At 45.7% G+C, this 57,527-nt stretch overlaps 8 protein-coding genes, 1 long non-coding RNA gene and 1 pseudogene across 16 annotated transcripts; 6 read left to right on the top strand and 4 right to left on the bottom strand.

Annotated features, from left to right (window-relative positions):
• Positions 1–3,633: 3,633 nt before the first annotated feature.
• Positions 3,634–5,530, bottom strand: LOC120708594 (annotated as a pseudogene).
• Positions 5,531–7,715: 2,185 nt separating this feature from the next.
• On the top strand, positions 7,716–8,332 carry LOC120708593. Its single transcript, XM_039993948.1, has one exon. It carries the CDS (start codon positions 7,812–7,814, stop codon positions 8,070–8,072), a length of 261 nt encoding a protein of 86 aa, XP_039849882.1. The 5' UTR covers positions 7,716–7,811; the 3' UTR covers positions 8,073–8,332.
• Positions 8,333–13,810: 5,478 nt separating this feature from the next.
• LOC120708591 (serine/threonine-protein kinase AFC1-like) lies at positions 13,811–18,315 on the top strand. Its single transcript, XM_039993947.1, has 12 exons — positions 13,811–14,147; positions 14,795–14,972; positions 15,513–15,539; positions 15,725–15,878; positions 15,961–16,009; positions 16,092–16,206; positions 16,375–16,466; positions 16,744–16,900; positions 17,013–17,077; positions 17,587–17,684; positions 17,831–17,936; positions 18,046–18,315. Exons 1-12 carry the CDS (start codon positions 14,037–14,039, stop codon positions 18,196–18,198), a joined length of 1,305 nt encoding a protein of 434 aa, XP_039849881.1. The 5' UTR covers positions 13,811–14,036; the 3' UTR covers positions 18,199–18,315.
• Position 18,316: 1 nt separating this feature from the next.
• LOC120708592 lies at positions 18,317–19,213 on the top strand. Its single transcript, XR_005689391.1, has 3 exons — positions 18,317–18,326; positions 18,452–18,572; positions 18,679–19,213. It is a non-coding gene; the product is annotated as an uncharacterized LOC120708592 (long non-coding RNA).
• Positions 19,214–21,406: 2,193 nt separating this feature from the next.
• On the top strand, positions 21,407–25,722 carry LOC120708589 (metal tolerance protein 5-like). 4 transcript variants are annotated; one of them, XM_039993940.1, is made up of 7 exons: positions 21,628–22,078; positions 23,088–23,203; positions 23,347–23,592; positions 24,067–24,147; positions 24,264–24,497; positions 24,801–24,849; positions 24,988–25,722. In XM_039993940.1, exons 1-7 carry the CDS (start codon positions 21,874–21,876, stop codon positions 25,227–25,229), a joined length of 1,173 nt encoding a protein of 390 aa, XP_039849874.1. In that variant the 5' UTR covers positions 21,628–21,873; the 3' UTR covers positions 25,230–25,722. The 4 variants fall into 4 exon arrangements, with proteins under 4 accessions (XP_039849873.1, XP_039849874.1, XP_039849872.1 ...); XM_039993938.1 differs by lacking the exon at positions 21,628–22,078 and adding an exon at positions 22,658–22,682; XM_039993939.1 differs by lacking the exon at positions 24,801–24,849 and having other exon boundaries at positions 21,407–22,078.
• Positions 25,549–37,221, bottom strand: LOC120708590. 5 transcript variants are annotated; one of them, XM_039993945.1, is made up of 4 exons: positions 36,985–37,221; positions 36,772–36,877; positions 36,410–36,586; positions 25,549–26,059 (listed from the first exon to the last, which is right to left on the bottom strand). In XM_039993945.1, the coding sequence occupies exons 1-3, from the start codon at positions 37,024–37,026 to the stop codon at positions 36,426–36,428; spliced, it is 309 nt and encodes a 102-aa protein (XP_039849879.1). In that variant the 5' UTR covers positions 37,027–37,221; the 3' UTR covers positions 25,549–26,059; positions 36,410–36,425. The 5 variants fall into 5 exon arrangements, with proteins under 5 accessions (XP_039849879.1, XP_039849880.1, XP_039849878.1 ...); XM_039993946.1 differs by lacking the exon at positions 25,549–26,059 and adding an exon at positions 34,195–35,358; XM_039993944.1 differs by lacking the exon at positions 25,549–26,059 and adding an exon at positions 35,862–36,162.
• On the top strand, positions 28,784–31,463 carry LOC120710251. The gene is made up of 3 exons (XM_039995896.1): positions 28,784–28,829; positions 30,163–31,059; positions 31,167–31,463. The coding sequence occupies exons 1-3, from the start codon at positions 28,784–28,786 to the stop codon at positions 31,211–31,213; spliced, it is 990 nt and encodes a 329-aa protein (XP_039851830.1). The 3' UTR covers positions 31,214–31,463.
• Positions 37,222–40,051: 2,830 nt separating the features above from the next.
• Positions 40,052–44,782, bottom strand: LOC120708587 (ruvB-like protein 1). Its single transcript, XM_039993935.1, has 12 exons — positions 44,586–44,782; positions 44,263–44,451; positions 43,435–43,566; positions 43,160–43,309; positions 42,686–42,841; positions 41,681–41,815; positions 41,513–41,578; positions 41,229–41,335; positions 41,008–41,107; positions 40,834–40,925; positions 40,518–40,587; positions 40,052–40,423 (listed from the first exon to the last, which is right to left on the bottom strand). Exons 1-12 carry the CDS (start codon positions 44,664–44,666, stop codon positions 40,334–40,336), a joined length of 1,368 nt encoding a protein of 455 aa, XP_039849869.1. The 5' UTR covers positions 44,667–44,782; the 3' UTR covers positions 40,052–40,333.
• Positions 44,783–44,815: 33 nt separating this feature from the next.
• Positions 44,816–45,859, top strand: LOC120710250 (dirigent protein 16-like). The gene is made up of 2 exons (XM_039995895.1): positions 44,816–44,837; positions 45,306–45,859. The coding sequence occupies exons 1-2, from the start codon at positions 44,816–44,818 to the stop codon at positions 45,857–45,859; spliced, it is 576 nt and encodes a 191-aa protein (XP_039851829.1).
• Positions 45,860–46,004: 145 nt separating this feature from the next.
• On the bottom strand, positions 46,005–49,573 carry LOC120708586 (UDP-glucuronic acid decarboxylase 1-like). The gene is made up of 7 exons (XM_039993934.1): positions 48,961–49,573; positions 48,120–48,267; positions 47,936–48,015; positions 47,353–47,436; positions 47,195–47,269; positions 46,687–46,779; positions 46,005–46,611 (listed from the first exon to the last, which is right to left on the bottom strand). The coding sequence occupies exons 1-7, from the start codon at positions 49,510–49,512 to the stop codon at positions 46,423–46,425; spliced, it is 1,221 nt and encodes a 406-aa protein (XP_039849868.1). The 5' UTR covers positions 49,513–49,573; the 3' UTR covers positions 46,005–46,422.
• Positions 49,574–57,527: the final 7,954 nt, after the last annotated feature.

Below are 57,527 nucleotides of genomic sequence, written 5' to 3'. Positions count from 1 at the left end.
TGCAAAAGAAGGCTCGTTGCATAATTCTTTGCCCCCTAGTCACGGCTGGTACGAGGTATGTGTCATAAAAGCTTCCAGGATTTCTAGCAGCAACCTGGGATAACATACGAGGTAGGTTATCATATGATGCCTCGTATGTGCCGAACCGCATCTCGAACACCCTTTGTTTAGCCCGCCATGCCTTCAAATAACTAATGGTGTACTGGTAAGTCTGCTCAATGTGTCGAACAATCATTTTTTGCTCATAATTTAGGTTGTCCATAATAAACCCATACATTTGCTTTGCAACAAAGTCGCATGATATATTGCGATACGAGGGAAGAACTTCTGACAGCAAACAAGTGTGCTCTGTCATAATGGAACATTTCCAGTTCGACTTCCATTTTCCCTTGAATGCATGTACTCGCCATGGACATCCATCATTCACACACTTCACCTCATATTATTTACTGCCAGACTTTACGACTCTGAATTCTCGTTTCAATGATATTGCCCATAGTCTCACAACATCTTTTACGGCTTCAATGTTTGGATATGTTGCACCTTGCACTACCTCATTCCCTCTGTACTCTCACTCCTGATTTCGTACGTCTTCTGCGACATGACTGCCAAAACCATGCTCCTTCCACTCTTTTGGCAATGAGTACTACTCGTCATCAGATGAGCCATCATATTCTTCCATCTCTATTGCGGTTTGGTCTTCTGCCTCCATCTCGTCCACAATGCTATGTATCCTCTCTCCCTCATCAGCAAGGCCCTGTGGTCCCATGTTTTGGTTCTCTATCTCTTCTGACTCATCTTGCTCAACATAATTGGTATCTCTTCGAATACTCGGAGTTCCTTGATCTGCACAATGTTGGATTTCATTTTGTGTCTTCTCCCGGATTTGAACAAGAATAGCCAGAGGCCACCCACGCTCTAAAGCTGTTTGCATGTACTTCTGCTAGTCATCAGTGTTGTGTATCATCATCAATTCTCATAAATCACTTTCTACCTCCCAATTAACAAGAGACTGGACGGTGATAACATATGTCAACAGATCAACACGGAACCCACGCTGCAGCCACTTACATATGGAACCAAAACTCCTTTCCAGAGGTTTATCTATGGCGCTAGATGTGCACTTAAAGGCAGAAAGATCTACTCCATTTGGCCCATACAAAATATTGTAGTCACCATAAAATACTTGAAACTGCATCTTGCTCGACATATCTGTATATCACATAATACTTATCGAGTTATACTCTTTACTTCACTACCTTATTCAATAATCCGTAAAAACTAAGTATGAAATTCAACTACAACGTATAAGTATTCATAACTACGTGATGACACTCAAATTCTATACTGCATATGCCAAATTCTATTCTAAATCTTAATTAATTTATAAACGCGTCTCTAATAGTACTGCAATTGTAATAATAAATGCGTAGTACTAATTTTCTAAACTAATTTACTACTACGTAACTACAAACTAAAATATCATTAAACTCCTACTTAAATGGTTCTACTATAGCACTAATTAAATTAAATTATTCACCCATACTTAAATTACTCATACTTGAATGCGTAGTACTTAAATGAAAAAAAATATAAACTAAATGTACTAACCTGCAGATCACAAGTGCTGAATCCGGCAGGGCTTCGCCGCTTCCCTTCTCCTCACCCCTCTCTTTTCTTCTGGATTTTTGGTGGTATTTTCGGGCTCAAATGAGGAAGGAATGGGGGTCGGATCTTTATATAAGGGGTTACCCCGGTCGCCCGAGGGGGGCGACAGGCCCTCCCCTGTCGCTCGCGGGGGGGACGACAGGCCCCCTGCCGCGCCCATGGGCGGGGCCCAGTGGTCGCCCGAGGGGGGCGACAGGCCCCCCTATCGCCTGTTGGGGGGCGACAGGCCCCCCTTTTTTCCAAGGACCTCGTTGCAAATTTGAAGAAAAAAAATTACACTTGGAGTCTGTCGCCATATGGGGCGACCGGGGGTATTTTTGAAATATTTCAAAACCGACATATATTTTTGAAATTTTTATTTTTTTTAAATATAAAAAAGAAAAAAGCGCACCACAGTTGGGCCTGCGTATGGGCCATGTATCTAGGCCAAGTCGTGCAGCTGCTTGCTAGCCCAAAGAAAATCATCCACAAGAGGGCACATGCACTCGCAGAGGGGACATCAACGAATAATCAGAATACACCTTACTACTCACGGTTCATCTTCCTCCTCAAGTCTAGCTCTCTGTTCTTCCTTCCTGTTCTTCTCTGATCTTCCTTCCCCTGAGATCTTGTATCTTGAATCGAGCTATCCGTGAGTAATCTAGTTGGGTTGTTAACACGCTCCCGCCCGACCACCCCGACCCTCAACCACTACACGCTGGCCAGAACAGGCAGGGAGAGAGAGGAGCACGAGGCCACCGATCACACGAAGCAATCGGAGCGAAGCGAGGGATTTTTTTACCAGCCGATGCGGGGAATCGAATCGCTGGATTCGGTTCTAAGCGGGAGTGGTGGATACCCTGGTGGATCTGAGGCCTGAGGGAATCGTGGGAACGGGTGGGTTGTCCCACCGGGGGTGCTTTTGTCAATTTTGGGCTGTTTCGGTGATCTCGTCATGATTGGGATGGGATTTGGGAGTGCTGGGCCTGGTAGCCTTTCGGGAAGTTTGCGCCATTGTGGTTTGATGGGCCGTGTGAATTCTGGAGAATGAAGATCATGGGCCGGGCAGCACTTCATTCAGATTTCATGTCGCTCAGGCCGGGCGATTTGCAAACCAACTTGAATTTACCAGTAAGTATATGGAGTAGCCGAGTAGGCAATATGCAACGTTATGTTTTAGGCTGAATTAAACTTTTAAGAAAAGAATATATGGTTAACACTTTCCTTTTGTTTATGATGTTCGTACTCATTGGGAAGCGAAACGAGCAAACGGGCAAGAACATCATCAAGAGTTAAGGAGGAACGGACCACTCTGCATGTCCCTGGTACACTCCTACACAAATAAAGCACCAGGCGACTCTTCTACGTGAGCACAGCTAACCAGCTTTCCAGCCCATGCTTCGTCAAGCCACTCCAACTCCACATCCAGAGAAAGAAACGCAAAAGCATGGAATATCCTTTGAATACTCAAAAGCGAATCAAAGATGGAACAGGTAAAAGGAGAAGTTTCCATGTGCTCAAGAATATGCTAAGGAAGATGCCACATTCAGGTCCGCGAAAAAGGCCGTCCACCACCTAAGCTTCCACTCGCCGGAACAAAGCCTCAGGCTCTCTATATATGCATCCTCATCCAACATCTTCCATGGAGGACCCTTCACCGGGGTGTCCCTCTCTAGTCTCTACCCCCAACATTGTCCTGATCCCGCTGCCATGTAACTCACGCTGAGCTCTCCCTCGGCTCCATCGGCGGCGACCGCGCGCACGGCGGCGTGTGGCGACGGTGACGGTGGCGCAGTGGAGATTGTGCAGCTGGTGCTCGGGCATGTAGGGCAACTATACATCTTTGGCAGATCCTCCTCCTCCGCAGGAAGATGGTAATCGAGCGCGTGTATCACCGGGGTTCTCACGAGTCACCATAGAAATGCAACATCAGTATTAGTGAAGTACTCCATGTGGTGCAGGCCAGTGTGTACTTTTTTTTTTTGGAAGGAGGCCAGTGTGTACTCGTTTGCAGTGAGCTAGTAGAAACGTTGTGCTCTTTGCGAAGGTTTATCTTAATTGGTGTATCTGATGCATATGCCCTGCATTTCTGCAATACGTTCGGTGATAACAGTATATACAAGAGAATCGTAATTCGTGTGCACTGTAGCAAAGAGTTCTCCTAAATTCCACATCAAGTGTGCTCCATGAGCTACAATTCGGCAGCATCCATATTATCCAAGTTATTCACATCAGTGAAAGAAACTTCACTGGCACTTGGGAACATACACATCAGAATTACCATGAGCCGAAAGGGCATATTTGGTGATAGGCAACACCACGAAAAAGTATCAAAGCTTAATTCGATTAAAATACAACTGCCAACTATATAAGCTGTGCTCATTTTGGTGTCTGACAAGCGAGCCTTCAACTACCCTCACATATCACAAACCAGAACAATATAGCAAACATGATGATTCTTCATAAGTTCCATGTCTCCAGCTATTCAGACAAAAAAAAACTGATGGTCCATGCAAAATTTCCTTCTTAGTAGAAGCCGAGAACTTTGCCACCAACATTCTTCCGCCTGGCTTCCTCATGGTCCATGATGCCAGCAGATGTAGTCAGCACGATGTAACCAAACTGCAAATTTGAGTTGTAAGTAACTGACCTGACAAGATGGAAGCAGCCTGGCCGTCCATCCCTCAATTTCCTTCACTCCAACATCAAAGCGAGGACTGATGACACCACAGTTGTTCAGTCTACCATTCAACCATTCAGTTCAACCACAATTTTTCCTGCCTTGTGACCATCCACATACTCAAACTCACCGATGTAGACAGAACAATTAGGACTACATCCTCCATGAGAAGTAAAACATGCTATAATAAGCAATCGGTAACTAACCATGCTTCTGCATGACCATAAGAAACTTGATAATGACCTTGGATGACGGCCTAATCGTGACTTGCCACTTCTCAACATTGTACATGCTCTTCAGAGCATCAATGAGAATGCTGACTCTAACCATAATGACCTTACCTGCAGAACACGGGGTCAAAAAATTTGTAAAGGCAGCTTAGGAGTGGAACCATTCTAAATAAATAAAACCAATCGAAGTGTCAAAAAATAGTAGATTCAGGGTCAAATAAAACCTTGATAAATAGATAACCATACTGAGCTACAACTGATACTGAAGTAAGTTGACATAAGAGAGTTAAAAGTTAAAACCCATTTCTGTTGGCCAAAACTTAAGTAATAGAAGCAGCAGACTGCAACACAACACTATTAAATCAGCGTTAGAAAAGAACTGAAATGGAAGAGTTAAGGCTCATATTCGTTTACTAATACAGAAGTGCCAAAACCACAAACAAGTTCATGAATTGAACCCCAGTGTCACAGCAACAGAGGGCTAGTATGGTATTCAAAGCTGTGTAGGTAAGAATGAATGCAGATTAGAAGTACTGAAACTCGTTCTAATCACAGTACATAGACAAATGAGTAACTTGCTAGAGACCATAATTTGAGCAGACCAACTTTCATATGTTACTGGCTTATTATTGCACGCGCAAACATGGAATGTTACCACATCACAGAACAAATACATTAAGCCAATAAAACATACATGCCTCTGATCAACTAGAAGGGGTTGTCGGCAGGCGGGGTTAATTTCCGGCTGTGATTTCTTCTTCAGACTTTGAGAGATGCCCGCGCGACCCCGGTTGGTGACTCGCCCCTGTCAGCCCGATCCGCATCGCGCAACGCATTTGGGTGTGCACGCTCGATCGATCTTTCTCTCATGCCACGCCCTCTCCCGTCTTGAGGGGCTGTTCCTTCCTCCGGCGGACGGGGGCGTCGCCATCCCCATCCCCACCCGGCGGTTTGGTCGCTGCTCGAGCGAGACTTGAGAGAGTTGTTGAGTTTGAAAATGTAAAAATTATATGAATAGATTTGTCTTGAAAAATATTTTTATGAAAGTATACATATATTATTTTTTGATAAATATTTTTAGAGAAATAAAAAGTCAAAATTGTGTTTTGGAAACCGTGTCGCTGTCCTAAACGTTAATTATTTGGCAACATATCAGGTGCAAACCAACCTCTCCGTGCAAACTATGAAAACTTCAATCTGAATTATTGGATCAACGTCCAAAAAATATGGAGGATTGGGTAATTTTACAATTTAGACCCGCCTTTGAATAGGATAATCACACTTTTACAAATCGAGCCAACAATGTTGCCACCTATTTATTATCTAAGGTAACCTACATAGTCCCTACTGAAATACGAACCTACACAGGCTAGAAAATCATGCATTAAGTGGGGAAAACATACCTCCTGAGAGTGACTCGAGCTTTGGCCGCGGCGGCGGCGGCGGCGGCGGCGAAGTCGCGAGGAGGAAGCGGCGCAGTAGGGTTCCACGAGGGGTTTGAGGAGGAACTGCCAGCGCGTGGTTGGATATTGATGCAACGGTGATGATTTGATTTGCCTCTGTGTTGACGGGTCCGGTATGCCGTATGTAGGCTTGAAGGGCCAGAACTTGATACAAAAGCTTGAGGCCCATTTTAAGCCTATGGACTATAGTTTATATTAAATGGGCTCCGGCTCCCTGCCAGGTCATCTTACTGAATGGGCTTACTGGACAACTCGGGCTAGATTTTAGTCCAAGTTCTGGGTGACTTTGTTGGAATATTTCCATCATATTTTCTATTCTTTTTAATCTTGAATGGTAGAATTAAATGAGCATCCAGTCGAGACAATAACCCAAAGAAAAATGAAATTTGCATCCTTGGCACTGCAAGTGGTCCTACCAAGGTGATCGTCGAGATCATGAGCGTTTAGACGCTGCTTTACCAAGGTGGTCATCTCTTTTACATATGCCCGCACATTTTCTGCAAAATTTCGTTCGTTTTCCGGCAGCAACCATTTTGGCGACGCGCACACGAGCGGAGGGACGACACCAATAATTCTGTGCGCGAGCGTGGGCTCATCATGCCCCGGTCGGTCGATGCAGCCATGTGAGCAGAGCAGCCCATGTGAGGCTGGACACGAGGGCCAGGATTTTGGAATCTACTAACGTGCACGGGTGCCATCTTTAACAGTTAAACACTACTGGCCCTCGCAATCTTTTTTTTTCCCTGGTTGCATAAGCATCCAGCCCGATCAGGCTGTAGCACCTAGTATATATAGAACATATAGAAAAGAAAACAACAAGAAAAACAAAAGATTCCGTTTGTGATAATAGAGTATAGAGTATATAAACTGAATGCAGGATACATTCAATCATCGATTGCAGATTTGCTAGTACTGAAAATCTGGAATAGACGATGTATCGAGCTAGTTTTATTCAGGAAAACCTCCAATAAGAAACAGTTAGGGCAGGAGTTCGATCCGTACCGGCATACTTTATGAACATTATTACTGGTGTGATTACTCTGTGATTGATTTCGTTGGCGGATTCCTTCTTTCGGTTTGCACGTGGGCCTCAGTTAACAACGCGCAGAAGGGATCATGAGTGCAGCACTGACCCAATAAAATTGGCGAGCCCGGTCCTAAGATTCCAGTACATACGCTTCGCGAATACCATTTGTTTACCAAGCAGGAAGCTTCCTGGAGACATCGTAGAACTTGTACTCCCCTACGCGCTCCAGGCAAGTCAGCAGACAGCTCGTGCCAAGTTGATCGCAGTGTGCATGCCCAAGTTGATCTCAGCAGCCATGGCTGCAGAGGCCGCGCGCTGATGTAGATCCTGATGAGGCGCCAGGTGAGCACCCAACCCATTCAGCAAGACGCCATGTCCTCTCGCGATGGATCAGGGACGACCCAATAATCCCTGACGAAATGCGGCAGGGCCATGCGGACGCACGTCTGCACAAGTGCACATGCATCTTTCGCAAGTCAGCGCCCTCGGGAAGCAGGAACTGTCAGGATGTCAGATCCGTAAACGCATAGGTCGGCGGTGTGAGCGTACAGTTACTGTACAATTTTTGTACTGGCGAGATGCTCATCAGCTGATCGTGGAAAAAAAACATTTGCCTTCGTTCCGGTCCCGAGTGTGCGCCGGGCAGGCTATTTATAGCGGCCAGTTCTTCCTCAGCTCAGCTCACAAGCAGGTTAGCTCGAGCCCTCTTTCCTCCTCTGCCTAGCGCGACAGCCACACGAGGCCGAGCCAGCTGCAAAGAAAAGATGTCGCAGAGGGCGGGCAGGCACCAGCGGCGGGCGTCGCAGAGCGTGTTCGTGCTCCCGGAGAACTTCGCGCTGGAGGACGTGCCGGCGGCCGTGGCCGAGGGCGGCGTCGAGCAGCGGAAGCCCGCGGCGGCGGACGCCCCCGAGCTGCAGGCGGCCAGGCAGGCGGGGCGCCACCGGCGGGCCATGTCCATGGCCGTCGCCTCCAGGAACCTGGAGATGATCTCGGAGGACATCGGGACCTACAAGTACGGCGCGTAGGGGATGGATGACCGCGTGTGGTGGTAGCGGCTGCTGGTGCGTGCACGCGCTCCTCCGGCGCCGGTTCATTGATTCTCGGGCCGTTCAGTTGGGTGCACAAGAGGAGGTGGCGGTGTGCCGATCCAGTCCGGTGTCCTGTAGTCCTGTGCTGTCGTTGAGTTCCGCGATGTATCGATGCTTCTTCTCTACTTCAATTCGTACTTGCCTTCTTGTTCTTCGTCTCATCTAGAAGTAAATGGAAAAAAAAATGTTCAGCTTCAGAGTCTCAGGTTAGAATGGAGCAACCAGCCTGTGAGCGGGTGCTTCAAATGTGCATTCTGCATTCCGCAGCCATAGCATTCACCATTCAGGTTAGAATGGAGCAGCCCACAGCCTTCATATATCCTACGGCACGATACAGACGACACCCAGTCAGCCAGACTGCGAGCGACGTTTCAAATGCTTAAGCAAGGGGGATCATGGCCTCCGTCCGACACTTGTGGTGCTGCAAGTCTGGAACAGCTCGTGCCTGACACTCGACGGTGTCCCCTCACCCGCGGGCAGTGCCCGTACGGCGGCAGAGTACTCGTGCTCGCCGGCACGGGTGGCACCACACCCTCTCCGGCTTTCCCTCCGTTAGGGCGGCGCCGGCAACAAAATGACGAACCCACGTCGCGCCTCCGCGAGCAGGAACGCGGCCACGGCCTCGGTCGCTTTGATTTTGCTCGGAACGCAGTTGGCCTCGGAACGGCCACCGCGCCGCTCGTGATGGTGGAGGCGTCCCGTCCAGACTCCCGGCAGCGGCGGCCATGGACCCACACGGCTGCAGCAGAACCAGCGAGCGTGACCAAACTGGCCAGGTCGCGAACCACCACTGACGAACCCGCTTGTAAATCGCAGTCGCAGATCGCGGGCGTGGTGCTTGGACGACCGTTTCTTGCGCGAGATTGGACGGTGAATTGCATCTAGACCCATACTAATGGTAAGTTTTGGTGATTAATGACAACTATATGTGACTAGGGATGGATCTAAACATCCGAATTCTTAGAACAAATTTGATATTTTAAAATAGATATGCTTAAAATTTTATGCTAATCTTTTTTTTATATTATCAAGCATATTATTACACATAAGAATAAAATTTTGTATAAATTTTTTTATGTATTATTTGCTCCCTACAATTAAAAAGGTGAAAAAAGATTCGTATCCGTATCCGATCCGTATTCGAATTTTTATATCTATTATTTGAGAATATATATGATAAATTTGATGTTTAGTTTTTATGAATCTTTACAAGATCAATGTTAAATACAAGGCTATGAATTTACATAGTAAATTCTATATCTTATTTGTCCATAATCGAAGAAAAATGACCAAAAATCTGAGATTCGAATAGACATCCGAATCCATCCTTATATGTGACTAACGTGTGTTTTGAAAGAAAAATTAATGATTAAATTAGTCCCATATGAAATATGAAAAGAGACCACTCAATTCGGAACAACCATGCGTGCCAAGGACTCTTTTTTTATAGATTAAGGACATTTCTAGTCTCAAGTGTCACAAGGAGATGAATGACACTTGATTTAGCTAGGATTTATAGTTTTTAGTTCTTGACCGTATTATTAAGAGGGGTTCATGAGTTAGTAGCTTGACCAAAATTGAATTGGCCTTAGAAATCTTGCACACTCGCTCAAAAACAGCCCAAGATAGTCAATAGAAATTAACACAACGCTTGGAAGAAGAAACAATCAAAGTTACGTTCAAATCCAAGTCAATTCAGTTGAAAACGAAGAAAAACAGCAGCACCGGTTTAACCGATGTCATAGCATCGGAGCATCCGGTTTAACCGATGTCATAGCATCGGAGCATCCGATGCTTGACGGAAGTTCCGACGCCCTGTCGGTTTATCTCTCTGGATGCCAGCAGAAATCAAATCAGAAATCTCTATAGCACCGGTTGAACCGATGGTTCCAAGAAAAGCACCGGTGCATTGGATGTATTATGTTCCAGAACGCTTGTTTGAGTTGATCAGTAAATCTCTTCAGCACCGGTTGAACCGATGACCCTACAGAGCATGCACCGGTGCAATGACGCAAGCCTGGGTATTGTGTCAGAACTCCAACGGCTACTAATTGGACACAAGAGACCGGTTGAACCGATATTTATACTTTCTATCCCGTCGGTTCTTTCGGTGGTCACGGTTTTTCTGCAGTCGACTTCCAACGGCTATGTAACTCTTTCCACTCTATATAAGGGCACCCCTGGCTCATTTCAGTTGCCTTTTGACACCCTGAATACTTAAGGCCACCCTTGAGAAGAAGAGAAAGTACTTTGAGCAAAAGAGAGAAGATCTAGTACATTGTTTGTGATTCAACCTTGAAGAATTCATCCTTTGCAAGTGTAGCAAGTGTGCTTGAGTTAGGGTCAACTGAGTGTAGGTCAAGTGAAGGTTTAGGAGCTTGTTACTCTTGGTGTTTGACGGCACTAGCCGGTCTTGGTGATCGAGAGATTCTTGGTGATCACTTGGAGTTTGTGGGAGCCCCAAGACAAGAAGATTGTACACGGTGTGAAGCTCGCCGTTCCGGAGATGGAGAAGGAGCATTCTTAGTGATCACTTGCTCCTTGGTGAAGCAAGGGAGTTATACCCTTTTTGTGTGGGTGCTCCAACGTGGATTAGGGGGAGCGTCAACTCCTCGATACCACGGGAAAAATCCGGTTGTCTCGTGTCTCTTACTTTTATTTCAAGCAATTAAATCCTTTTGTTGTTATTCTTGCTTTTGATTGTTTGTAGATTGACTAGGACAACTTGCATGGTAGTGTGATCTTTTGCTTAGGTTTAATCTTGCTAGTGTGAAATTTTTTAGACAAAATGATCATGATAGTGTGTTTACCTACCTAAGAATATTTTGCTAGCATGCTCTAGTTACTAGATTTCAAATTTATAGATTGAACAATATTAGTCTAGGTTAAGGACTAGATAGAATTTTGAAAAAATCTCGATTCAACTCTCTTCTTGGGCCACGATCCTTTCACACGGCTGTAATTTATCCTGGTGAAGTGAAAGTGAGACTATACTTCATTTTGGGGGCATTTTCCAGCGAGCCCTGCTCGCGCTTCTTGCGATCTGCTGGTGGGCTCTGACGCTTCGTGCAATCGCACGCTTGCTGCCTCTCGATGCGGCGGCGTACTCACGCATGAGGCGTCGCTGTCAGCTTCTCATGGTGGAAAAGTAGCTTCTAGCAGCACGCTGCACGCACGGTCAACAGCTCAAAAATCCTCCATGAAAAGAAGTGTTTATTCGCAGAAAGCAAGTTCTCGACCTCGGGATGGCCTAACTGGCTGACCTTTCGGGAAAGGAGAGAGCACCGGTTCCTCAGACGCATCGATGCCCACGGCCAACGCCGCGTACCGGGCGAAACTTGCCGCTGCCAGATGCCAGCTGCCATGGTGCTGCCGCCCGCGCCATGCCGCGTTATCCCTTCGATGGCATGACATCTTCCGCAGGTCATGAATTTGGCAGCTCCGTTCTTCCGGCCCTGTGTCTCGAACGCTCACAAGACGATAACCCGTGGCCAAAGCCAAACTTCGCGTGAATTCAAGAACAAAAAACTATTTTGGTTGGAAAGCATCAATTTTTCGAAGGAAAATGGAACACATCAATTAGCACTTCTTTTGGAGAGAGTAGGTGAAGATCGATGGATCGTGGCCTGGTCTACTCTTTCGCAACGACCAGCACCAAACAATGCACCAAGGTTGCTGTAGGCCAAGACGCCGCCACAGTAGTATACCACCAGATGCATCTAGCCACCAACACAATTCCACGAACTTTATCACTTGCCAATCTGCAGGACGAAGGTGGCTTCTGCCTCCATGTACCAGGTGATCGAACAAATCCTTGCTCCAAATCTGATGTCTGCACCCAAAAGTCCAAAATCGTTACAAAAGCCATTCAGAAATTTGCACAAAAGTCACCGATCTGCAATCTAAGAATCCGCTCTGAATCCAATGCTCTGTTTTGTTTTAGCTTGCCCTACGATCTTCAATCTAAGAATCGGCTACCCCTTCTCCCTGGCTTGGAGATTGCAGTGATCTGAAAACTGCAATTCACAATCTGCAGACTAGAATCGACTGATTTGACCTAAACACGGTGAGCTTTCAAGCAATGCAACACCCAAAGGAAAACCTGACGAAGGCGTGCTTAGAATATCAATTTGCCCATGAGGCAATTATGATATCCATGAGTTATCCAGCGCATGCCCCCTAGATACCCATCTGGGAGGAACGCTGAAATTGGAAGAAGGCGAGAGAGCAGAAGAGGATGCCCAACGAAGCAGTTGCAGAGGTACGGCTGGAAGTTGAAACCGTTTCCCACCAACCGCGGAGGACAGGCCCCACCCGAGCAGGTCCGAAATTTGACGGGAATTCGCAAGGGCTCGTTTGCAGAACGGCCCTCGAAATAGGCCCAGGACTGAAAGACTGGCGCGGCGTTGCCGTGCGATCTGTAGCCTAGTGATTGGTACGAAGGTTGGAAATATTTTTCGCGAAATTTTAAGCTATGGATTAATTTATAAAAACTTTAGTGTATTATTATTTAGTTAGAATGCAGGGGCCATGGATTGATCGTCATGAATTTGAGGGGCCTTTTCTGCAAAGTTTCGAGCTGCGGGTATAATTTTAGGAAATTTAGGGTCTTTTTCGTAAAAGTCTATGGAGCGTGGGTTAATTGCTATAGAGTTTGGGTTTGTAAAAAATGCATGGATCGTGAGTTGGTGGTCATAAAATTATCTGAGAGGTAGCTGGATCGAGAGGGTTGTCGTAAAATTGCCGGAGAGGTGGCTCGAATAAATGGTATTTATGAAAAGCTCAGGGGGTTTCAGTAAATTGTCGGAGGTGTGGTTAGACTGTAGTTTAATTTCGATAATATTTAGGGGAGTTTTGTAAAATTGGCATCCCTGCTGGCATTCATTCAAAGTTAGCGGTGGTTTCCATAAAACTGCCTAAGAGTTGGCTTAATTAAAATTGTATTTATACGAAGCTCGAGGGGGTTACCACAAAACTGTTTGAGAGGTGGCTTGAGCAAATACTATTTTAGCGAAGCTCAAGGGTTTTTTATAAAATTAACTGAGTGTGGGCTGGACTACATATTAATTTTAATAAAATTCAAAGAGTTTTTATAAAATTGCCGAGCCTCATGGATAATCCAAACCATCCATGCGCGATTCTATGGGCGAGAAATTCCGGATGATATGGCTCAAATTGTATTTCTATAAAGTTCGAGGGAGTTGTTGTAAAACTATTTGCGAGTGGCTTGAGCAAATGCTATTTTTGTAAAGTTTAAGGGGGTTTCTATAAAATTAATTTTGTGTGGGCTGGACTATATTAATTTTGATAAAGTTCAAGGGTTTTTTTATAAAATTGCCAAACCTTCCCGATAATCTGAGCCATCCACGCGCGATCCGACGGCCGAGGTATTTGGTTTTTTTATAAAATTGCCAAACCTTCCAGATAATCTGAGCCATCCACGCACGATCCGACGGCCGGGGTATTTTGGCTGACGTGGCTCAATGAGGGCAAAAATCCCCCGTTTTAGGTCTTTTAAAGATTTGCACCCGCCCAGTCGGCACGGAAGACCCGTCGCACGAGATAATAAGAAAATCGAATACGACGTAAACGCAGGGGCTGATATGTACTAACTAAGCTAAAAATGAACTAACCATAGTTAGCGTCGCCTCTCCCGCGGGGGTCGGACCAAACCAGGGTTCCTCGGACGGGACGCGAGCGCAACCAGACCACCACGGCACCACCACCACCTCGAGCTTCCCCTCCCCTCCCCTCCTCTGCTACAACCGCTTCGTTTCGTCCCCCCCAAATTGAGCTCCGATTCGGCGTCTCCATCACGAATCGCGCACTAGTTCCACCCCGAAAATCGCCGCCGCACTGGACCCGCGGATGGAGTGACCAGTTAGGGTTCCGAAGCCGGCAATGGAGGCGCAGTGGCTCGCCGAGTACCCGCACCAGGGCGCCGACAAGCGGCCGCGCAAGCGGCCCCGGCTCGCCTGGGATGTCGCGCCCACGGTGTTCCAGCCCCCCAAGGTATCGTACTCGCGCTGTTAGCCGCCAACTTCGGTTACTGGGCGTGGGATTGCGGTGGTAGTTTTGGCTAGATCTAGGCGCGGTTTCCACTAGATTTGGAGGCCGTATGTTCGATCAGGGCATGTAGCTCGAAGAATTGCGGATTTGTGGTGCGGTTGTTGCGGATCATCGTGGGGATTTGGCCAATTAGTGGTGTATTTGGTTGGAGCAGGTCGCTCGTGATAAGAGCTATTTCGAGAAATAAGGGGAATTTTATGACCCGTTACCTTGTTCTGGCTTTTGGAGCCTTCTAACATAACTTTGGAGTTGATAACTGTCCCTTTTTTCTAGAATAGAATGTGGAAGTGTTACAGGGTGAATTTCTCAAGTAAAGGTTATAGAAACAAAACAGTTATTAAATCTGGAGAGCTTCATTATTATTGCACCAATCTACAATTCTAAATTAAATTCTGTGGCTATATGCAAGCTTCAATTAGTGGCCATTTAACGAAATTAATTTCTACTTCAGATAACATCAACTCATATGACTAATTTCTAAACATTACACAAAACACAAAAGGCCAGCCTTCAGTTTTTTTGTGTACCATTTTGGTCAATTTTAGTTGTCTGTTGTCAATGAGAAGTTTAAATGGCTTGATATTTTGTAGGCAATTCCGATGCTATATTGTGGGCAGGAACTAATCAATGGTAATTTTGCGACTGCTTTTGTGCCACCGCCGCCGATTTATTACACTGGACCACCACGAAACCTTTCACCTCCTTGGAGGCCAGATGACAAGGATGGGCACTATGTTTTTGCAGTTGGGGAGAATCTCACACCAAGATGTATATTTCCACCACTCAATGATATTTTATTTACTCTACTTGCACTGGTTGCTTGTTTTTGGTTTGGATCTCTGACCTATAGCTTGTTTAGATGAAATTTCGTTCAGATGTTATCTGTTGCTAACAGTTGCAGTCTTGTCCAAGGAGTTTTCATCTCTGTGTTCTGTCTCCACATAGATTCATGCTTCATGAATTAATCAATAGTTGAATGTAGATTCATGTTTCATCTGCCAATCATTGGTTTGTTTTTCAGTTTGAAGTAACACATTCTTTTTCTTTTTTTCTCGATTACACAGGAGAACCGCATATCATTGAACTAAGAAGTTTAAGTAACACATTCATCAAATGCTGTCAACTAAACCTAAGAAAGTGCTTTTATTATTTGCTCTAAACAAGCTTGATATTCTGTATTTGTCTTAGCCTCTAGATTTTGTTGACAACTGCTTGATCCTTGCATCTGTTCTAGCAGTTATTTATATTTTAGGTTCTGTTTTGTGTGGTTTGTAAATAGTTACTAATGCTGCTCTCCTGGTCTTGCAGATAGGATACTTAGCAAGATGGGTGAAGGTTAGTGTGCTTTGTCTGATCTACTTCAATCCATTTTCTTGTTCTGTAGTAATCTGGTCCTTAGTTTGAACGTTTAGTTTCCGTTTGAATTGTATAGGATGAGGAGGCATGATGTTTTATGCTCTCAGGCTCAGTGCTTTCATTGTTTCCATGCTCTATTTATCTTTTAATTTTGTGTGTAACAGGGACATTTGGACAAGTTTTGGAGTGCTGGGACTTGGAAAACCAAGAAGCAGTGGCAATCAAGATTGTGCGCTCCCTCCAGAAATACCGGGAGGCTGCTATGATAGAAATTGACGTGCTTCAGAGACTTGGAAAGCATGATTTTACTGGCAGCCGGTAAGAAATCTTCCTCCCTTATTTCACCTATTGACCCTTTTTGTGAGTTGATGGATTTGCATCGATGGTTCTATGCCTGCAGTTGTGTGCAAATACGGAATTGGTTTGACTATCGTAATCATATATGTATAGTAAGTAAATATGCATCAAGAAGCCTATCCTTTTCTTGTTTTTAATGTTCAGGTTATGATATTGGATTAATGATCTCTTCAGGTATTTGAAAAGCTTGGGCCAAGCTTATACGACTTTCTGCGAAAGAATAGCTACCGTTCATTTCCGATTGACCTTGTTCGTGAATTTGCCAGACAAATATTAGAGTCTGTTGCATGTGAGTACTCAGTCTACTTTTGCTGCATTTGCTGCAAATCTGCAATTATGAAAAGTCTTTTGAATTTCCATCAATACCATTAAATTACTAGCTATTAGTTTGTTTGCTAGTTCTGATGTGCTTGATCCTTCCCTTTAGAAGCAGCTGATGTTTGTTTTAAATCTGCAGTTATGCATGACTTGCGACTTATTCACACGGACCTCAAGCCAGAGAACATTCTCCTTGTTTCAGCGGAGTCTATTAGGGTGCCTGATTATAAGGTTATTACGTAACTCCTAAATTGTCACCTACATTTCTGTATGACATTTGTCGGTTATGGTTCTTTTTGAGGAAAAAAAACTTTGCTATAGAATTTCTTCTGCGATTCCTTATGTGCCAATGCCATGTGGGGTCCACCTGTGACTAGTAATGAATGTTGGATTGTGAAATTGCAAAGTTAGGAGTTCATCAGATTCTAATGTGGATGGAATTGTTGATAACTTAATTTCTTTTGTTCACGGGTACTTTTTTTTTCTGAACTCCTGATTTGCAATGAAGGTTTTTATACGACCACCCAAGGACGGTTCTTTCTTCAAGAACCTTCCAAAATCTAGTGCAATCAAGCTGATTGATTTTGGGAGTACGGCATTTGAGCACCAAGACCACAATTATGTGGTGTCAACAAGACATTACCGTGCACCCGAAGTTATCCTTGGTATACTTAACGCCTCCTCACCAATCCATGCAAAATGCACAATTCACCTTATTTTCTAACCGCCACGAATTGCTTTGTTTTGCATTTTGATCTGTGCTGCTTTCCTTTTTAGGTCTTGGGTGGAACTATCCATGCGACTTGTGGAGCGTGGGTTGTATTTTAGTTGAGCTCTGTTCGGTTAGTTTCCTACACCTCTTTGTATCTGAGTACTTGATTAATCTTTTATCCATAGCTGTTGCTGCTGTTGCAACTTTGTGGTGTTTGTCTTGATAAGTTCCTCTTGCATTTTTGGTTTTGCATGATAATACTAGGGCGAAGCTCTCTTTCAAACTCATGAAAATTTGGAGCATTTGGCTATGATGGAGAGGGTCTTAGGACCCTTGCCAAAGCATATGATTGTCAGAGCTGAGAAGTTATCCTTGTATACTTAACGCCTCCTCACCAACCATGCAAAATGCACAATTCACCTTATTTTCTAACCGCCCGAATTGCTTTTTTTTGCATTTTGATCTGTGCTGCTTTCCTTTTTAGGTCTTGGGTGGAACTATCCATGCGACTTGTGGAGCGTGGGTTGTATTTTAGTTGAGCTCTGTTCGTTAGTTTCCTACACCTCTTTGTATCTGAGTACTTGATTAATCTTTTTCCATAGCTGTTGCTGCTGTTGCAACTTTTGTGGTGTTTACTAGGGCGAAGCTCTCTTTCAAACTCATGAAAATTTGGAGCATTTGGCTATGATGGAGAGGGTCTTAGGACCCTTGCCAAAGCATATGATTGTCAGAGCTGAGTATGTCTACCAGTCCTTTCCTATCCTTTTAATTTATTTATTTTTAATAATCTTAGATGATGTACTTCTAAGATGAGATAGCTGATGAGTTCCGTTTTAATACTTACCTCGATTAGCTACTCCCATTGATTAATGCTATTTTACAGTCGACGTGCTGAAAAGTACTTCAAGCGCGGAGGAAGATTGGACTGGCCAGAGGGGGCGGCCTCACGAGAGAGCATGAAGGCAGTCTGGAAATTGCCTCGTCTGCAGGTACTCTGCTGCTCTCTGATGTAGTTTACTCATCACAAAGTTTTTTTTCTTTGCTCTACTGGCATGATGGTATGCCTTTTGAAATGTTCTAATCATTCAACCCATGCAGAATCTTGTGATGCAACATGTTGATCATTCTGCTGGAGATCTAATAGATCTTCTTCAAGGACTTCTTCGATATGATCCTAATGAGCGCCTTAAAGCCTGTGAAGCTCTACGACACCCTTTCTTTACCAGATGCATCAGAAGATGTGGTTTCTGAGGCTATACTGAGATTGAAAATCTCAATGCTGTATTTCTTCATTTTGATGTGTAAGAACTACAAAAAAGTGGAGATGTTCAACAAAAAATGAAATATGCTAACTTGCATTCTGTTCAATGATGTGAAAGGTAATTGCTGTATATAAGCAGAGTTCTTCGTCAGTTGATCCATTTTAACTGGATGTTATTTTCCCATTCTTAAAAATTTCTGTCTTCATTCATACTAATTTTGCCAGACTCGTCAGTATTAGCAGGTAGCATGCAGAACTCTAAATAGGTGGAGTCAATTGAGGATAAATGGGATTCCAGTGGCTTGCATGGAAGACTGGTTCACTGTATTTAATGGTGGTGTTCGATGAGCATACTTGTCAACAGGTAATCATTTTTGCGTGCTTTAGAAGTTATTTCTTGTGCAAGTTGGCAAGCCATGGATATTTTAGTTTGTTTGTGTTTTTTTTTTGTCTTCAAATGCGCAAAGTAGTCCAGACACAAAACAAGTGCACCCAACTTGTTTGGACTGTGACTTCTCTGCTTGAGATTGGCTGTTGTATCATGGTCAGGCTTGGTTTGCACTGAGCTTGGGTGCGACACTTGCTTGAAAAAAGCTGACAAATTGTCAATGCTGGAGCTCAACCTAGATAACTTTTAGGCTCAAACCTGGTTCGAGAATAGTTACTTGCAGCTGATATTTTCTACTTTCCCACAGCAGTTTGGGGATGTGGCGGTATTTGTTTTTCTTTCCGCCGTATTCTGTGATTTCTGTCCGTCTATTTGCATGTTATTGAGAGTCCACAAACACTTGAGCATGAAATCAGCTGTTTACATGTGATTTTGGTCATATGACATTTTTATGATTTTTTCCTTTTCAAAATCTCATTGTTTAACAAAATATTATTTACTGATTTGCTTCTAACAAACAGTTCAGTTCCTTACTTTTATGGATAGCATCTTACACCCCACCAAGGTTTTCTATGAACTTTGGTAGTATGAAATGTATTGAAATGAAAATTTTGATATTCCCTGGGTATTTATTTAGACTTTTATTTTAATTTTTTTATAGTGGAGCAATGTTAGGGCAATTTCCATGTTCTCTTGCTACCACTCACCTGATGAATTGAAAATATTTCCTATAGCTTGACATGCAAAGGTATTTTTTTAAAAAAAACCTTCACATTGTTAAGCAAGAGTATGTTTCGCTTTGAATAGGCTGGCACAAACACCTGGTATATATAACCACGGGCATAGGAAATCAGGAAATATTTTTTTACTGGTAGTTTCCTTCCCCCCCCCCCCCCCCCCCCCCCCCCCCACCACCCAGCGGCGTGACTCTACGCTGATGAAATTGTAACGTGTTAACATCAGTTGCAACGGTGGCTCAGGCTGACCTCTGACGTTGCCCCGAGCTTGGTTGGAGAGCACAGCTACAGCTACTCTGTTCTGTAGCAGTTTTTTTTTCTCACATCAAATCAGCACTAGTAAAGTACTTTTCTTTCACAGTAAATCAGCACCAGCCACAGCGAGCAGAACAACAGAATGACTATTGCTAAGTTTGCAACATGACTGCCGGGTGTGCCTGTGGAACTAAGTACTTCGTATATTTTGGGTCAAGAGTTCGGACTAACAGATCTTCAAGTTGGTACCCCGACGCTACTGGCGTTATCGACTCACCTTTGGCTTTGGGTACGTGTCGTAGCCTCGCAGGTGATGATGTGCTGCTGAGTGCGGACGCAGTAAGCTGCTGGAGCCGGTATATAGAGGGAGGGGGTTGCGTGCTGAGTTGCTGACTGCTGAGTGCAGCAGTCAAAACTCAGATTAATTTAAATCCTTAACACATCGGATTTAGGGGACTAAATACGAGCTAACTACAAAACTAATTGTAAATACGAGAAAAATCTATGAAGCCTAATTAGCATTAGCATATGTTTACTGTAGCACAACATTATCAAATAAGGGAGGATATTAGGTGCAAATCAACCTCGCGAATTAGTTTCTATTTATATATTTGTTTTGTAATTAATCTATATTTAATGCTTTATTTGATGTCAAACATCGGAGGTGACTTCCAGGCCTTACCCACACCGTCGTCCCACGTTTCCTCTGGTTCCATTGACCCTAAGCTTGTGCTTGTACCCCGCAGTCCCGCACCAACCCGGGATTCTCAACCATGATCACCGATCTGCGCCCAAACTCGTTTCTCCTTTTGTCTCGTCCTTCCCTTTGGATCTCTTCTGGTGGGCTACGCTTCTTCCTTTTCCACAATCTACGGGAATATCCAAGCAATTCATGTCATTCGCATCGTCAAGTGGTCCGATCAGATGATTATTCCAACTCTTATTTCCAAATCCCATCACCGCCCCTGTATGCCTGCCCAGCGCCCGCCTCTTCCTGAGGGGCGCGCAGACCAACGCAGGATAATCCCGGCGGCATCGTCGTGGCACATGTCCATCTTATCCACGCTCAACGGCCACGGCTTTACCGTGCGGCCCCGCCGCCGGGTGCCCGAGACGAGCAAACGGCCGCCGCCCGCGTGCGCACGGCGATAGGGGCGCGTCGCGCTCGGTGCTCCGCAGCCGTGGCGCTCGTGCCAAGCGCTTTCGGACGCCGTATTCGGGTGGCCTCGACGTCGCGGTGGTCCGGCGCCACACAGTTCCTTCCTTGGCGGACGTGTGGAGAAACACGGGGCGGCGGCGCGCTCGGCGGATGAGCACGGGGGGCGGCTCGCGCTTGGACCCGGGAAAGCAACCGGCGATCTCGACGCAGCGGACCATTGTGGCCACACCGTACGCGTCTTCCATCAGGAAAATGATGGCACGACCGGAACGTCTAATCACGCGCGCACGCTCCTGACTTGTCGTCAGAGATGTGTTTTTGCCGGCTTGAACCAGCGTTCGGTCGAAGGAAGTGGCACTGTACGGTTAGTGCCCGCTTTTGATTCGAAGCAAATCTGGCGCTGAAAAAAAAAACGTTTGCATTGCCGTAGTTTCAGAGTCGAACTGATCTCCAAAACTTGGTGAGGTTATTCTCCGTTTAGCTTTGTGCAAAATACGCCGCGCTTTCAGTGATATTTGTTTGTTTGTTTATTTGCAACGTTTAGCACGACGGCAGTTTCCTTCCTGATGGCGAAGCGCGGTCAGATCATTTCATGAAGAAGAATTTGGGGCAATTTTTTTTATTTATCTGCCGCTCGCGCCGCCGCTGTTTCGTGTCCTCTGGTGCGCACGCAACCGCGAGATTCGAGTCCTCTCAAATCATAACCCCCTTCCATCCCCACCTGTGTACCGGTAGAATCCTGGCCCACCAGGCCCGGCACCTCCCTACACCAAGTACACTAGACCCGCCACCTGTCAGAGACCGGTCTTCGACGTCGGCCGCCTCTCCGGGCTCATAGGCTCAGCGCAGCCAGCGCGGCGGGACCAAGGGACCCCCACTTCGTCGCCCGCCTCGCCTTCCCCTTCGCCTCCCTCTTTACCGCAGAAACGCAGATTCACACGACGAGACGGGGCACGCGGGGGCGGGGGGCTCGGCTAGTGCATTTGCTTGGCAACACCAACCAACTGGTCAGGCAGTCCAGTTGCGGCACCTCGTGCGCCGCCGCGCCAACTGACAAGGGAGAGTGCGACGTGCGGCTCGAAGCGCGGCGCGGCGCGCCAAGCTCGCCGGCTCCTAGGGTTCGGGAATGGCTGCGGCGGCGGGGGCGGACGGAGGAGAGGGGGAGGAGCTCCTCCTGCTCTCGGCCGTGGAGGCTGGTAACGGCGGCGGCGGCGCGCCCGCCGCGGTGGGGGAGTCGTGGCGGCTCAACTTCGAGGGGTTCCGCCCGCCGGAGGGGCACCAGCAGGACAGGCCGCCGGCCGGCGCGCTCCACCACTGCCTCGGCGTCCTAGGTCCTCCTCTCTGTCTCTCTCATTGGTATTGCTTTGCTTCCATGACGGTTTTTTTTTCTGCGTTGATTTTGGGTTTGATCGATCTGGTCTTAATCTTATGCGTCCTTTTTTTTTTGGCCAACTTGGTTTGTTTCGTGCGATGTAATAGTCGCTTTCCACTACTTCTGAATAGAAAAGTTGCAATTTTCTTTTGGGTTGCAGTAAGAGCTAAGCTTTGACTGTAGGGTGGACTAGCTAGATTCTTTTTTAGTCCGGAGCTGTGGATCGAATTAGGATATTAAGGTAGTGTTGGCCTAGATGCGGCCTAGTTCGTACCGATTTGCTATTACACCACTTTGGGAACCCAAACAAATGTATGCTTCCGTTGAGTATAATTCTAGCTTTCTGCGAATGCTACTCTTGCCTATTGGGTATACACTTTTCAGGGCTCAAATGGGGAAGGGTAGTCTGCATCACGTGAGTTGCTCATTTCTTGGTCTGCACATGCAGAAGTCCTGGAAAAAAATAGAATATTTTGTTTGGTGGGTGGTATGTATTAAGTGGCAACTGACAAATCAGGCTACAAGAGTAAAGGACATTCGGATGGCACGTGAGATGCTGGCTTGTATGTTTCCAAAATTTTATTTTCCCCCGATATCCGTAGGTTTTCTGCTTTTGTGAATTACGCTTTTTAGCTAGTGGAATTGAGTGACAAGTCATATTCTCATCTCAGTTCATTTTGGATTCTCCATTTTCCTACATGAGTGCACTGTTGTTTTTTTGCTTAGCTGTGTTGTTAGTTCTGTCTAGTCCCAATCGCAATATAGAGGGAAAGCGCAACTACGAATTATTTCTTGATGTGTCAGTTTAATAACAAGGAGCTACATGTGCATAGTCCACTTCATTTTGCTGGTCATATCATTTTTCGGCTGTTTTGACTGACTTCCATTGATGAACCTTTCACATGTTTTCCTATTTGGTTTGAGCAAAAGCAAGTTTTTTTATTAAACATTTTTCATTCTGTCAACAGCTCAAGGTCCTGAGGATGTTGTTGCTGAGTACTACCAACAACAAGTAGAGATGCTGGAGGGTTTTAATGAGATGGATACGCTTACAGACCGTGGTTTCCTTCCTGAAATGTCCAAGGTCTGTTCTAAAGCTTTCTTTTGTGACATCGGGGAGGACAGCTTACTTGCAAGTTAAATGATACAGTTTTTTTTTCATTTGCATCCACAATTTTTAAGAGAGACCTCATTTTTGTCACTGACGACCAATTTATTTACCAACAGGAAGAGCGTGAAAAGGTTGCTAGGAGTGAGACATTAGCAATACGGCTGTCTAACATTGCAAACATGATCCTTTTTGCTGCAAAAGTGTATGCTTCAGTACGCAGTGGCTCACTTGCTATTATTGCTTCAACATTGGATTCTCTTCTAGATTTACTGTCAGGGTTTATCTTGTGGTTTACTGCCTTTTCAATGCAAACTCCAAACCCCTACAGATACCCAATTGGTAAAAAGCGCATGCAGCCACTGGTGAGTTTCGTTACAACCTGTACCAAAATTTAGTTGGCTCATTTGTTCTTTGTGTAGTTCTGTATTAGGTTCCACTGAACATTTGAGGACACAATTATGAATTATCTAACCATCTCAATGTTCAATATGCTGTACATGTATTTCAGTTACTTATCATGGAAGTGCAAGCAGAAATTAACTCATAAAGGATGGAATCTAAATAAAAAAAATGCTCTTCTAGAAAACACATATAAAGGGTAGAAGCAAAATATAACACAGTTTGTGATTCATGATGTAGAATAGTTCGAAATCACGTTCCTTGCTTCTAAGACATTTCTGGGTATTAGTCCAATGCTGAATTAAAAACTTTGTTTTGGAGTCCTCCTATCTATTTTATTTAATTTAAACATCTGGATTTCTTGTGATATATGCAATCATGAATTGTATAGTTCTTTTTCACTCTATTAAAAGATTTATTAAAATGGTTTTGTTCAGGGAATACTTGTTTTTGCTTCTGTTATGGCAACTCTTGGCCTCCAGATCATTCTGGAATCAATGCGCTCACTGGTGTCTGATGTAAGACACTCTGGCATATGTTTACTTCTATTGCTTTTTGTTGGCTATTATCACTCTACTACTGTAGATCATATTATTGTTTGCCCTTGGTAATAATCTCTGAACTCATTCTCCAGAAAGATGAATTCAGCTTAACAAGCGAGCAGGAAAAGTGGGTTGTGGACATCATGCTCTCGGTGACATTAGTGAAACTTGCCCTGGTGATATATTGCCGCTCGTTCACCAACGAAATTGTCAAGGCATATGCTCAGGATCACTTTTTTGATGTCATCACCAATGTCATTGGTCTGGTTGCTGCACTACTTGCGAATTATATTGAAGGCTGGATTGATCCAGTTGGTGCAATAATTGTAAGTACAAGAGATGCTTCATCTTATTCTCACTGATCCATATGCAATATAAGTAGCACCTAGTGATTATTATAGTTTGGTCTAAAAAAAGTTAATTATCATCTGCACGGGATGACATCTGAACCTTGTTTGGGTGACACTGAGCCACTGGCTTCAGTTCCCGATTGATAGGTTGTATGGTCTACCTTAGGACTTGAAATCATTTTGACTGGTAGAGTGGCAATGGTCTTGAAAAATAGAATGCCTAGCTTTTGATGGAAAAATATAAGAGAATATTGACTTGTTGCTCGTTACATGATATAGAAGGAGAAGCCACGACTTACTGTAACTCTTCAATGGGAATACTGCATAGGTATAGGCAATGATTGCACTTGGAAGTTACAAGAATTCCATACCCATACTTGATACGCCAGCATTACTCACAGTGTTCCATTTCTCCGTGAATGCAAATTTCAGATACTGACATCACATCATGCCTCTTTCTTTGCAGCTTGCAATCTACACAATCAGAACATGGTCGATGACGGTGCTGGAGAACGTGCACTCCCTGGTGGGGCAGTCGGCCTCGCCAGAGTACCTCCAGAAGCTGACGTACCTGTGCTGGAACCACCACAAGGCCGTGCGGCACATCGACACGGTGCGCGCCTACACGTTTGGCTCCCACTACTTCGTGGAGGTGGACATCGTGCTGCCGTCAGACATGCCACTGCGGGAGGCGCACGACATCGGTGAGGCCCTGCAGGAGAAGCTGGAGCGGCTGCCAGAGATCGAGCGCGCCTTCGTGCACCTTGACTACGAGTTCACCCACCGGCCCGAGCACGCGCTGTCCCACGAGAAGTAGCCTGCAAGTGTCGAGCGGGCGCAAGAGGTGGAAGGACTCATAGGGTTCATTGCTGAAACCATTTATGAGTAGCCGCAGGAAGCAAAGCAAGTTTCAGAGACCTGGTGCTCGTCTCGTCAGCCGTCGTTATAAACCATTGGGGTACGTACGATGGGTGCTGTGCATTCTAGAGTGCCTGCAGCGGCGATGCCCTGGTAGACTGCAGTATCATTTTTAGTAGAAGATGAGGGCCTCTTTTGTACCGGTCTTCAGCTCTTTTGCTGTGTTATCTGGTTGCCTGAGGGCCGATAACTGAGCTGTGTATTTCTGATTTTCTGGAAGATCATGTATACATACAGCATCACTTTAGTCAATGCCTGGGATCATCCAGTCAGTATTTCTGACGACTTGCCCTGCTTGATAATAATACCACGACTCCACGAACATACGCAACGCTCCAAGTCTGCAACCTTTGTCAGAAGACCTTGTATGGAGCTTTGCGACTAGCCACCTGTTCCTCGAAATCCGAAATCTGCCACTTTTTTCCCATGACATGACGCCATGACGGTGAGGAACAGCTTCTCATCGCGTTCGCCTCTCCCGCCGCGCTTCCATCCACCGCTACCGGGTTTGAGCGTCACTCTCCCTGCCTCCCAGGCGCTCAGGTTCAATCACCCTGCCGGTGGGCCGATTGACTCGCCGGTCCGCTGCCGGCATCGTTCCTCGGCTGCGAGAGCGAACCCTAAAATGTAGGGAGGTTGTTAATGGAAGGCAAAATAGCCGAATTCGTCCATGAACTATCGTGCTTGGCTCAATTTTGTCCCTCACATATGAAAACGTCCAATTCAATCCTCTAACTATCCAAATCCGCCCAATTTCACCCATTCGAAGATGTGGCACACCATGTTGGCTCATCTCGTACCTGCCCAGTGAGCTAAGGTGTAAAAATACCCCTTTTACCCTCCAAAGAGCAGCTCACCCCTAGATAGGATAGCTTCTGTCAATTATAATGTTTGTTTGATATCAAATGGCGTTGTGAGAATTATAAGCACGTCTCCAGTTGAAATAATTAAAGTAGTTATTCATTCAAAGTGACAGACCATGCCAATGTTTAATGCAAATGATACATGTGTCATGCACTGGGCACTCAAACTACATGATGCTCTATTGCTCTTCTATAATGACATTATGTGTTTTCCTAAAAAATTTTTTCCATGGGAGCTGCTTGGCCAGTTGAAGTGAATCGAATCTTGGATGAGCCAGTTCCTCCTGAAACATTGATGGTTGCCTTTGCAGATGTCCCAGCAGCCATGCCAGCACTAGTCTTGATTATAAAAGATGCATTCCCACCAGCAGCTGCCTTTGTGGATGCTTGTGCAATGAAGGCGGCCATTGCTGGGACTAAGTTTTGAAACAAAGGGTGAGCTGCTAGAGGCGGACAGAGGATAGGGACGTGCAGCCTCTAATTGACGGAACCTGCCTGGGCGTGAGCTGCTCTATGGAGGGTAAAAAGAGTATTTTACACCTTAGCTGATTGGACAGGTGAGCCAACGTGGCACGCCATATCAGCGAATGGACGAAATTGGATCGATTTGGATAGTTCGAGGACTGAATCGGACATGTTCATATTTGAGGGACGAAATTGAGCCAAGCATGATAGTTTATGGACGAATTCGGCTATTTTGCCTTAATGGAAATTGAAATGTTTACTTTTTGTTATCACATCATAGGCTATAGTAAATACACAAACTTAATATTAATGGAAGCAGAGTATTGCCATAGAGTCAAGAGGGTTAGAATCCAGAGCTTGCAAGAAATTTCTCATATCAATGACTCATACCATACATTTTATAATTTTATCAGGTCGGGTTCTATAAGAGAAAAGCTCACTTTTAAAAAGAACAAACATGGAGTAGCACCAAATGTTGTGCAGATAAACATCATAGAACAAACTACTCAGGGCACTTCAGCCTCATGGTGAGGATAGTAGCAGGCCATTTAAAATCAATGATGAGAGTTAATTAGCAGAGTACCGGAAGACAAAAAAAAAATAGCCTGCAGGTGCATTTCTTTGTAGATTCATATGGCCTTTTTCTTTTCTTTTCTTTTCTTCCCATGATGTTTTTCATCGGTCTGTGGGTGGCTACGGTTCATGGATTATCTTGTCTCCTTTGGTTACAAAAATTTTGTAGTTTTTTTCATCCTTCAGATCATCTTTGGTTCGTGATGGTCTTTCTGCAACGAATTTGTGACGCCAAATGCTTCATCAGCATAACGTTCTTGTGGAAGACTGGAAGGTTTCTTTGGTTTAGCAAAAAAAAAAAAAAATTAAGCAAAACTTGAGGAAGGTTTCTTAAGTCACTTGATTTGCGATTCTCAGTAAAAGGTTGGTTGGCGTATATGTAGGGGTGGTAATGGGCCATGACCCTAGCGGTCTCTTCACAGCCCAGCAAGTCTTTTAAATATTTTAGTTTAAAATTGTATAAGATTAGAGTCTGGCTCTTGGTTCTTAAATTTCCTAATTCAAAATCTTGAGCCCTTCACCAACATGGGCCGGGCCTCTTCTGATTAGCTTAAAATTGCGCACTGGATGGTGTACATTGATATACTCTCTGCACAGGTTCCTTTTCTCCCCTCTCGCTCGCTCCTCGACCAGGGTTGAGCTGCTCGCTCGCAACAACGACGTGCGTGTGACCAACACCGCAAGACGGAGATGGAAATCGGACCAACCCACCCATTCCGCGGAGTTGGCGGCCCAGTACTCCTGACAAACTATCCTCTTTTTCACACGATCGAGCAGAACTGTTTCTAGACAAGTTGACATGGCTAGCATCATCGTCGTACTAGCATCCCTGGCTGTAGGAAACACAGGGCACTGACGATCAATCAATTCTACTAAAGGCCAGGGCCGGCCTGGGGACCAACACATGATACATACCACAATTGTTGCTGGATGCAGATAAATTAAAACAGCATGATCGTCTGTGATTGCAGCATGAGAAAACCGTGCGTAGCTCCCGGTGGCAGCCGAAAAGGAAGGCCCGTCCGGCAGCGGACAGCGACGCATGCGTACAGCCGTATGTGTTGGAATTGATCTCCAACGTCCAGATCCAAAGATCTGGCCAATCCCTTGATTTGCGTCCTGATCGGGGGCGTTCAGCCAAACATGGCTGGTGGGCCCCCGTCGCCCGCGCTATAAAGAATAGGGAGAGGGTCCGAGGCACGCAATCCTAAGTTCACCGCCGCCACAACCCTCTCCCACAGTCCCTACCGATCTAGGGTTAGCGCGAGGCCGACGGGAAGCTCCGCCACCGCAACCACGACGTCCTCCTCCGCCAACCCCGTCATCGGCCAGTGCCGGTGGAGGCCTGAAGGACGCCGGGACTTGCGCCGTCCACTGCCGCCGCCGGATCAGCGCCTCGAAGAGCCGGACTTCCTCGCCTCCATCCTCGGCTCCATCGACGCGATGGCACCCACCGGCAACGGCTCCTCTGCATCCTCTCCCGCGGATGGTCTGTGTCTCTCATCCACCTCTCTCTCTCTCTCTCCCTTGTACTAGGTCTAGAATGAATCACTTGATATTATACCTAGAACTTGTACCCCAGTACTCGATTCGTACACTAGATGTGATCCTAGTCTAGAAACAGAGAAGAATACAATCTGTCATTGGTATCAGTCGCCGATCTAGTTGTAGATCGTGGTTTTTGGGGTTCATTTTACTCAGATCTACACTCAGAAAGTAGAAGGAGGTGACAGAAATGAAAATCGATCTCGGATCGACAAAGAACACCCATCGAAACCCTAACCCTAACCCTAGAATCCAAGAAACCAAGAAGAAAAAGGCGGCGGGCTTACCTGTTGCGCGCGCCGGCCACCGCCGCGCACCAGAGCCCCGGCCACCGCCGGCACAGAACCACCTCGGGCCGCTGCTCACTTGGGTCCGTCGCGGATCGGGTGCGCGGGCTCGAGCACCGCCGTCAGGCCGCTCGACGGCGGCGCGCTCCCGCTCGGGTGAGCGCGCTCGCCGGCGAGGGGGCCGGCGGCGGCGCCGCCGCTTCCTCTCCGACCGGCCATGGCGGCCGCTGCTCCTCAGTCGCGGGCGGAAGAAACGGAGGAAGGGGGAAGAAATGGGTCTAGGGTTTGGGCGCCCCGTCGCCGACGTCGGTTTTGATCCGGCGAGAAGGCCGGGTAGCCATCGGATCAGATCCGACGGTCTGCATCTGCCGGCCGGCGAACGGGCTGATTGAGGCCCAGGCGGAGGGCGCGCGCGGGCCGTTTCGGCGGCCCGGCCGTCGGCTGCTGGGCCGCGGGCCCAAGCGCGGGGTAGCGGCCGCGCGGAAACGGGCCGTGGGCCGCTTTTCCGTCTCGGGCCGCACAAACAGTTCCAGAATTCGCTTTTTCTTTTATTTCAGAAGCATTTTGAATATGAATTTGAATGATTTTGCTTAGAATTTGATCTCTGTAAATACATGCACCAACGTGTATTATTTTTAGAGCAGAAATTTACAAGAATTATGCTTCTGAATATTTAGAATTTTACATGTTTCCGCTGCACAGAATTTATTTTGTCTCTATGTTAATTTTGAACCAACGAGATAATTGATATAGAGGCTTATAGAATTTATTTCTCAGAATTTTTCAGTATATTATAATGTTGTAATTTCTGACCAAAGTTGATATTGCAATATTATAATTTTGTTCAGAATTTTGTACACATTATATCTTTTTCTGCCCAACGGTGATTTAGATTTAATGTACAGATTGTTGCATGTTTTAATTTTGACCAACGTTAAATTGATACATGCATTTATTGTTGTCCTCACAAATTTTGAATTTAAATTTCAGGCTCCAATGCTATGACTTATGTGAATGCCATTCCTGAACTGGATGGCAACAACTATGGGAAATGGTACCAGAAATTGGAGATAGCTCTGGCGATGGCCAATATAGATTTGGCCATCACAACGCCAGCTCCACAAGAACCAGAAAAGCCCGTAAGGGCACAGAATGAAGAAGCTGCTGCTTGGGCTATCCGAGAGAAGAATTATGACTCTGCTATGACCAGATATGATGCTGAAAAGACACGTTGGAATGATTCCAACCGCAAGTGTCTTATGGTCATGAAGGGTTCCACTTCAGATGCCATCAAGATGGCGATCCCAGATTGTGATACCGCTTCAGAATATTTAGCAAAGGTGAAGAGTCAGTTTACTGGTTCTTCCAAGGCTTATGCTGCCATTCTTGCTGAGCAGCTTATCACCAAGAAATACACTGGCGGTGGCATTAGAGAACATATCTTAGAAATGAGCCACATGGCCAACAAGCTTAAGACAATGGACATGCCTTTGCCAGAAAAGTTCATTGTTCAGCTGGTCTTCAAGTCCCTACCAAAGGCGTTTGAGGCATTTCATGTCAACTATAACGCTTTTCCAGAAGATTGGGGTATTGACAAGCTGATTGGCATGTGTGTTCAAGAAGAAGATCGTCTTAAGAACTCCAATGGTGGTGAGCTTGCTTTTCAAGTTCAACACAAGAAAAAGAATTTTCAGAATAAGAACTTCCAGCATAACAAGAGACCTTTCCCACCAAGCAAGAATCAGCATGAGAGTGGTCCTTCCAGACCACCTCCTCAGAAAGACTGGGAAAATTTTCCAGTTGAAAAAGACCAGTGCCTGAAGTGCAAAAAGAGAGGTCACTACAAGAGGGACTGCCCAGAATTCCTGAAAGAGTTGTTAAGAAAGGGTGAGGACACCATTACTTTTGTAGATGAATCCCTGTATTTAAGTTATGACAAATCCACTTGGTGGATTGATTCTGGTGCAACTACTCATGTTGCTAATTCTTTACAGGGATCAAGTATGAGGAGGACCCTGCCAAGAGGCGCAAGAAGAATTAAAGTTGCAAACGGTGTAGAAGCTGAAGTCGAAGCCATTGCAGAATTTCATTTAGAATTACATAGTGGCTTTGTACTTTGTTTGAGAGATGTTCTTTATGTACCGTCTTTGCAACGAAACTTAATAAGTGTGTCTAAATTAGATGATGACGCTATTGCTTGTCATTTTGGTGATGGCAAGTGTAAGATACAAGTTAATTCAGAATGTGTTGGTCTTGCCTTCCGACAAGACAAATTATATTTGCTTTCATTATCTGAGAATGTGAATGCAGTATGTTCTGAGAATAAAAATGCCTCCTCATATGAGAATGTTACTAAGAAACGCAAACGAATTAATGCAATTTCGTCGAAATTATGGCACTGTCGTTTAGGCCATATTTCGAGGGGGAGAATAGAGCGCTTAGTGACAACATCAATTCTTCCACCGTTAGAATTTTCAGATTTAGAACAATGTATTGATTGCATTAAAGGAAAATTCATTAAGAACATAAAGAAAGGTGCCAAACGAAGTGCGGGAATTCTAGAAATAATTCACACAGATATATGTGGACCATTCCCTGTCACTACTGTAGATGGTTATGTTTCTTTCATAACATTTACAGACGATTACTCGCGTTATGGCTACATTTATCCAATTAAAGAACAATCAGAAGCATTGGATAAATTCAAGATATTCAAAGCAGAAGTAGAAAACCAACATGATTTAAAGATTAAGATAGTCAGATCCGACCGTGGGGGAGAGTACTACGGTCGACACACCCCCTATGGCCAAGTTCCAGGACCTTTTGCAAGGTTCCTTATGGAAAATGGCATAGTTGCCCAGTATTCTACACCGGGCGAGCCTCAGCAGAACGGAGTAGCAGAAAGAAGAAATCGTACCCTGATGGATATGGTCAGAAGTATGATGAGCTACTCCACGTTACCGATTAATTTGTGGATGGAGGCATTAAAAACCGCCATTTACATTCTTAATCGGGTGCCAAGTAAATCGGTGCCGAAAACACCCTATGAACTATGGACAGGAAGAGAACCCTCGCTTAATCATTTTCGCGTATGGGGCTGTCCAGCTGAGGCCAAAGTGTTTAATCCAAACATTGGGAAGCTAGATCCCAAGACAGTCAGTTGCCATTTTATTGGCTATCCAGAAAAGTCTAAGGGATATCGCTTTTATTGTCCCGACAGACACACGAAGTTTGTAGAAACGAGACATGCTGCCTTCTTAGAAGATCAGATGATCAGGGAGAGCATAGTAGCCAGAAAAATCGACCTTGAGGAGAAACGGGTATACGTTCCCACTCCAATGATTCAAGAGCCTTATTTCTCGTTACCTGTGGTTGTGGCACCGATAGAGCAGGAAACTGCAGTGCCAACACCTGCTGTCAGTTTACCTGACGTTGCAGTGCAAGAAACTGCGGTGCCACCACCTGTTGTTGGTTCTCCTGGCTTGGCATTAAATGGAAATGAGGACCCTGTTCCTCAGGACCAAGTAGAACCCGTTGCCATGGATGAGGGGGAGCAACAACAGCCTCCTGTGCAAGAAATACCATTCGCAGTGGCCCCGAGAAGGTCACAAAGAACTAGAAAACTAGCTATTTCTAAAGACTATGAAGTCTATCATAGTGAAGAAATACAGAATGAGGGTGACCCCACCTCTTTTGAAGAAGCCATGAAAAGCGCCAATTCATCCAAATGGTTTGCAGCCATGGAAGATGAAATGAGATCCATGAATACCAATAAAGTTTGGGACTTAGAAAAAATTCCCAAAGGAGCCAAAACAGTAGGCTGCAAGTGGGTCTACAAAACGAAATGTGACTCCAAAGGGAATATAGAAAGATATAAAGCGCGGCTCGTGGCAAAAGGCTTCACGCAAAGAGAAGAAATAGATTACAATGAGACATTCTCTCCGGTCTCATGTAAAGACTCTTTCAGAATAATAATGGCCTTAGTGGCACATTATGATTTAGAATTGCATCAGATGGATGTAAAAACGGCATTTCTAAATGGGGATTTGTATGAAGATGTCTACATGGCACAGCCCAAAGGTTTTGTCATGGAAGGCAAAGAAAATTTAGGATGCCGCTTGAGAAAATCGATTTATGGCTTGAAGCAAGCCTCGAGGCAGTGGTACTTGAAATTTGATGAAACAATTAGAAAGTTTGGATTTAAAGAAAATGAAGAGGACAATTGTATTTATGCGAAGTTCAAGAACGGAAAATTTATTTTCCTCATCTTGTATGTGGATGACATTCTGCTAGCTAGCAGTGATGTTAATCTACTACTGGAGACAAAGAAATTCTTGTCCTCGAAATTTGATATGAAAGATCTTGGTGAAGCTTCGTTCGTCTTAGGAATTGAGATTCACCGAGATAGAAGAAGAGGGGTTTTAGGATTATCACAGAAAGCATACTTAGAAAAGATATTAAAGAAATACGGTATGCATGCGAGCAAGCCCACACCTGCTCCAATAGTCAAGGGCGACAGTTTCGGGAAACATCAGTGTCCCAAGAACCAGTATGAGCTCGAGCAAATGAAGGCAGTGCCTTATGCTTCAGCTGTCGGAAGCTTACAGTATGCACAAGTGTGCACACGCCCTGACTTAAGTTTTGTTACCGGGGGTACTTGGTAGATACCAGAGTAATCCAGGCATAGAGCACTGGAAAATGGTAAAGAAAGCTTTGCGCTATGTGAGGGGCACAACTGGCCTCATGCTAACATATAGAAAATCAGAAACTTTAGAAATAGAAGGGTATTCAGATTCAGATTTTGCAGGAGATACAGATGATAGAAAGTCCACATCTGGATACATCTTCACTCTTGCGAAAGGAGCAATATCGTGGAAAAGCTCCAAACAGACAGTTACAGCATCCTCCACGATGTATGCTGAATTTGTGGCATGTTATGAGGCCTCCGGGCAGGTCACATGGCTAAAGAAATTCGTACCCGGATTGAAAGTGGTCGACAGCATAGAAAAACCACTGAAATTATACTGCGACAACGAGCCAGCAGTATTCTATGCTCATAACAACAAGTCGAGTGGTGCTGCCAAACACATCGACATCAAGTTTTATGTTGTTAAGGAGCAAGTCCAGGATCAAACTATTTGTCTAGAACATATCAGAACGAACAAGATGTTAGCGGATCCGCTTACAAAAGGCCTACCACCCAATGTGTTCAGAGAACACTTAGCCGGCATGGGTTTAAGGGAAAGCCTATGATTCCTGGACAAAGAGGGCCCTAGAATAAGAATCTGTTTCAGACCGGAAAGGTGATTGTGGCTGTTAATCTGACAGTAATAATTGTCATGACGAGGCACGCCCTATACACTGATCTGCGATGGGATGGATAAACTCAGATACAGAACAAGAATAAGAACATTGAGAGATCAAAGGGGAGAATGTTGGAATTGATCTCCAACGGCCAGATCCAAAGATCTGGCCAATCCCTTGATTTGCGCCCTGATCGGGGGCGTTCAGCCAAACATGGCTGGTGGGCCCCCGTCGCCCGCGCTATAAAGAATAGGGAGAGGGTCCGGGGCACGCAATCCTAAGTTCACCGCCGCCACAACCCTCTCCCACAGTCCCTACCGATCTAGGGTTAGCGCGAGGCCGACGGGAAGCTCCGCCACCGCAACCACGACGTCCTCCTCCGCCAACCCCGTCATCGGCCAGTGCCGGTGGAGGCCTGAAGGACGCCGGGACTTGCGCCGTCCACTGCCGCCGCCGGATCAGCGCCTCGAAGAGCCGGACTTCCTCGCCTCCATCCTCGGCTCCATCGACGCGATGGCACCCACCGGCAACGGCTCCTCTGCATCCTCTCCCGCGGATGGTCTGTGTCTCTCATCCACCTCTCTCTCTGTCTCTCCCTTGTACTAGGTCTAGAATGAATCACTTGATATTATACCTAGAACTTGTACCCCAGTACTCGATTCGTACACTAGATGTGATCCTAGTCTAGAAACAGAGAAGAATACAATCTGTCAGTATGCACTGGGCAGGCGCGATCAGCGGAGGATCACAAGACCACGGCCACAAGCCACAGCGCTGGCGGCCGGTGGCCAGCAGCAGCCAACGATGCGAGCACGTCCGCGCCACCTCCCCGGACCCGTCGCTTCCTTCCTTCCCCCACCAGGTAGCCGCTGCCGACCGCCCCTGTACGAAAGCTCCTCATGTATAGTATACTCCACGTTGCCTAAATACACCTAAGCTACGTACTCGTCCCTCCGTACCTACCACCCCCCGTCTCCGTCGCCGTCGCCGGCGGGAGAGGCTGATCGGTCGCCGAGCCGATCGACGGCCGGCGACTTCATTCGTCCAAACCCCCGAAGCCAGCCAGCTGCCTGACCAATTCGTGTGGACGCTGCGTCGAGCTGCTAGCAGCTCGCACCGTACCGGCGCCGGTCACATGTACGCACGCACGTGTCAACAGGAATGAATCCTTGGACAACCGAGGTGTGTACGTACGGCGTGCTCCGATCCTGCAGCAGCTGCCAGATGCTACCGACGACCCCCCCAAAAAAAAGAGACGGGACGCGCACGCCTGCAGGCAGAGGGAGCTACGAACCCGCCGCCATCCGTCTCCACACGGCGCGCGGCCGCCGTAGACGTCCACCTCGACCGCGGCCGCGCGCCCGGCGCCAAATCAAAAGGGAGCGGAGAAATCCCACGCGCTAGCTTGGCCGCCACGGCGGTCGAGCCGAGCGAGCGACCACTCGATCCGGCCACGCGACAAGATCGACGTCTTTTTACAGACACCAGCTAGCAGCTAGTCCTCTCGGCACAAACTGACAAACACCTAGGAACTTGCCATCCGATCGTCCTCGCTGGGTGAACGTTCGCTGGCCACGTGTGCAGGCCCCACACGCATGCAACACCAACGCCTTGCTAGCCTTGCCAGTACACTGCAGTACGGCAGGTCCGGCCGTACGCTCCGAGTCCGAGTGAAGTGATGCAGGGCTGTAAAAGTGTAAATCTAGCTACTACCCAATTAAGACACACACACACTCACATAATTACACTGGTGATGCTGACAGTGATATATCGTATATATATATAAGCTAGATTATTACTGCTAGCTAGCTACTCTATGCATACAGCTCTGATCTCAATATATATATATATATATATATATATATATATATATATATATATATATATATATATATATATATATATATATGCATGCATCGATGGAAACACGCACATGAGAGCGAGTCGTCCTACTGGTCCGCCGTCTGATCGTCGTCGTCGGCTGAGCTCTTGGAAGAAGCAGACCCACCACCGTCAGGAGGAGGAGGATTCTCCCGCGTGGAATCTTCTCCTCGATCCTTCTTGTACGTCTCGAAGAACTCCCTGTTCTCTTTCTCCAGCTCCTTCCACACTGCCAACCAAAAAGAAGAAATCGACACTTGTAAGAAATCGATTGCAAGAACGTACGCAATGGAAATACACACATGCATCAGTCTACCAATTATCAGAGTATATCGGACACCCGAGGGAAAGATACAAGAACTAGCTAGGAGTAGCAAGAACCAAGAAGGAAGGGCATGCAGCTAGCTAGTGTACCGGTGGATGTGATGACGGGCATGATCTTGGCGTGCTTCTCCAGCGTCTCCATGCACTCCTCCTTGTTCATGTTGTAGCAGATGCACTTCTCGATCAGATGCTGCACCTGCAGATGCGATTAATTACTTGAGCAAAACCTCTTATATATACCCCACCATGCATGCCGATCGAGTACATATATATCTCAATGCACGGCAGCAGCTTGATGTATACCAGTCTGATGTACGAAGCCGGCGACGAGGAGCCGCCGTCCATGGCCGCCGCCGTGACGACCGGCGCCGCCGCCCCTCCCTGTCTATACGACCGGAGATCGGAGCGCGGGCGCTAGCTTCCGTGATCACAACAGAAGCCGCAGCGTCCCCGGCGGCGCTTCCCAGCCTGCGGGATCGCTCCGCGAAAGCAACGACGACGATGAGTGGACGACCGGTGGGGAGCGCGACGGGAAGCGCCGGCGGGGAGGTAGAAATAGGGGGGGCGCGGGCGATCGGCGCATGTCAGGGTGTGGGGGCGGGGAGCTCACGTGGGTGCCGCCTCCCCATTCGCCGGGAGGTGATGGAGGGGATTCTTGCGGGCCCACGCCGCCCCCGCCTTACCCTTTTCGTTTGTGGTGAAACCTTGTTGCCGCCCTCCGCCGTTCCTTTCAGGCGATCGCGGGGGACGCCCACTTCACGACCGTCGGATCGGTGGAGGGGAGGAGGCCGGTCGCACTAGCGTTTGCGAGGGGGAAAAAAAGAGAGATCCTGTTCAATCAAAAAATTTAAAAAGAAGTTGGTGTTGGATCCGTATGGATTTGGAAAGACAGAAAAGTTTCCTAATTCCTAGGATAGTCCAACCGTTTCCTGCAGCATCAGTGAATCTCTACCTTCAATTTTACTGGGGTTGATTATAAATAAATTACTAAGGTTCAAAGCATTCCTCTAATTTCAATAAGATTTTTTCTTCATTTCACACGGATAGTCTGCGACTTCGGAGTACTGATAAGAGCTTTGGTTTGGAGTACGAAAAGCTAACTTTTTATCATGCATGAATAGGGCTGGAGAATATCCGGAAATCTCATCCCTTTCCAATATTCTCTGGCTTGTCCCTACCTATGCAATGAGAAAGATTCCCTAGGCGACCCAACAACATTGTGCGCACGAAACGATCAATGTAAAACATATAAAAGTGGATACTTCTAGGTAAGCAAATAAAATTAATGCCGCAGTTCTCTCGCAAGGCAAAGTGATGGAAAGTGGTAGGACCACGGCTACTAGCAAAATTAACACAGGAGTATTATGGATTTGTGATACTAACATTATCGGATCATATATAATTCATTCATTACAGATCAGAAACTAATTACAGCAAACGCGCCATAAAGAATCAGTAGTGACGACAACTCCAACTTTCGGCCGCTACTGAACCAGTGCTCGCTACTGCTGGTCGCGTACGTCGCGTGCTCCGGGGCTCCGGCAACCCGGGCGACGCGCGGACGGCAACTTTGGCCGCTCCCGGAATATGGGAGCGCGCGCGCCGCGGCCGGGCCGGGTCACGCTGCTTTCGCCCGAGATCGCCGGCCACGCGGCGCGCCCCCGTTGGCCGCCCAAATTGCGCCCGTACAAATAATTGGGGGCGCGCGCGGCCACGCCGGGGGACAGTGTACCCGCACTGTACGACCGAATAGGGCATCCGGGCCGCCGGATTCCTTTCACACCACCCCGCCGGGGCGCCGCCGCTGCCCTGCCGCCGGAGAAGCCGAGTGGGACAAGCGTGCCCGCCCGGTTTCTTTCTCGCCGGAGTTGCATTGGGCGCATGCAGCGCAATCATGCGACCCGGAGGCCGGAGACGCAAAAGCTGCAAACGGACAAGCTCCTAGCGACGCGCGCCACATAAAATTGGGGGGAGCTGGTCGGGGAAGAAAACAGAGGCTAAAGAGCAAAGGGACTTGGCACCTACTGTTGAGATATTTCGAGCGCACTATCCGATCCCCACAGCGGCATCCTCCAATCCCGATCACACATGCCACATGAGAGTCTCGACGCGTACGTCGATCTGGCGCAGGTGGCCGCTGCGACGTCCGGAGAGGCGGAGACAAGACAAGCCGTCGCGAGACTCTGGCGAGTGCGATCCGGGAGCGGCAAGGTGCAATGCACCTGGCCCTGTGGTGGGAGCTGTTTGAAATCTTGGCGCCCGCGCCGGTGACCTGCGACGGACGATGGGAGCCGAGTCATGCGCGCGGGAGCTGACGATGTTGCCTGGCAGCCAGAAGTGGCGTGCGGCTGTGACGCGGGCCGGCCCGGGCGGGGGTGTCGCGTTGCAGGCGAATTGGTGTCAGCGCGTGCGTCATTTCCGCACCCCTGGGGGGGGGGGGGGGGGGGGGGGGGCGCCGCGGCCCTCCCCTCACGTTATTGTCGACGCGACGCGACGCGATCGGCTGCTGATCGGCGACGCGCTGCGTGCACGGATCGATCGAGCGGCGATGCCGTGCGCTCTCTCCTCGGCGTCCGGCGACGCGGTAAACGCTATCGTACGTCGGGGACGCAATGGCCGGTGGTGCCGTGAACAGTAGCGCCGCGCCGCATTGTGCATGTGCTGCATTTCACCCCCGTTCTAGCTAGTAGCATGGGCGAAGGTGACAAAGCGTTGCTGCTCGCGGCTTGATTCCAGGGGGCGCGATCAGGAGCCGGATGAGCATGAGCTCCGGTCCAGGGCAACACTTCGCTGTCAGAGATGATGAGACGGACAATTCAGTGCCATCATGAGACGGGAGAAAACGCCCCGGTAGAATACAGCGACACCGGAAGGCGTTGTTTGTACCAGAGGATACTTGCTGATCGATGCTTCGCCTGTCGCAACTCGCAACATGGACGACAGACAGGTGGCGCTCAGGCTCCAAAGAGATGCTTCGCATTGCCGCAGGAAATCAGGAAAACGATGGGCAAATGGAATCAAATAGTATGCGCAACAATATCAGCCATTTTTTTAAAAAAAGATATCATCTATTTGAAGAATAAGCAGAAAAATAATTCAGCGTATGATAGAATGTTTCTTGAAATGCAGTCAATATTTTCAACAGACGGACCACGTCCTTCTCTCTTTTACATAGGAGCCACTAGACAAATAGTACCTCCATGCCCATAGGTTTACGTTTACCTTGAAACATAATTTATTGAAATATTTGTTATTCTTTCATAGGCGTAGGACCGTAGGTATTTCAAAGTAAGTTAGACATTAGAGTTGGCTTCTAGAGATCTTCACCATGGTCAAAATTCAAAAGTAGTTTTTTTTTTCCCACGACCAATGATGGTAAACTGTACTCGTGAGCACACGGAATCTGGGCATTGTTAGCAAGGGTAAAAATACACGACAATTCTTGCACCAATCTAATCTGCCAACAGTATGTAAACAAGCAATATGCCGGAATCGAGTCTTCGCTGGAGACTACGAAGTCCAAAGCAGCCAGTACAAAAATCATTATCCCTCAAATGTGCTCTCGAAGACTCTGCACCTGTGAACCAGACCGATGCAGTGTACAAGACTAAAGTCGACAACTACGTTCGAGGACATCTACAACATGAGAAATCTAAGTGATGTATCTTTCTTGTTGCTCCTGGAGCAGACGAGCAGACGATTTGGCGTCCAAATAGAGTCCGCTAACTTCCTCAAGATCAGCCTGATAAATATCACAGGTTCAGAGATATAAGCTTGCAAGCACAAGAAGCAGCCGAGGAAAAGAGAACATTTTAGTGAAAATTCAGTAGATATACCTTGAAGATCTTCTCTCTTCCATTAGTCTTTGCAACCACACTGGCAGGTGATAGCAGCTGAATAGCATGTCTGCGGCGGGATTAAAGATATTATTACCATCATTTATTACCTTATGAGTGATGGGAGTGGGGGAATTGCGACAAAGAACTACAGTGACATCAATTCTTATTTTGTGATGCAAAGCATACACTTAATTTCTGGAGACTAAAAAGTGAATTTTAAAATCAGCTAATTCCTCTATGAATGTGAATATGCATTGGGAATAACCTATAATATGATACAAGGCAATAACACCTAGGAAGAAACCCAATATACCTCAAAGAAGTCTGTTGTCCGATCTCTCCTAAATAAGCAAGACTCTCTTCATCAATATCAATCTCTTCCACTTGTGCTCGGATAGCTAGTATCTGTAACGGGCAATAAACAAACATTAAAAGCAAATTCTAGACAAGAAAATCTGATAGAAATTAGACTAGAATAAGTAAGAACCTGGATCATCTCAGTAGGGCCATATGTTTCTGTTCGAATAATCACCAGCCTATCTAGAAGGTCAACTGGTATACCATGTGGACTTGTCATATCAGTACCTCTGGGTAAAAACATTCCAGATTCATTAAACGTGTAAAGTGCAATTTACTAGACAAGTGTGGGTGTATGCTGATACTGCAGTTAGGTGCATGGTAACTAAAGTGGCAAAGAAAATTGCTTACCTCACATTACATATTCCCCTATTCGTAGCAAGTATCACAATCGGTGATAATGGGCTCTCCAGTGCACGATTCAGATAAGAAAAGCATTCAATGTCCAACATGTGGACCTGAAAAAATGTTATTATTAATTAGTTTTGAATAACCAGAAAACACGATTGAGTTCAACAAATGTGGCAGTGCTCCACAATAATAATATCTTTAGCAACCAAGAAAATCAAAGCTTTTCCAACTAAATTTTTTCTAACATGTGACAACAGTGGATTTTCAATAAAATAAAATGATACCTCATCAATGAACAAAACACCAGGCACAAGCTCTGCAATTCCTTCATCGATATATCTGTTTACCACCTGTCACCATAGATTAAAAATCAGGCGTAGATTCTTGTAGGATAGCCAAAATTTCATACTATTTGATGATATAGTCCAAAGTTGTCAGTTAAAAAAGAAAACCTTATTAATTTCTTGGCGTAGTTTGTCGGTGATTTCAGTCTTCCGCGGCTTCATCATTTGGCCCATAAGTGATAAAATATCTTGACCTCCTTGTGGCTGAGCATTTGCAGCATCCAGGTCATGAAGTGTGACATCCTGCATAAATGATGAGAAGATTATTTTCTCTTCAGAACAAGAGCATGAGAATACAGGAAGCAAATAGGAATATTGATTGTTATCAGCTATTGTATTAAAAATATCATCCTTCCTGAGAAAATAAAAGACCAGGTAATCTTCCAATTGAATTCACCTGTAACTTTGTTAGGTAGTAGTAGTTGCCATGATAGAACAAAGCTAATGGACTCAAGGAGATTCTTATTGAAAGGACTTGGGCAGATGCATGCATGATGGCACATATCAATTACATTTGTTTGAAACTTATATTATACATATATCATTCTACCAAGAAAAAAATATTTATTATTGGACCATATTTGTTGCTATGGTAATCTGGTTTGCCCATCTTATCTTATATACTGATTTGTCGACCATAAATGCATCTTCCAATTAATAGAAAAGATGAACAAGGTGGCATAAAGATTGCAAGGAAACGATCAGAAAAATTTTGCAGATAAAATTCCCATCCACAACATAACAATTTGTAATATGTTCTAATAGCTTTTAACCAACATATTTGCGATAGAAATCGGTCAACATCAATAGAAATCAGTGGTCCAAATTTGCATTCTGGAAAGTGGAGGCCACAACAGTGTCTGCAATATACTGTTTCAATCAGTGGCGGATCCAGAATCAGCCGGAAGGGGATGTTATAGATGAACCTAGCCACCTAGGAACAAAAACAGTAATTTTACGTGGGACATGCATGGGCTGAGAGGATGCTACAGCATGCCCAACACCCCGTGCAGATCCACCACTTGTTCCAGTTATGATAACTTCTTTTTTTAAATTGTGTAAAGTTCGCTTCCGAAAATGAAATTTAAGGTTAAAATAGCATCAGAGTGGTACCTGTACTATTTCCTTTTTCTTATGGACTTCGCCTTTGGGGATTGGAACATACTCCTCAGCTTCAAGATCATATTCTGTAGCAAAAGAATCACATCTACCAACTCTTTTCACAGCACCACTATTTGCTTCAATGTATATAACATCACCCACGGCCACCTGCATTCCATTTGGAGCCAATCAGTAGCCTAAAGCAACACATGCTGATAGGAGAATAGACACAGCAGCCCAGGATAGGGCCTGATTTTTCAATGCCAACAGAGCTACTTAGCTCCAGAAGGACCAGTTTCCAACAGGACATCTAGCAGTGGTTTAGCATAAAATTTTCCAAATGAGTAAACTATCAATAAGATTCAACAGAAGGTTAAAATTCATTTGAGCAAAATAAAATGCAATTATACCAATCCAATGCTATGAAAAGTAAATGTAACCCAAAGATGTAGCGGAAGGGGACGTGGTAGTGAAGCAGGCATTTACCTTTTCTTTGATTAAAGCATCATAAATTGAAGGATCTAATTTCAGTTGCTTAGTCCCTTTAACAGTCTTTAGACCTATGATTACATGGCTAATGCTTTTTGCGTATCCACCTGTTGTACTCTCAGCCTCTTCCGGGGAAAGTTCAGTAACCTAGGAGCAGAGCAACAATGATCAATCCATAAAAGCATCTATTATTGAAGTTGTTATTAAATTTGCTCGTACATCAAGGGAAACACTAATTTAAGCATAACCTGGTATTCAAACTTATTACTTACCTCTCCTTCATAAACCTCTTTGTTTTCCTTTATACGCAGACCTATAGCTCTACGAAAATTTTCCATCAGCACCTCAGTTTTCTTGACCTCTGTGGAGTACACTTCCGATCCTACCATAGGGCAGAAAGGGACCTGCATGGTAGAATAGCAAGACAAGGGAGGGAATCACTGGATGAGATCAACATAAATTAGCATCACACAAGCATAAAGAAAGCCAAAACAAAATTAATAGCATTTTATTTGGTAAGATATTCCTCTAAAGCACCAATTCAAATAGTTGAACATGAAATCTAACCACATGGCACCAATAAACTTTGTCTGCTAAAAAGCATGGACTTGACATGAACTTAGTAGACAAACATTTTGTGAAGTCTGATAAGCAATTCCACATCCAGAGGTGGTTTCACCAAACAGGCTAATTCACAAACAGAAATAAAGAAATTTGCGAGAGACTATTTTGCGACATCTGATAATCAATTCCACATCCACAGGTTCATGAAACCGGCTAATTCACAAACAGATACAGAAAACATGATACAGACTTCCCATAATTATCAGAGCATGACTTCACTCCCACAACCACTCTCTAATAAAGACTTAAGATGGTTACTCCAATTTAGCTATCAAACTGGTACTCAAGTTAATACAACAAACTAGATGTAAATTCACACAAAGCATAATTTCGTCAATGCTAGGCCAGGTGTCCTGGTACGAGATTGAACATTATCACCCACAAGGAAGGACAGCGGAAAGGAATAAAACCCTAGCTATGCCACCAAAACGAATAGCTGATTTGTGCGAGGAGATGGAGAAATTGAAGGCACGCACCTTGCTGCCGAGCTCCTGGGAGACGCCGAGCGCGAGCGCCGTCTTTCCCGTGGCGGGCGGGCCCGCAAGGAGCAGCGCGCGGCCAGCCATCTTCTTCTGGCGTATCATGTCGACTATCAGGCCGCACGCCTCCCGCGCCCCCACCTGCCCCACGAACCCCGACGCCATCGCAAGCGCCAACCCATTGGCCTGCTCCCACAAAACAATCACAAACCAAGCGTTGAGCATCTACACGGATGCATAGAAGCTAAAACCCTAGAAAACCCCTCCTCCCCTTGCGGGAAAGGGGGGAACGGAGAAGCGGGAGGGGTGGGGGCAGCTACGTCGAGGCCGAGGCCCTTGATGTGGGTGTGGGTGGCGATGCGCTGCTTCTTCGACGTCGACTGCACCTCCTCGATCCTCATCGCCGCTACCGCCCGCCGCCGCCGGTTTCTACGCGCTGTGTGTGTCTCTCTCCTCTCCCGCCGCAAAAAAAATTGGGAGCGGAGGGGAGGGGAAGGAGGGGGCAAGTCACAAGTGAAATGTGGGGGCAAGATGTGACTTGAAGAGGGCAATGACGGCCCACTGCCTACTGGGCCCGAAATAAAAGTGCGCGATCGCGCCCAGACTCCGGACTTCCGGAGCTTTCGCTTCTTCCGAAAATACGTAAACCGTCCTTAAAGGAGTATACTCTGAGGCTAGGTCGGCTAGCTGCTAGCCTGCAGGTGGAAGCGTATTTCCACGACCCAGACAGCACGCTTTCCTCAACAGAGAGAGAGAGAGAGAGAGAGAGAGAGAGAGAGAGAGAGAGAGAGAGAGAGAGAGAGAGAGAGAGAGACCCAGACAGCACACAGCAGCAGATTCTCAGAGTTGTTTCTGCTACTCCAACAGTCCTAATGGAGTGGTTTGCCTCAAACCAACTCACTTAAACCAAGTCTTTGCAGGCACCACCCCCCCATCAAACACAAAACATTCGCACGACCGAGCCTAGATGCCCGCGCCATCATGCTCTCTCGCCTTCTAGCAAGCCTGCGCTGCTCTCGCATTCCTACTGGCCGTGACAGGCGCGGCGGCCGCCGGCCGGCCGGCACGTCACGGCCCCTCGCCCCCGTTCCACAGCTCCGGCCAGACGATCACACTGTACACCACTGGCAGCGCAACGCCCAAGGCCACAGCTGCTTCCTCGCAGCACGCTGTGTTCACCAGTGGCAGTGAGGGCCCGATCGGCCACCGCGGCAGCTGGCTGCGCGCCCTGACGCGGCCAGGGGCGCTCCGGCCCGGCACGGTGACCGTCGTCGACGAGCTCCGCGGCAGGAAGGAGTTCGGGCTGCCTTTGGAAGGGAGGCTGGAGGGCATCCTCGTCACCAGCTTGGCAGACAGCAGCAGTCACATGGTGGCCGTGAGGGCCTCGTTTGCCGGCGATGGCGCGGAAGACAGCCTCAGGTTCTTCGGCGTGCGCCGCGACGACCAGGAGGAGTCTCACATCGCGGTGGTCGGCGGGACGGGGCGGTACAGCGGGGCCGCTGGTTTCGCCGTGGTCAGAGCGGCAGATGTACCTGAAACGGGTGGGAATGTCAGCTCGAGCAGTGCGCTCAGTTTCAGTGTGCATCTCAAGTAGCCAAGTAGGATGTTACAGAATTTGAGGCAACATGTAAGTTGGTTTCTAGTTTTTGGAGAATCAACTTTTGATGAGAAATTGTATCCAAAAGCTGCTAAGATATACAGTGTAATAAAAGGGGAATTTGTAGATTGACAGTTGAATGTATACAACAGAGCTGGCAAAACACATTCAGTTACATTCTTCACAAAATCAAGAATCCATAATGTCGTGTTACAGAACATCACGAAATACAACGTTATATCCTACCTCTCACCGACCAGTCGACCACATCTAGAATTCTTCCACACGTGCACAAAAAATAACTGGCTACTTCTGTACTGTCTCACCAAGGCACAAATAAATTTAATATATGAATTTCACATGACCTTTGCAGCTATTTCACAGGGAAAAGTGCTATTCCCATAGAAAAACTACCGGATCCCCATAGTTCAAATGGGGCCTAGATTCTACAGAATCTATCATGTATACAGTAAATTGTACTGTGTGGCTACAGTTGGTGAAGAGCTTCTCGCAGCATCATTCGAATCAAATGGGGCACCAATATCACAACATTTCTTTGGTTACTCATCCGAGATCCTTTGACGGAAGTCTGTCACCATTAACGGAAGGCCTTCCTTGAGAGAGACCTTTGGCTCCCAATGTAACAGTTGCTTGGCCTTGGTGATATCTGGCTTTCTCATATGGGGATCATCAGCCGTATTAGGTTTGAACTCAATGGTTGCCATTGGATCAATTGTTTCCTTCACAACCTGGAAAAAGGCATGATGGTCAGGTTTGTACCATTTCAAGATAAAAAACAATATTTGAAACCAATTGTCACATACCTGTGCTAGCTCCAACATGGTAAACTCTCCTGGGTTTCCCAAGTTAAACGGACCAATATGATCACTCTCCATGAGAGCCATCAGTCCAGCAACCTAAAAAGATATGGAAAAAATATGAAAAACTTAATAATAGGTATGCAAAAGTATGTGCATCCATGGGCCTGACTTTATTTATAAACTATAAATATAAGCAACGTGTAAGATAAGATCGAAGCTATAGAAAATTCACTCTCCAAACTGGGAAAAAAAGTGGCAACAATATAACGGCTAATATGTGCTGGAAACGATTACTATGAGGCTGTACAGTGAAAAAACTGGTGTTCAAAGGAAGCATAACGAAGTTCTGTGGATAACACTTAATTTTGTGTTGTTGCTTAGGATATACAACTGCATAAGAGAGTGTTGCCTAGATCACTTGCGATAGGGAACAACAGCACAGAAGAATTACAACTAAAGATCACAGATCAGTAGATCACACACATTGCACAATAAGACTGCTTATGCTTACCAGATCAGAAACATATTGGAAACTTCGAGTTTGTTTTCCATCACCATAAACTGTCATTGGTTGTCTACGTAGCGCCTGCAAGTAGAACCAGAGTGATGTTTAAATGCGCAATAACCCATAGCGATGGAAAATAGAACCCAAATATGTGACAAACAGACCTGTGCAACAAAATTGCTGACCACACGGCCATCATCAAGGCACATACGAGGACCATATGTATTGAAAATCCGAGCAATACGCACCTGTGCACATTTCAGTAAGTGAAAGATATTCAACAAGTGATAATGATTAGAAAATTGTGGCCACATACAGCTCCACCGATAATAAATACAGAGCTGAACCATTTTGTTTTTATTCATCTTACGATTGATCAAAACACGATTGCACATACAGAGTGTTTATGCAAATAATAAATATATATTAGCCCTAGAGTAACTGTTAGTGAAATAAATCCACAATGCCAATTGGGAAATAAGAACATTCTCAACCTTCTAGGCTTTCCTGAAATATTTGTCCATAAAAGAATTGTGTCTTTCCAGATTGTTTCAATAACCAAGAAATCCTAAAGCAGAATTGATCATTTATGATATGGAGTTTAGATTGTGTTTCACTGAGTTTATTTATTTTGCCAGTCAAGTATATTGTATATGTAAAAGAAAAAAATGAAAGCCTTCGAAGCCTATACAAGAAATTTCTCATCAAATCACAAGATACAATATTTGACTACACAGACTATATTACCTCAACACCACCACCACGGTGATAGTCCATGGTTAACGTCTCTGCTGTTCTCTTCCCCTCATCATAACAGCTCCTAACACCTGAGAATGACAAAAGATTGATTTTCGGGAGGTCCTATGTGATGCTTTGGAACAGAATAAAGAGGCTTAGAAGGTAATAAGTAGGTGAGCATGTCACTGTGTACCTATAGGATTAACATGCCCCCAGTAAGTCTCCTTCTGCGGATGCTCAAGTGGATCACCATAAACTTCACTTGTGCTAGTCAACAAGAACCTTGCGCCAATTCGCTTTGCCAGACCCAACATATTCAAGGTACCCATAACATTTGTCTTGTACTTAAATGTTAAGAAGCTCAATTTCGAAATTATTGACATATAGAACTCTTGTACAAATAATGAACGGATAAATAAATGGAGATGGCCAACCCCTTGCATACAAAAGTGACTCCCAAAGCCACACACGGAGAAAACAATATCAAGGATCTACTCGTCTACAGCAGGACTTCCTTCAGATTTAATTTGAAATTACTAAACTGCAATGCCCCAATTCCTAGCTTAACACTACAACAATATTCAGTTAAACAAGAGCAAGAAGATGAGGTTCTCCAAATTGATCTTTAACTATACTCAGTCAATGTTATACAAATTGGTCTTTTATTATATCCCGTGGATCTTTTTTGCGTGCCTTAAGCAAATCTAGATTGAGAACATTGTGATACTCTCACTAGCAGATGACTACTCTCACTAGCAGATGACAAATCTGTTTGACAGTAAAACTACTAAAACACAGAAAGCCGAATTTGACCAAACTGTTCTATGCTTGACAGGAGCAGGAGCTAACAATATTTTGTCGGTCCTCCCACTCCCCAGATCCCCTAATGTACCCGAATTGTTTCGGGGATATTTACCATCCACCCACCCACCAACCAACAAAAGACAAAAACAAAAGAGAACATGCCGATCAGATCAAGTCGCTTCAATGTAAGCAAAATCAAAAGAAGATGCAGATCCGGGAATGAAGGATATGATCGTCTTGATTGGGTTGTACTTGTAGTGCACGGGCGACGCGGGGCACGCGAGGTGGTAGATCCGGTCGACCTCGAGGAGGATTGGCTCGACGACATCGTGGCGGAGCAGCTCGAACCTCGGGTTCCGGAGGTGGTGCGCGACGTTCTCCTTCCTGCCCGTGAAGAAATTGTCGACCACGATCACGCTGTCGCCCTGCTCCAGCAGCCGGTCCACGAGGTGGCTGCCGACGAACCCAGCCCCGCCGGTGACGACGACCCGGCGCGGCGGCGGGCGGAACCCGGCGGGGACGCCGGAGCGGGCGGCGAAGGAGAAGAGCGGGCGGGCGTCGGGGAGGTGGGAGGATGCGGAGAGCGAGAGGTAGGGCCGGAGGAGGAAGAAGGTGGAGGCGATGAGCGCGCCGAGGAGGACGAAGAGGAGGCGCTGCTCGCGGAGGAGGTACCCGATCCAGGAGCGCGGGCCGGGGCGCGCCGGCTTGGCGGCCTTCGGCGCCGGAGCGTGCGCCGGCGACGGCGCGTGGGTCGGGGATGACTTGTGGAGCTGCTTCATCATGGCGGGAGAGCGGCCAGTCGGAGACAGTGGCGGGTGCGTGGTTGGTGACTCGGTGCTGGGTTAGGAGGAGGTAGGCATGGGGAGGAGAAGAAGAAACGAGCCAACCAAACAGTGTGATCGTTGCAAATTGGCCCTCCAATAATTTGCTTTTTGGTTGCCAAATTATCCAAATCATTTGCCTAGCTAACTATTGCAACCTCCTTATACAAAAAAACTATTACAACCTGTATTTTGAATTTTTTTGAAAACCAACTATTGCGACCTGTAAGACCGTAGTCAATCTATTCTAGCATTCCTGCGTGTGACACTGAAACACGTGTCGGATGGCTAATGACTACAGTGTTCATACACAAATTAGAAGCACAAATTTATACCACAAATGCTATGGTTAGATGTTGTGTGCTGCTACTACTACTAGGTAGCACAAAGTTGACTGCCAATGAGATTATCCTATCATGGCTAATGACTATAGCTCTTGTTTAGATTTTTACCCGTAAACTCCGTAAATACAAAAAAAATGTCACATCGAATATTTTGGCACATGCATGGAGTACTAAATGAAATCCATTTATAAATTTTTTTGCATGGATGGACTGAAGTCTATTTATAAATTTTTTTTGCATGGATGGACTGTAAATCGTGAGACGAATCTAATGAGCCTACTTAATCCATGATTTTGCAACAGTGATGCTGCAGTAACCATCCACTAATTATGGATTAATCATGGATTAATTAGTATTATTAGATTCGTCTCGCGATTTACAACCCATCTGTGCAAAAAAAATTGTAAATATATTTCATTTAGTATTTCAAATTAGTAAGATTTCATCACAAATTTTTTTTGCGTTGGAACTAAACACAAGCTATCCTGGTGTTATGTCAGGGGTGAAAACCCCAAGTGTACGCCTTGTTCAGCTGGCTGATTCAGCCAAAACCAGCCAGCCATAACAGTGTTTTTTCTCAGTAGAAATCAGCCTAACCACCAGACAACCAGCCAGCCAATAGTATTTTCCTCTCACACCAAATCAGCCCAGCCACCAGCGAGCCAGCCAGCCGAACGAGGCAGTAATCTAGCGTCACTATCGAGAGAATCGTTCCATCTTCTGCTTAAACGAGACGACGCAAAGGTGCGAAACGCAAAACATCCCTCTACAGAGACCTGCAGTGGGAAGGGAGTCGTCGTTGTACGCTTTGACCTGCCGAAGTGTTCAGAAGTTTCAGGTCTGACCCATGCGCCGCCCCGCAGCTGCATTTTTCAATTCGCACTTCGGCCTCCAGCACGGCAGCGTCTACGTACTCCTCGGACGTACGTGCCGTTCGAGATTTGGATCTGAAAACCGGCTGCAAAGTGTGATGCGAGACGACGGCGACATGTCGCTGTCCCGGCCTCGCGAACGTTTTTCCGTCAGGCCGAAGCAAATCATGGAAGCTGCCCCTCTGCCTTTTTTTTTTTTGACTCAACAACAACCATGGACTCCTGGAGATGTTGGTTGGCGCACGCACATCATGCATTGCAGCCTCGACGCTCCTGGTTCAATCAGCACCAGTAACAATGACTACGAGCTTTCTGTCACATTGAAAAGAATTTTACTATTTTAGAGTATCAAATAAAATTTATTTATAAATATTTTTTGACAGCTAGGTGCTAATTCGCGAGACGAATCTAATGAGTCTAATTAATTCATAATTTACTACAGTGATGCTACAGTAAACATCCGCTAATTATGAACTAAAATACCTCGTTAGATTCGTCTTGCAGTTTAGCCCTAAAATTTTGCAATTAGTTTTATAATTAACATTTATTTAATATTTTTAAATATTTAAATTCTTTTTATTTGACATGGACTAAAATTTAGCCCTGAAACCAAACAACCGCTATATATCAGCCCTGCCGTGTTATCGACTTTTACCGAGATCCATCGTGTCTCCAACCAATGTGAGTGGTCTGACTGCCCGCCCAAGCTGCGAAGTGAAAAACCTCCATGGACAGCTAAAGCACTCCCTCCATTTCAAATTATAGATTGTTTATTTTTTTTTTAATTTCGAGTTTGGCCACTCGTTTTATTCAAAAAAAATTACAAAATATCACTTATTTTGTTATGGGTTGCTTTATCAATATAAGATCTTCAAAAATGACTTAAATTTGGCAATGTTTGCACAAATTTTTTGAACAAAACAAGTGGTCAAATTTAAGATAAAAAAGTCAAACAAACTACAATTTAAAATTGTGGCAGTATTTTTTTTATAAAATGAGTGAGGTAATCTTGTATTAAAAGAAGAAGAAGAAGGAAACGGAGTTTATCCAGAAAAAACTTAAGAACACAAAGAAAATGAAAAAAAATTATATAAGGGCTTCTAGCCATGCTGACATAATGGATTTGTATGTATCTTTTACTCTTAGAATAACTAAGGCCAATTCCACCTAGAAATATTGAAGGCAATTTTTCTTGATTTGGTTGTACTCCCTTGAAAATGAGTTATTAGCATCGGATACACCAAGGAGCTTTTGCTCTAGCCATGCTGACATAATGATGATTACTTCCATGAAGAATGGCACTCCGAGTTGGTTCTAGAGCTGTTCGAGTGTATCAAATGGACCATCCAATCCAACAAGGAGCTCTAAAGAAGCCCATCAATCCTACGCAAAAAGGGCAATGGATGAAAAGATGTGCCAATATTTCTTCCACCACAAGTGAACAACACACACAAGTATATGCATAAAGGACCATGTTCCTCCTTTTAAGCAAATTTCTAGTGCTAAGTCTGTCTTTGAGCAAGAGCCAAAAGAACACCTTGTGCTTATTTTGGTAGACTGATTTTCAGAGCCATTTAAATGCTACATGGATGACTTTATAGCCTGTTAGATGAACATAAGCCTTAGATATAGAGAAGAAAGGAAAGCCCCAAATGTAAGTCCAAAAATCATGTTCATTGGTTTCCTATAGATTGGAGAGATTTTCCGCAGTTCTATCAGTTATTCAGAGCTATATTGTATATAGGCATGTGGAACAATAAAGCAGGGCCGTCCAAAGTATTTTAGCTCCCAAGCTCAAGTTTGGTCGCTACTCGAGGAGGGAATTTCTTCAGGTTTTTGTGTATTTTCTCCTTTGTGACCGGTCTGACCGGTCACCCAACCAGTCTAACCGGTTGCCTATTTGTTTAGCGATTCTAAGTGTTAGACCAGTCGGTGTGCTAACAGTGGCATTAAGTTTTGTAATTTGTAGAAACACCTATTCACCCCCTCTAGGTGACATCAAGATCCTTTCACTTCCATACATATCTATACTATAAAGATCGAAAATAATTGAAAATGTTTCTCACCTTTATTGGATTTGTCTTACCCCTCACGTTCGACCCCACGTGTCGGGGTTGAAGGAGATGTTATGAACGGTAGACCTATTGAAATTGGGTTTTGAGATTGTTTCTATCAAAAAACACTTATTTTTCTTACTAACGAATCCTGTCATCGGCAACAACTGAGTGACGTCCTTTTCTCTAAGTAGTAGTTAATTCTTCTGCCAAATTTGACTAGATTCGTTTGGGTTGGCTTTTAATTTAGCTTTGTAGATAGAGGGAGATCGCACATCACGATAGTTTGGATGGCATGTAGTACTTCTTTTGCTAAATTTGCCTGCACAAAGGATTGGATTTGGGTCTCGAGTTTGTTATCTGGTTGATTTAGGTTTGTAGAGGAGGGGATTGCGCAGTTGCCGAGTACGTCCGGTCTCATGATGTTACATGAACCATGAACCAGTTCTAATAGATGTGTAAACATCTATGTCTGCTTAATGGTGGTTTGGTGTTAGGCAGTTAACATCTATACAAGGTATAGTAGTCCATTTTCATGATGTGCACTTAATATCCCTATTTTCTGTTGTTTTGTTTTTTTTGCAAGTTCTAGTATTGTCATTTATTATGGATTAATTTTCCATGTTACCATCATGTCGCTCCACATAGTTTGTGCCAGCCAACTTATATTTCTATGTTCATATTAGATTATGACTACATTTGTGTTAAATGACATCAATTTTGTAATACACATGTCTATCAATTTCATTGTGTATTTACTGATCATTTGTTTGCAGGTTCATATCTAATTAACTGGTGTCAATGTATTTCAATAGTTTGATCTAATCCCTAAGCAGATCCCACAAAGCCACTTCTTCCCCTAGTTGACTGGGACAGAAGTGATTGCCGAATGAGTACATGGGAGCAGTTGGTACTCATTTTGGGCTAGTGCAAAACATCTCTTAGCTGTAGTCATTGCATGGTGGTTCTAGAGGTGCTGGCTTCACATTTGTCACGGCTGCTATGCAAGAGAGCTATGGTTGGGTTGAAGCCCCGCAGGACATTTTCTAAGCTGAATGACACTTTTGAAATATATCATGTTCTATTAAGAAGCCCTGATTCTCTGATCATCTAGTGCCTTTTGTTATATCAGTGGATAGACATCCCTATCCTTAATGATCAGTTTATAGCAAGTGATCTTTTTATAGTAAATATTAATCATGCACGATTGCATGTTTATGTGGTGCAAGGTGTTGAAGTTTGCCCAAGGTTGAGTATTGTGGTTCCTGTCAGCTCTCCTTCCCTTCCATTTGATTATGTTGGTAAATAAGGTGCCTCTAATACCCACTAAACTGAGGACCTACACCTATCATATCAACTTACTCTAGAGTCAGTCAGTCTCTCTAGTGACTTAGTGTATTAGTCCTTTTGATGGTAGAGCTACCTTTTTCACTTTCGGGTGGCAGAGCCTACCAACAGATGAAGTTGTCTTTTGGGTGATAGAGCCAACCCTCAATGAAGCCCAGACCCTTCATGATCCCATATAGCAGAGTCAACCTTTGATGGATCACAACTTATACACTAAGTACTTATAAGAACAAGACTTTATGGCTTAACCGGGAGACTAGCACTTACAAGAACAAGACTTTGTCGCAACACAATACTACACAAGACCATACAACACCCTCTTCTTTAGTGGCTATCCTAGCACACTCACCCTTCTCTCCTAGCATTACCATCTCTCAACTACCATGCTCTTGGATGAATGTTGTGGCAAGGGAGGGGGTCTCTATTTATAGGCCAAGGGGGTGTCAGACCCGGGGCAGCAGGACTGCTTACATGCGTGGAATATTCTAGAGTAAAGGATAGTGCATGAATGTACCTTACCTCTCTTGTAACTTTAGACAAGTGTCCCCTTCTAGAGAATTTCTAAACATTCTAACATTTTTTGAATTTATTTATTGCTAATTCTAGAGTGCTCCATAAAAAATATTACATTTTTGTATTGTGAAGAGTACTCTAGAAATTTGCTTTGCGCACTCATCTCAACACTCCCCCTCAAGTCAAACTTCCCTCAATAGTTGTCTTGCAGACCATGCCGAGCGCCTTTCAAAACTTCTCAAACTTTGCCTTATGAAGGCCCTTGGTGATGATATCAACAATCTGTTCTTCTGTCTTGGTAGGCACCATCTCAATCTCTCCCTCAAGTACCTTTTCTCTTATATAGTGATAGTGAACTTCTTTGTGCTTGGTCCTCACGTGGAATACTAGATTTTCCGCCAAAGGAATAGAAGATAGATTATCACAGAAAATTCTTACTTGGTATTCTACTAGCTGGTGGAGGTCCTCCATTAACTGCTTCAATCAAGTGCTTTCTTGTGCTGTCATTGCTACTGAATGATACTCTGCTTCAGTACTAGATAATGACACAATTGGTTGTCCCTTGCTGCACCATTATATGGCTCCTGATCTTAAACTGAAGAAGTATCCGGTAGTTGATCGCCATGTGCCACTATCCCCATCATAGTTGGCGTCACAATATCCCATGACCTTGCAATCTTTTGTCTTTCTATACATAATACCAAAGTTGATGATTCCCCTGACATACCTGAGGATACACCTAATTGCATGAAGATGAGGTTTCTTTGAATTGCTCATGTACCGACTAACTACTCCAACAAGATAAGAAATATCTAGTCGAGTTAGCATAAGATAGATAAGACTCCCAACCAACTGTTGATACATAGTCATGTCCTCCAAATCATTTCCTTCATCTTCTTGTAGCATCACATTGGGATCCATAGAAGTAGTCAGGGGAACTCGACAAACCCCCTCATATTCATATCCATCCTCGGCCGCACCCACATACACATGCATCAACATCGGCAGACTCGCCGTCGCCCCTGCCCCACGGTGGCCACTACCGGTGCCCGGCCTCGGCCTTCGGCCTCCCTGATGCTAGCTTCCTGCGTCGCCACTGGCCCCGCGCAGCGACATCACCAGCTCCGGCTGCCACACGCCAAAGCCGCCCCCTCCGGCCACCGGTGCCGCCATCGGCCACTGCCCCCGGCACCCCATCCCCTCTGGTACTGGCACTGCTGCCGGCCACCGCCCACCGCCCCATGCCCAACTTCCTCGGCCCCTGGCACGGCTCCCTATGCCGCTCCCCCCTCTCTTCTCCAGGTGTGTCCCTTTTCTCCTCTCCCTCTATTCCTCTCACCTAATTCGACCGCCGCGCGAGGAGCCAAGCGCTCGGCTGGGCAGCGTCGACGGCGGGCGATGGGGGCAAGGGCGGCGGCAAGAGGCACCAACCAAGAGTGGCGACGGGGAAAGGGCGGCAGCCGGTGGGAAGAAGCTCGGGTGGGTGTGGCTTGGGTAGTAGGGGGCACGAGCCGGCGTGGCGGCGACAACGGCGTGGAGTTGTTATTTTTCTTGAAAAGTCTTTGCCGAGTGTCGGTTTAGCACTCGCCAAAGCATTTGCCGAGTGCCCAACAAAAATCTCTTGGCAAAGAGCTATTTTCCGTTAGAATTGACGCCGCGTTAAGTTCACTGAGGGTGGCTCACGACAAAGATTTTGTCGAATATTTTCTCGACTTTGCTAAGTGCCACAAGCACTTGGCAAATAAGATGTTTCCCGTAGTGGCTCAAGCTTGGTCGCTACTCGACCATATTGTAAAATCTCCTCCCTCAATGGAATCCCAAGGACACAATGTCATAACTTCAGCATCTTCAAATGTCTAGCTAAATTTTTCTATATATTTCTATTTAGCTATCCATTTAGCTAAAATTCTCTCTCTTTATTTGGCTACACTCTAACATAGTCAAATCTCACATTTCATATCCGACTATCCTCTCTCTCCTCTCCTCTCCTCTCTCCAACTCGCTGATATATGGGCCCCACAACGCCATCCACTCCCCTGTCGGTGTACGACTCCAGGGGCACTCTTCGGTGCGACATGATGATCTTCGTGGGAAAAAGCACCCGCTACCCTGACGTGGACCCCTGGTTCATCTCCACCACTGGCTTTCGCTTCCCAGATACCTATCGAAAGGCCGCCTGAAAAGCCCTGCGACACCTGCGTGTGGTCTACAAGAATCATCTTCAACGGACTCTTATGGAATTTTTCCCGCCTACTGGAGGAAGAGGACGCTCATGGATTGCCCGGATGAGAGGACTTGGGAGAGAAGAAGAAGACCTAGAAGATACGGTCTCCCACCTATCCATCTACCTCACCGGCCTGGATGAGCTCTACTGCGAACAGGCGGCACAACTGAAGCACCAAATCCACAGGGCAGAAAAGGCAACCCAAGAAATGGAGGAACAACGGACAAGAGCCGTACGAGCTGAGTATTCCCAAGCCACTCTCCAAGCCCAATGGCAAGACCATGAGGCTCACAGAGGAGCTGGTGGATGGTTAGAAGAAGAAGAACCCAAAGAAACCCATTGGGATAGGGGTACTCAGACCGAAGATGAACAGTGTCTTCCACCAAAGAAGCACCCTATCCAGATCGAGGAAGATTCCCCATGATAGAAGAGTAGCACACCTAGGCTAGAGCCATTATCCTAATAATCATGTATCCATGGAAAATGTACCCCACCCAGTTGTAATAATAAAGACCGTCTATCCCCTTTTGTACTCAAGTATTTATGCAAAGTTTGTTCACCCTATCTTTGTTTTCAGATGGCTGAGAAAGGATGGACCCAGGGCATTTACCAAGCTGCACCT

Source organism: Panicum virgatum, chromosome 5K (assembly GCF_016808335.1).
Source record: "Panicum virgatum strain AP13 chromosome 5K, P.virgatum_v5, whole genome shotgun sequence".
In the NCBI taxonomy this organism is placed as follows: domain Eukaryota; kingdom Viridiplantae; phylum Streptophyta; class Magnoliopsida; order Poales; family Poaceae; genus Panicum; species Panicum virgatum.
Note: the sequence above shows the minus strand (reverse complement) of the source record. Positions and strands in the feature narration are given on the sequence as shown.

What these genes read in the sequence shown, in the direction of transcription:
- LOC120708593 (XM_039993948.1), top strand. Translation starts at nt 7,812, where the DNA reads ATGTCGCAGAGGGCGGGCAGGCACCAGCGGCGGGCGTCGCAGAGCGTG.
- LOC120708591 (XM_039993947.1), top strand. Translation starts at nt 14,037, where the DNA reads ATGGAGGCGCAGTGGCTCGCCGAGTACCCGCACCAGGGCGCCGACAAG. An exon ending in CATGATTTTACTGGCAGCCG is followed by an intron (nt 15,879 to 15,960) that starts GTAAGAAATCTT and finishes CTATGCCTGCAG; the next exon opens with TTGTGTGCAAATACGGAATT. An exon ending in GGAAATTGCCTCGTCTGCAG is followed by an intron (nt 17,937 to 18,045) that starts GTACTCTGCTGC and finishes CAACCCATGCAG; the next exon opens with AATCTTGTGATGCAACATGT.
- LOC120708589 (XM_039993939.1), top strand. Translation starts at nt 21,874, where the DNA reads ATGGCTGCGGCGGCGGGGGCGGACGGAGGAGAGGGGGAGGAGCTCCTC. An exon ending in TGCGCTCACTGGTGTCTGAT is followed by an intron (nt 24,148 to 24,263) that starts GTAAGACACTCT and finishes CTCATTCTCCAG; the next exon opens with AAAGATGAATTCAGCTTAAC. An exon ending in ATCCAGTTGGTGCAATAATT is followed by an intron (nt 24,498 to 24,987) that starts GTAAGTACAAGA and finishes CTTTCTTTGCAG; the next exon opens with CTTGCAATCTACACAATCAG.
- LOC120710251 (XM_039995896.1), top strand. Translation starts at nt 28,784, where the DNA reads ATGGCACCCACCGGCAACGGCTCCTCTGCATCCTCTCCCGCGGATG. An exon ending in TGCATCCTCTCCCGCGGATG is followed by an intron (nt 28,830 to 30,162) that starts GTCTGTGTCTCT and finishes TTTAAATTTCAG; the next exon opens with GCTCCAATGCTATGACTTAT. An exon ending in GAAAGAGTTGTTAAGAAAGG is followed by an intron (nt 31,060 to 31,166) that starts GTGAGGACACCA and finishes AATTCTTTACAG; the next exon opens with GGATCAAGTATGAGGAGGAC.
- LOC120708590 (XM_039993945.1), bottom strand. Translation starts at nt 37,026, where the DNA reads ATGGACGGCGGCTCCTCGTCGCCGGCTTCGTACATCAGACTG. An exon ending in CGGCTTCGTACATCAGACTG is followed by an intron (nt 36,878 to 36,984) that starts GTATACATCAAG and finishes TCGCATCTGCAG; the next exon opens with GTGCAGCATCTGATCGAGAA. An exon ending in GCCCGTCATCACATCCACCG is followed by an intron (nt 36,587 to 36,771) that starts GTACACTAGCTA and finishes TTTGGTTGGCAG; the next exon opens with TGTGGAAGGAGCTGGAGAAA.
- LOC120708587 (XM_039993935.1), bottom strand. Translation starts at nt 44,666, where the DNA reads ATGAGGATCGAGGAGGTGCAGTCGACGTCGAAGAAGCAGCGCATCGCC. An exon ending in TACGCCAAGAAATTAATAAG is followed by an intron (nt 41,579 to 41,680) that starts GTTTTCTTTTTT and finishes CTATGGTGACAG; the next exon opens with GTGGTAAACAGATATATCGA. An exon ending in GCCCTACTGAGATGATCCAG is followed by an intron (nt 40,926 to 41,007) that starts GTTCTTACTTAT and finishes TGCCCGTTACAG; the next exon opens with ATACTAGCTATCCGAGCACA.
- LOC120710250 (XM_039995895.1), top strand. Translation starts at nt 44,816, where the DNA reads ATGACGGCCCACTGCCTACTGG. An exon ending in GACGGCCCACTGCCTACTGG is followed by an intron (nt 44,838 to 45,305) that starts GCCCGAAATAAA and finishes TGGCCGTGACAG; the next exon opens with GCGCGGCGGCCGCCGGCCGG.
- LOC120708586 (XM_039993934.1), bottom strand. Translation starts at nt 49,512, where the DNA reads ATGATGAAGCAGCTCCACAAGTCATCCCCGACCCACGCGCCGTCGCCG. An exon ending in ACAACCCAATCAAGACGATC is followed by an intron (nt 48,268 to 48,960) that starts ATATCCTTCATT and finishes ACATTTAAGTAC; the next exon opens with AAGACAAATGTTATGGGTAC. An exon ending in GGGGCATGTTAATCCTATAG is followed by an intron (nt 48,016 to 48,119) that starts GTACACAGTGAC and finishes TGTCATTCTCAG; the next exon opens with GTGTTAGGAGCTGTTATGAT.